The sequence below is a fragment of the Zootoca vivipara genome, chromosome 14, assembly GCF_965207765.1.
Source record: "Zootoca vivipara chromosome 14, rZooViv2.hap1.1, whole genome shotgun sequence".
Taxonomy (NCBI): Eukaryota; Metazoa; Chordata; class Lepidosauria; order Squamata; family Lacertidae; genus Zootoca; species Zootoca vivipara.
The window spans coordinates 40,569,268-40,631,763 of record NC_142597.1 but is presented as its reverse complement, the minus strand read 5'-3'; the positions used below and the strand labels follow the sequence as shown (position 1 = coordinate 40,631,763).

At 45.3% G+C, this 62,496-nt stretch overlaps 4 protein-coding genes across 9 annotated transcripts; 3 read left to right on the top strand and 1 right to left on the bottom strand.

The window, feature by feature from the left end:
* Positions 1-15,014: 15,014 nt before the first annotated feature.
* Positions 15,015-17,980, top strand: LOC118097241 (lysophosphatidic acid receptor 3-like). The gene is made up of 2 exons (XM_035139974.3): positions 15,015-15,191; positions 16,014-17,980. Exon 2 carries the CDS (start codon positions 16,752-16,754, stop codon positions 17,715-17,717), a length of 966 nt encoding a protein of 321 aa, XP_034995865.2. The 5' UTR covers positions 15,015-15,191; positions 16,014-16,751; the 3' UTR covers positions 17,718-17,980.
* A 2,700-nt stretch (positions 17,981-20,680) lies between these two features.
* ZNHIT3 (zinc finger HIT-type containing 3) lies at positions 20,681-28,896 on the top strand. Its single transcript, XM_035139166.3, has 6 exons — positions 20,681-20,933; positions 22,669-22,700; positions 23,291-23,374; positions 23,636-23,716; positions 24,864-25,071; positions 27,938-28,896. Exons 1-5 carry the CDS (start codon positions 20,746-20,748, stop codon positions 25,049-25,051), a joined length of 573 nt encoding a protein of 190 aa, XP_034995057.3. The 5' UTR covers positions 20,681-20,745; the 3' UTR covers positions 25,052-25,071; positions 27,938-28,896.
* Positions 25,536-53,615, bottom strand: MYO19 (myosin XIX). Of its 3 annotated transcripts, XM_035139156.3 has the most exons (25): positions 53,238-53,376; positions 47,063-47,204; positions 46,284-46,428; positions 45,674-45,822; positions 45,061-45,174; positions 43,729-43,861; positions 42,870-42,939; positions 42,552-42,654; positions 40,795-40,891; positions 40,333-40,409; positions 39,923-40,013; positions 39,397-39,568; positions 37,490-37,563; positions 36,454-36,575; positions 36,207-36,320; positions 34,743-34,919; positions 33,700-33,858; positions 32,632-32,739; positions 32,367-32,437; positions 31,576-31,685; positions 30,142-30,314; positions 29,030-29,159; positions 27,922-28,007; positions 27,460-27,768; positions 25,536-26,986 (listed from the first exon to the last, which is right to left on the bottom strand). In XM_035139156.3, exons 2-25 carry the CDS (start codon positions 47,120-47,122, stop codon positions 26,858-26,860), a joined length of 2,973 nt encoding a protein of 990 aa, XP_034995047.2. In that variant the 5' UTR covers positions 47,123-47,204; positions 53,238-53,376; the 3' UTR covers positions 25,536-26,857. The 3 variants fall into 3 exon arrangements, with proteins under 3 accessions (XP_034995047.2, XP_034995046.3, XP_034995048.3); XM_035139155.3 differs by lacking the exon at positions 47,063-47,204 and having other exon boundaries at positions 53,238-53,385; XM_035139157.3 differs by lacking the exons at positions 25,536-26,986; positions 27,460-27,768; positions 27,922-28,007; positions 29,030-29,159; positions 47,063-47,204 and having other exon boundaries at positions 30,261-30,739; positions 53,238-53,615.
* PIGW (phosphatidylinositol glycan anchor biosynthesis class W) lies at positions 53,614-61,069 on the top strand. Of its 4 annotated transcripts, XM_035139160.3 has the most exons (4): positions 53,614-53,753; positions 53,992-54,037; positions 54,910-55,101; positions 58,114-61,069. In XM_035139160.3, exon 4 carries the CDS (start codon positions 58,135-58,137, stop codon positions 59,644-59,646), a length of 1,512 nt encoding a protein of 503 aa, XP_034995051.2. In that variant the 5' UTR covers positions 53,614-53,753; positions 53,992-54,037; positions 54,910-55,101; positions 58,114-58,134; the 3' UTR covers positions 59,647-61,069. The 4 variants fall into 4 exon arrangements, with proteins under 4 accessions (XP_034995051.2, XP_034995054.2, XP_088513616.1 ...); XM_035139163.3 differs by lacking the exon at positions 53,992-54,037 and having other exon boundaries at positions 53,618-53,753; positions 54,913-55,101; XM_088657490.1 differs by lacking the exon at positions 53,992-54,037 and having other exon boundaries at positions 53,678-53,820.
* Positions 61,070-62,496: the final 1,427 nt, after the last annotated feature.

Sequence of the window (62,496 nt, the reverse complement as noted above, 5' to 3'; positions counted from 1 at the left end):
TAGCGTGGCACCAGGCATATTCCAGAATCTAATGGACTCTCTCCTTAAAGGGATTCCTGGCGTCACCCCCTTCTTCGATGATGTACTGATCGCCGGGGCCACACCAGAGGAATTTGAGGACCGCCTCCGCTCCGTCCTGCACCGTTTCCAGACGGCGGGCCTCAAGGTGAAGCGGGAAAAGTGTTTACTGGGAGTGCCGCAGGTGGACTTTCTGGGATTTAAGGTGGACGCAGAAGGGGTCCATCCAACCGGTGACAAGGTACGGGCCATTTGTGAGGCCCCAGCGCCCAAGAGCAAGCCCGAACTTCAGTCATTCTTGGGACTATTGAACTTTTACCATGCCTTCCTTCCCCATAAGGCAGCGGTAGCGGAGCCCCTACACAGACTCCTAGATAAAAGGGCCCCTTGGGTGTGGGGCCAGCGACAAAGGGCCGCATTCCAGGCAGTCAAGGACTTGCTCGTCTCGAACTCTGTCTTGGCACACTTCGACGAGAGGCTGCCAGTGGTGCTGGCATGCGACGCCTCTCCCTATGGCATCGGCGATGTCCTGGGACACCAACTCCCGGATGGAAGAGAGGTGCCGGTGGCATACTTCTCCCAGACGCTTGCTGCAGCCGAACGAAACTACTCACAGATTGACAAGGAGGGTCTGGCAATCGTGAAGGGCGTAAAAAAATTCCATGATTTCTTGTACGGGCGGCCCTTTACCATAGTGACTGACCACAAGCCGTTGCTTGGCCTGTTTGCCCCCGAGAAGCAGACCCCCCAAGTGTTGTCTCCACGTGTCCTCAGGTGGTCAATTTTCCTTGCCGGCTACCAGTATGCACTAATCCACCGCCCTGGGAAGGCGATGGGCCACGCAGACGCCCTCAGCAGGCTACCACTACCAGAAACAGGCCCCGACCCAGCGCCTGCGCAAGAGGTTATGACCCTGGAGCTGCTTCCCGACCGACCCATTCAGGCACAAGAAGTTGCGCACCATTCCACAAAAGATAGGGTCATCTCCCGGGTCCTGGACTGGGTGTGGCGAGGATGGCCCAGCAGCAGCCCCGGGCCAGAATTCGCTGGCTACACAAACCGCAAACATGAACTGTCGGCCCACAAGGGGTGCCTGTTATGGGGAAGCAGGGTTGTTGTTCCCCAGCCCCTCCGCAAAAGGGTCCTCACAGCCCTACACGAGACACACCCAGGGGTAGTGAGGATGAAGGCCCTTGCCAGGAGTTATGTGTGGTGGCCGGGGATTGACAGAGAGATAGAGGCCTGGGTCCAACACTGCCAGACCTGCCAAGAATCCCGCCCGGATCCCCCAAGGGCCCCAGTCCAGCCCTGGGAGTCCGCCCGACAACCATGGTCACGCTTGCACGTGGACTTCGCTGGCCCCTTCCAGGGAAAAACATTCTTCATAGTGGTGGATTCCTACACCAAATGGCTGGAGGTCGCACTGGTACCGTCCACTTCTACGGCGGCAGCCATCCGGGTACTACGTAAGCTGTTTGCAACCCACGGGCTCCCTGACACCCTCGTCTCGGACAATGGAACCGCATTCATGTCAGAGGAGTTCCAGACCTTCACAGCGCAGAACGCCATCCGCCACATCCGCTCAGCACCATTCCACCCTGCCACCAATGGCCAAGCGGAGCGCATGGTGCGGACCACCAAGGACAGCCTCCGCCGCATGACACAAGGGGACTGGGAATACCGCCTTGCCGCATTTCTTCTAGCACAGCACAGCACCCCAAGCACAACGACGGGCCGGAGCCCAGCTGAACTACTTATGGGCCGGCGCCTTGCAACTAGACTGGACCGACTTCACCCCGACAGAGCTCAGGATGAGGTAGTGGTGGGGAAAGGCAGGAACTCCCGGACATTTGTGGCCCAGGACCCAGTGTATGCAAAGAATTTTGGGGCAGGCCCAGCATGGGTACCCGCCACAGTCACCAAGGTGACCGGTCCCGTGTCGTACGAGGTACTAACGGAAGGGGGGCAATGTTGGCGCCGCCACTGCGACCAGCTACGGCGACGATTCCCAGGAGGAACCCGGGAGGAGAGCAGGACAGAGGGGTCCCAAGGGGACAGCAGGGCAGTGAGGCCTGTAGAGCGAGAGGGGTGGGCAGGGGAAGCAGAAGCAGTAGGCACAGAGGGGCGCCCCGAGGCTGGAAGGACACCGGAACCAGAGCCACAACCTAGTGGTTCAGTGGCGCCAGACCAGACAGCCCCGGCACAGCCAGCAGCCTCGGAACACGAGCCAGAACCAGAACCCCTGACCAAGGAACACCCCAGGCCACAACGCACACGGAGGCGGCCAGCAGACCTTGGGGACTACGAATGCAACTTCCCGGGCAGGACTGGAACTTAGAGGGGAGGGGTGTTATGTACTGAGCTGAATCCTAGAATAATAGGATTCAGAATCAGCGGGAGCTACCCAATCCAACTCCAGGTGGAAGTGAATCCGCAACCTGATTGGCCTGCTGGAGCAGCCAATCAGGCGGCTGGCAGAAGTGAATCTGCTACCTGATTGGCCTGTAGGAGCAGCCAATCAGGCTGCAGGCAGAAGTCAATCCACAATATAATTGGCCCACAGGTGTAGCCCTGAAGTAGCCAATCACGCAAGGCCCATTGTGTAAATAATGTATATAAGCAGATGGTTTTGGGAAAAGAGCCATTCGTCTTCTCTTCTTCTCCTTGATGACTATGAGCTGAATAAAGAGCATGAAATTCACTCTCGACTCTGAGTATATTTCATTAATCTAGGTTGGCTCTGAGGTCACAGCCATACCATCCGTTTAAATAGGGCTGCCGTACATCCAGGTTTTCCCAGAATTCTTTGGGGGAAGCCATTAAGAGTGACTGACCAATGGGGCTGTCTGCCTTCTTATTCTTGACGTTTCAAAGATGTTATCTTCCTCCTCTTCTTAGCATCTCAGCTGTTTCCCCTGTGTAAAATTTCTTAACATGGCCATTGGGTAATGTACGGTACATCACATTGCCAGCATTGCATGTGGGGAATGATATTAAATGGTACCCATTCATTACTTTGGGGGGTCCCCAAAGCCTATCAGATTGCATGTATAATCTTCAAATATCTAAAGGGCTGTCACACAGAAGATGGATAAAGCATGTTTTCTCCTGCTCTGGAGGCTAGGACCTGAAACAATGGATCGAGGTTATAAAAAAGGAAATTCCAATTAAACATCAGGAAGAACTTTCTGACAGTAAGAGCTCATACCCTCCAACATTTCTCCGATGAAAATATGGACGTCCCCCCCATTCCATAATGATAATTTTACCACTTATACCCCACACATCTTACAGGGTTGCCCCAGCCACTCTGGGCAACTCCCAACATATATAAAAACATAATAAAACATTAAACATTTTTTTAAAAAAACCTTCCCTCTACAGGATTGCCTTCAGACGGCTCAGGGATTGGATAACTCCATACCCTCCAACATTTCTCTGATGAAAACAGGGACGTTCTAAGGGAAAGTGGGGCATTCCAGGATCAAATCAGAAACCAGGATGGCTTCTCTAAATCAGGGACGTCCCTGGAAAATAGGGACACCTGGAGGGTCTGATAGTTGTTTGCTGGTGGAACAGACTCCCTTGGGAGGTGGTGGAATCACCTTCCTTGGAGGTTTTTATGCGGTGGGTGGATAGTCATCCCTGCATTGCAGGGGGTTGGACTAGATGACCCTTGGAGTCCTTTCCAATTCTACAATTCTATGATTCTACCATTGAGTAGGCACAAATGGCCACATGGAAGAAGATGCTTTCGAGCGGTAACTCCAAGCAAAAACCTGCTTGTACATGGAACCTGACCCCTTAAACTCGCAGTTAACAAAAAGCTATTTCTCATTTATTTATCTCGAACAAAATCTATGTATTGTAGGGCATCCTAATATTCCTTTTTAAATGTACCAGCATTTGTTTATGTTCCTCTGCAAAACATTTATCATTTGACTGAATGCCAAGCTGGAGTTACACTCCCCTAAAAGATTATGATGGGCAGCATCCAACTCAATTTTGCTTTTGTGTGTGTTATGGTACACACCAGTACAGCTTTTGCACCATGACCTCTTCTTTTGCCGCCCATAGCAGGTATTTTGTGCTGGCATTTGCAATACTTTTCTCAGGATATTAGTACCAGCACCTCATTTTTAACAAACACCGGGTCTAACCGTGCATGTTTTTGCAACAGCCTTCTTGCTCCTGCTGCCTCTCACCACCCTTTGATAGCCTCTCTTGGCGTTTAGATTACTTAATATTTCGGATTCTTGGGGGGGGATCCCCCCCTAAAGGACAATCCATCACGGTTCCTCGGCAGATGCACTGCAGCAAGGAATTTATGAAGGATGGAAAAAGCAAGGCATTATAATAACGCTCTTGGCTTTGGCTCCAGGACAGCTGTTCCTCCTGTTTTCTGCAGAAAAATCCCCAGGAAACCAGAGGTTCAGTCAGCATCTCTAGATAAAACTCCTGCTTGCCGCTTGACAGGAAGGAAGGCAGAGGTGAAAAGGCTTGGGGTGAAAATCTTGCCAGTGGGATGGATGACTGCGATAAAAGGACCAGCCCCCACCCTTTCTTTCATTATTGTATCAGATAGGTTTTTTCACCTTTCAAAGCAAGCATTTTCTCAAAGGGGATTATGTGATCAAGATACTAAAAACACAGGCAGATGAACCTTCCCCCCCCCCGCCCCCCGCAAGAACCACATTCCCATCTGGGCAATCTTCTGGGGGGGCCACTTGCTGGACTGGGGAGGGCCAGAGGCAAAAGTTGGCAAAGCAAGATTTCACTTTTGTACAGTAGGATATATATATATATATATATATATATATATATATATATATATATATATATATATCGGAAAATTAGAATATAGTCGAATAGTGCATTTATTTCATTAATGCAACATAAAAGGTGAAACCAATCTATGAGATAGATGCATGACATGCAAAGCAAGATATGTCAAGCCTTGATTTGTTGTCATTGTAATTATTTGTCGTTAGGCGGGTCAATTATAAATGGAATGTCATTAATGAAATGTCATAGCGATGTTTATTTTTTGTTGATTTTTGTATGATTGTAACTATTTGTTTTATTCCTGTGGAATTTCCAAAAGAAAGCATTTGTCAAAATTAAAATAAAAATAAAAAATAATAAGTCGCATTAGTGAAATAAATACATTTTTTGACGATATTCTAATTTTCCAAGTTTCACACACACACACACACACACACACACCTGAATACTGGTATATGTATGTGTGTGTGTGTATGTGTGTATATATATATATATGAAACTCGGAAAATTAGAATATCGTCGAAAAATGGATTTATTTCACTAATGCGACTTTTTATTTTTTATTTTTCTTTTAACACACACACACACACCTGTACACTGGTACTGTGTGTGTGTGTGTGTGTGTGTGTGTGTGTGTGTCGATCGCTTTATATTTTTAATAAAAATCTCAAAGCGGTTTACAGCATATTAAACAAATCAATAAAACATTAGCCGGGCGATGTTCCTCCGGCTTCACGAGAAGCCTCTTTTATTTTATAGGGCTGGGTGAGTGAGTCTGGGCCCCGTCCCCTAGGCCAGGTGGAAAGGGCCTTGTGGAGAGCGGCCTTCACACTCACAGCTGGGCGATGTTCCTCCGGCCTCATGAGGACCCTCGTTTTCTAAACCAGGGAGGCTAGCTTCTACACCCTCCCTCCCACACCCCTCTCTATCCTCCACCCAGGAAAGCAAGGGGCCTTATCACAGTGCAAGGATGCATTCCTGCTAGGCAAAAGCATTCAAGGAAAAGTGCAGAGCAAAGTCACCTGGGGAGAGTCTTAGGGCCAGACGGAGAGCTCTTCAAAATGTGGCTAATCTGACCTGCTATGTTTGCTCATTCATTCTTCTGAGAGAGACACTGTGTTTCTGCCTTCCAGTCGTGTCCTGTTGGCGCCATTTCCTATCACATTCCCTCCACTGCCCCCGGTTAATTACATTATGGAATGTCCTCTCCAGAAAAGCTCATTTGGCACCAAAATAAATTATTCCGCCACCAAGTGTATTATTATCTCCCGCTTCTGGTGTCTCACAACATCATATGCTTGCCATTAGCTAACTGCCTAGTTTGCTGGTTCTTAGACTGGTGTATGTTGGCTTTATCTAACATTGCACTGCTATTGGGGGGAGGGGGGAATTCACTAGAGATTTTTAAAAGTAAGTTCAAGTTAATTGTAAACTCAGTTTGAATTGAACCATGAATTCAGAAAAACAGCCTTCAAATGCCTGCTGAAATAAAAAATAGGTATTCACCAAGCACCCAAATTTCCATGTCAACTGGGATGGGAGTTATAGTTGCTTGGCAGCTGCCTTGAAGGCTGTGAGATGTTAAAATGTTTTAAAATAAGCTAGAATGACTATTTGCCATGGTGGCTGGAGCATGTCCAGAGGAGAGTGACCAGGATAGTTGAGGGTTTGTAGTTTTTTAAGGGTGCTGGGAATTGTAGCACTGTAGTGGAGGGACAACGACTACAATTCTCATTAACTTTTTTTTTGAGGTGGTCATGTACTTTAAAAGTATGGTGTTTACACAGTTCACATCCTGTGATGACTATTTTTGAAAGAGCTGAGTTTAGGTTAGAAAAGGAGGAAATAAGGATCAAGAAAGATACGATAGCTGCCTTTGAATATATGCTGGCGAGACTAGAATCAACGAATGGAAATGGAAGATTTCACCAATACATTATGAAAAAAGTTTCAGAGGTATTTGACAGTGGTGAAGGCTGCTTCGAGAGGTGTCCAGCAATCTTTAGCTGGAGGTATTTAAGCAGAGTCCAGAGTCCAGACTCTGAACATCCATCTGTCAGGATGAAACCTGCCTTGAGCTTGAAGGTCAGAATGGATGATATCTGAGTGCAACTTTATAATACCAAGTCATAAAGTTATATGTATGTTTTTTATCTATTTGGGGGGAGGGGCAAGGATTGTATTTTTTAATTTTATACTTTTTTGGAGGGATAAATAAAATAAACAAGCATGAGAAGAAATATGAATGCAGTACACAAACACAGCATGCCCCTGTTTGTTGGCTGCTTGTTTTAAATCCCACAGATTCTTCCCATCCCAGCCAGCTGTCGCCACCTACAGAGTCTTTGGTCCATGTTGTGCTCTGGACGGTCTGAATGGGTCCCTTCCTGGTCTTGTTGTGGCCTCCACCAATATGAGTCACCCCCTCCCACCCCCAAAGTGTGGGAAATGCCCGACATTCAGACTCTTGGGGGGGGGGGCGGTTACGCATGGACATGTTGAAGTTGAAATCTGTAGGGATACAGGAATTCTTCTGATACAGGACGGGGACAAAAAAAAGTCCTGATGGAAATCTGGAAAGGGATCACAAAACCTCTTCTTCCCTTCGTAGCTAAAGAGGAAGGCTTTAATCCATTTTAATACAAAACTAGATAACAGGAGCATTTCGTTCCCCTGGACTTTCTGAATGTGCTGTAGGGGGAAGCTCAGTGGCAGAATATCTGCTTTGCTCACAGAAGATTTCCAATCCAATCCCCGCCATCTCCAGGTAGGCTTGGAAAGGTTCCCTGTCTGAAACCTTGGAGAGCTGCTGCCGGTCAGTGTAGACAGTACTACCGGTAAGCTAGATGGGCCCAATCGTCTGAATCGGTATAAGGCAACCTCCCTATGTTAATATCGGGAATATGCTGCAGCATCAGTTAAATAGCTTTTGATAGTTACTAGCCATGATGGCTCTATATACACTGGGGGTGCTGTGGCCCTCCAGACCTTTTTCTCTGGCCCTTGGAAACTCCCCCCACGCCACTGCTCCACCCCACCCTCTTTGGGTGCTTTTGCCTGGCTGGAATGGGTCCTTGAACTGTGATAATGTCTCTTGCTTCCCCGGAGGGAGGACGGACAGATGTGGGGTGTTTGTGTAGAAATCTCTGACTCCTGTGTGGCAGGAATATAGCCCACTGTACAAAAACAAAATGTAATTAATTCTCTGCTCTGTCTGCTTTGGCCCACTTAACTAGCTATTGGCATGTGGCCCTTGTGGAGGTTGGCAATGAGGGAATGCAGCCCTCAGATGGAAAAATCCTCCCCACATCTGATTTATATATGATGTCTCTGAATACGAGTTGCTATGGATCGCAAGCGGGACGAGTGGTTAGCGTTAGCCTCTGTGGGAAACAGGATGTCAAACTGGTCGGGCATTTGGTCTAATCCAATAGGGATCTTCTGATGTACTTAATCTCTTGATCAGCTAAGATCTGTCCAATGAACCGGGCAACAATTTCCCTTTTTAAAACAATTAACATTTAAAGAAAAGACAAGTGTTTATAAAAGGATATTTCAGAGCTAGAAAAGTTTCAGAAAAGGGTATGCGATGTGATCTGGAGCAACTTTCTGAGGCGAGGTCACCGAGTTTGGTGCTTTTTAGTTCAGAAGAAAATATGAGCAATGGGTGGGGATGTAATAGAGGTTTGCAGAATTGTGCATGGTGTGAAGAAAGAGAGAGGCTTCTCTCCCTCTGGCCTCGTCCACATTTCCGCTCTTGTGCCATATTTTATTCTGCAGAAAACCCGACTGACATTTGTTACCACTCAGCAGCAAACAGTGGGTTTCTCCATGGAAGGTGGCAGGGCAAACAAAAAATCTGAGACAAGTGTGGATGACCATTCTCTCTCATAATATTAGGCCTCAGGAGCATCTAAAGGTTCAGGACAGACAAAAGAAATGTCACACAGTGCATGGTTAAACTATTTAATTAAGCCAACTTAAGTGGCTTCGAAAGAGGATTAGACAAAATCAAGGAGGACAAGTCTTACTAGCCACAATGGCTGTGCTCCACCCCCTCTGTTGGAGGCAGTAGGCCTTGGAATTCCAGTTTCCGAGAATCACAGGTGGGGAGAAGAATGTTGCATTCAGGTCCTTTTGTGGGCTTCTCATAGGCAGAGGAAAGTCAGAGGTGGCACCTCTTGCTTTTTATGGCCTTTCATCCCTGATCCTAATCCTAATTACTGAAAGAAACAACAATATGCTAGGGCAATTGAAATCCTGTAGTGGCATAATAAAACCTTTAATGTGGGTTGAGACCTAGACAATGAGAGTCAAATGTGCAGTTTCATGCAACCAGTGAAGTAGATTCTAACTCACAAAAATCTTATTCCTCAGTCATGCTGAACTTTATAAAATAATTGTAGAAGGCAATATTTTATGGTTTATTATTGTTTATATTTTGAACACCAAAATCTTTTAAGGGCCTCTAAAGGTCTTCATCTGCCCATGATTACAAGGCTCAAAGCCTACCTGATGCCAATAGGATTTCCAAGGTGCAGGTGTTGCCACAATAAAAGATTAACTAAAAGACATCCATGAGAGGGGGCACTTCATCTTGTCCTGTAACTCTTCTCAGTTGGACAGAGGTTCTCTGCAGTGTCCCAGGCCTCTTCCTAGGAAGAGGACTCCCTGTGAGCTGGATCAGGCAGGACCCGGACACGCAAGACAGGCTGATTCATGCTGAAAAAGTAGTGCTAAGTTATCTATGTCATTAGAACTACACCCAAAGGAAGAAGCATTCAGCATTCCTCCACCCACATTCAACATCTGTTGTTGATATGGTGCAGAGTGAAGGAGCCATAGCTCACTGGTAGAGCATCAGCTTTGCATGCAGAAGGTCACAGGTTCATTTCCTGGCACCTCCAGGTAAGGTTTGGGCTGCCCCTGTCTGAAACCCTAGAGAGCTGCTTCCTGTCAGTGTAGACAATATGCACTAGGCTAAATGGACCACCAGTGGTCTGATTCAGCATAAGGTCGTTTCCTATGTTCCATACACTCTTGTGCGTATCTTTGCCTTCTTAGGGGGGCTCAAAACTTGTTTTTTACTTCAAGTAAAAGCACGGAGCTCACACAGATTGGCACTTGCATGGTTGGGATGAGCCTAGCTGATTGGTAGAGCCCCTGCTTGCATGCAGGAGGTCCCAACTTCAATCCCTAGCAGCAGCTGGTGGAGATGGAAATGACCCCTGTCTGAAACCCTCGGCAGCTGCTTCTGGTCAGTATAAACAACACTGAGCTGCGTGGCCAATACCGGTAGGAACATGGGCAGCCGCCTTGCACTGAGTCAGCCCAATGGCCTATCTAGCTCAGCTTTATCTATCCTGGCTGGCAAGGACTCTGCGGGATTTCAGACAGGGAGCCTTTCCAGCCTTACCTGGAGAACCCAGGGTTTAAACCTGGGACCTTCCTTTAGAGCAGGCACCCCCAAACTTCGGCCCTCCAGATGTTTTGGACTACAATTCCCATCTTCCCCGGCCACTGGTCCTGTTAGCTAGGGATCATGGGAGTTGTAGGCCAAAACATCTGGAGGACTGCAGTTTGGGGATTCCTGCTTTAGAGTTTGTTATGATGGTTTACAGCAGGTATCCCCAAACTTGGCCCTCCATATATTTTTGGACTACAATTCCCATCATCCCTGACCACTAGTCCTGTTAGCTAGGGATGATGGGAGTTGTAGTCCCAAAACATCTGGAGGGCCAAGTTTGGGGGTGCCTGGTTTACAGCCTGAGAGGGGAAGAAAGGGGAAATGGAAATGAACATATTTAGCTCCCAACACTTTCATACTGTCACATAATGACTGATGGCAGGGCAGTTTTGGAAGGGAGATGCCTAGGGATGGGCTGTCTCAGCCTGGCTGATGGAGTGGGCCTTGCTGCCTCACCTCTCCTGCTGCAGCATCCAGAGGGAATGGCCACGGAGGGAAGCCATTCTTCAGAGAGGAGGAGCTACAGATGGGTGAATCTTCCATTTTCTGCTTCTCTCAGTTTCTCGGTTTCCCAGTCTTAAATTCAGTTCCCCACATCTCCAGATCAGTTTGCGGATTTATTTATTTTTTATTAAAAGTAATTGTGAAAGCTCACCAGAGTTTTAGTGCACATTTCCCCTAACAATACATATTTTCGCTTGCAGTTTTGCCTTTGTATACAATTTTTTGCAAAGCAATTTCCCCCCAAGATAGTGCAATTTTTAAAAATGATACAGTCTTTCTGTGAATATGCATTTGTATGCACACTTTACCGAAAGCTGTGCATTTTTGTACACATTACGTGGCTGGAGAACTGCAACGCAAAATTCAGAGGAAGTGTGCCTTTTTTGTTGTTGTTTTAAAGAACTTTATTTTCAACTTGTTTATTGCTTCCATGATATTCTTTATAAAAAGTAACAACTGATACATAATAAAAACATTAATAAACCCACCAATACAAGATCAAAGAGTGACGTTTCTTGTATATAACTTTTCACCAAGCCTAATGCTATGTTTATTGGAGAGGAAGTGTGCCTTTTGAATGAATGATAGATAGATAGATGATAGATAGATAGATAGATAGATAGATAGATAGATAGATAGATAGATACTTTATTGTCATTGTACATAGTATGAGTTTCCATTCCCATCTTATTTCGGAAAGTACAAATTAGGTAAGTTCGGCTTTAATGGAAGTGGAATCACATTTCTTCCTTCTCCCAAGTCCCAACCAGGCTGATGGAGTGGGCCTTGCTGTCTCAGCTCTCCCCCTGCTGCCACCCGGTAGAATGGCAGCTGACGGAGGCAGATCTGGGCTAGGAAGAACCAAAAGGCGGCCTCCTCCCCAACAACTAACAAGTTTGCAACAGCCATAGAAACAGCAAGGATAACCACATAGTTCCATGATCAAGGCCGGCCCTACCATTAGGCAAAGCAAGATGTCAGGTGGGGATGGGGGATAGTGGTGGCAAGTGGTTGGATAAGAGAACTGTGGGTGCCCCATAGAGCCTGTCCTGCAGCTGTTTCCCATTGGGACTGGTAGGGTGGCAGACAGGGAGCCCAACAATAGTGGAGCCAGAGCCAATGACAAGTGGAACTGACTCTGGTTTTGTCCCCATCTTCCTCCCTGCTGGGCAATACTGAGACTAAGGAGGAGGAAGCCAATAGCCAGTGACACACTCTGGCTGGTTGTGAGTGGGGGACTGCCTGAGGGCCAACTGTGCTTGGTGAAGCTTTGCCCCACTTGCCCTGTAGATCCAACCGTCCCTGCCTGCACCCTCCAAGCTAGCCTGCTGACCTCTGATACAATCAAGGATGCTGCCCCATTGCCAGTGTTGAAATAATATTCACCTGCACAATGCACATGCCACGAGGGATGCCACCATAGGAATGTAAGAAGAAGTCTCATACTGAGCCAGATTGTTGGTCCATCCAGCTCAATATTGCCTACACTGACTCGCAGTGGCTCTCCACCATTTCAGACAGGAGTCTCTCTCCCAGCCCTACCGGGAGATGCAGCCAGGGATTTAATCTGGGATCTTGTGCATGCAAAGCGGATGCTTTACCACTGAGCTTACGGGCCCTTCCCATCTCATCATCCTTCACTGCTTCTCAGCTGGCAAAAAGTCTCGGGCTGGCCATGTACAGTCACACAGTCATCTCCCCACTGGGGACTGGCATTTCCGTGGCTAGTGGCTGCCCCTCATATATGCACAGATCATTTAGCACAGCTAAGGGCAGTGTCTCGCTCTGCCCGCACGCCTGTGCCTGCCAAGAAGATCACAAGCACCGCCAGATCTGACAGCCCGAAATCGCCATCATGGGGGAAGAAGGATTGAATCCTGGCTGAAACTGAGACTGGGCAAAGCCTGTCAAACAAAGAGCTCACATCAATTCTCTAGGCTTCCATTTGCCTCGTGGGCTGGTGTGAGGAAAGCCAATTTAAGTCCTGCATGGATCAAGGCAGCCCAGAACTGAATCTCACGTCCCTTGGAATAGGACATGTCAACAGCAGCACCTTTGCTGTCATTGACCATTGACAGGGAGCAGGGAACCGGAGGCTCAAGAAGATGACTCAGTTCTGGTATCCAAGTTGTGTCTCTAATCAAACTCGTTGCCAGCCCTGTGCCCTGTCCCAGAGAGTTGCGAGAATTGTCTGAGGATCCTAGGAAAATGCCTTATTGTTGGCCAGACCATTTGTTCAGCTTGCCCAGTACTGGCAGGCAGCTCTGACCGGCAGCAGCTCTCCAGGGTTTCAGGTGGAGAGGTGGACTGTCCCATCGCTTGCTACTTTATGTTTTTAACTGGAAACGCTGGGAATTGAACATGGGGACGTCTGCATGCTAAGCAAGTGCTTGACAACTGAGCTAAGGTTCCTACCCACTTTGAGCCTGTTGATACACCTCTGACCACAAGAGAAATGTTTCTAACAGACTTTCAGGTGCTGGCCCGTTGACCAACTCCTGTTAACTGAACAGGAAATTAGATTGTTCCAAAACAAAAGTGGAATTTTTGGTTGCCTCCCAGTGTATACAAAGGTGGAGCTTGAGCAAGGGGCTTGGAGCAACATTATTGAAACATTGAACTGTGGCTTGGTGCTACGTCTGAAGTAGGAATGGGAACGTAATGACTATGTATTCAGCAGAGAGAAGGGCACCTGGATTCCTTGTAAAAATAGAAAATACTGCATTCAGATAATCTAAACTGATTTAAGGGCCACATTACTCCATTGGAAAGCTGTTGGGGGCCACATTACAGTAGGGGGCTGGAGGCCAGACTTGCACACAATCACACACGGTTAACACAAGTGCAAGCTCTAAATGCTCTGCAGCCAAGTAATGTGGACAAAAATGCATGTGTACTGCAAAATATGCATGGAAGCTCAAAACATTAGTGAACATAACACACAAAAATGTGTTATATTAGGAGAAATTGCTTTGGAAAACAGTGCTGCATAAATTTTCATGAGGACTTTAAAAACCTGCATCGGAACCTGATGTGGAAATGGGGAGGACTCAAAACTGGAAAAATGAGAAAGCGAAAGAAGCCAACATTGACAGAATCCCGCACCCCCACTTACAGAGAATCCCAGTGGGCTTCTCTTAATGTGGTTTCCCTACCATGATTCTGCTTGCAATAATCTGAGCAAAGACGCTCCCCTTTGTCATCGTCCCTGGTTTGAATCAGAGGAACACCAGCCCTGCCCTGACCCCCATTCTGCATGCCCTTCGACAGAATTACCTGTGCATACAGCTGTGGCCTTTGTATCTACATGGAAAGGTACATGTGTTTATCTCTGCATGTCCCCCTTAACAAAGAAGTAACCACAATCCTTATCGCAAGGCTCACCTCTCCCTGCTGTAAAACAAGTTTTATGGTCTGGGCAGACTGTCCTCTTGCTTATCCAGAGAGATGGAGATAATTCTGGAGAAGGATCCAGTGACATCCCTGGCAATAAACTGCAATTGAAAAGGAAGTGGGAGGTTGGGGGGAAATTGTATCCAATGGGTCATTTCAGAGGAACAAAGTTTGCGGATGTGAAGTCTAGAGATAAGAAACAGAGAGGTGATCTTGGCAAATGGCTTCGATGCACGTAGGCCTTTAAGCTTCTCCCACACTCCTGTCCTGATAAAGCAGGTCAACCTGATTTGTGTCAGGCTCTGGGCTTAATGACCTCAGGTGGCCAGTTCCACAACTCTTCAGCCAGCGAGTACAGCTGTGGGGTGCTGAATGCAGATAAAGTAAATAACATTTATTTTAAAATCTTCGTTCTGATATTATGCTTCCGTTGTGTTTTCAGGCGTGGGGGACCTGTGGCCCAGATATTGCTGGAGTCCCAACTCCCATCAGCCCCAGCCAACTTGGCTGATGGTCAGAGCTGATGGGAACTGGAGTCCTAGAGGGCCACAGGGTCTCCACCCAGGTTCACATAATGAAAATCCATGTTTGGTTTTTTTTTCTTGCCAGTGTGAGGAGCTGGGAAAATGAAACAAAGAACGCTGATAAACAAAATTGTAAATAGAGAAGAATGCATTAGTGCAACTAAAAATAACACAGAATCCTGCAGTAGGGCTGTAACTGCAATCCTATACACTGAACTCAATGGGTCTTACTTCTGAGAATAGACATTAGAGTGACCACCTAGGCATCATTTTAAAAAGGAGATACATGTTTGCAATCAGAAGAGAGATGGTTGAGGGCTTCCATTTGAAACAGCGCCCTCTCCTGTCCTAGTGCAGTATGTGCAAACCCACCCACTTTCTCTTTCTTATTCTAGGTGTCTGGAGATTTTGGATTTCTCAAGAGCCCTGAAGATTTGCTTTGCAACTAATAATTATGGACATTGGCATGGTATCATTCCATCTACTTCTGATGCACAAAGGTGTGTGTGATTATAATTATTTGGTCAAAACAGCATCAGTCACACTCAAGAATGGGAGGCATTAGAGCATATCACAAACTTTTTTGGGGGGGGAGAAATCCTAAGGGGGAATTCCCCACCTCAGAAATAACTCAGTGAGCATGCTCAGTTATCACAGAATGTTGACTATCAGGGGAAAATATGGATATCTAGAGAAACTGCATACAAAAATTGGTGTACTAGGAGAAATTTGCATTTAAATGCTAATGAATTTTGGTAATGACTTTAAAAAAACCTGTCATGGAAATGTGGAGAACTGAAATTAAAAGTGGAATAATGAGAAACTGAGAGAAACCCAAATTGACAGATGCCTTCATCCTTATGTAGTTCACATGGTTAAGATTCTTACTGCAGGCCCTCCAGATCTTGTTGGACTACAAAGCCCATCATCCTTAATCATCGGAAATACCGTACTAGTTGGAGTTGATAGGAATTTAGGTCCAGCAACACCTGCAGGGTGACAGCTTCCTCATCCCTGGCTTAAAGCTTCATTGCTGCAGATGGCAGGATCTGAACCAATGGGTTCAAACAACAAAAAGAGGGGATTCTGGTGAAACATTATGAAGAAATTCCCAATGGTATGAGCTGTTTGACAAACTGGAACAAACTATGTCAGTGGGTGGGTGAACTCTCCCTTGTTGGAGCTTGCTCAGCAAAGGTTGGAAGGCAGATTTCCTGGGATTGGATTAGATAACCTTTGTGGCGACTTCCAACTTTACAATCCTCTCTTTATCTATCTGCGTCTAGCTATCTGCTCTTGGCATTTCTCTCTTATCTATCTAGACATCCAACCATCCATCCATCTTTATCCCCATCTCTCTCTCTTCAAGAGGCTTAATGTTTGGCAGTTAATTAACGCAATTCCAGTGTAGGCGTCCAAGATGAGATTTGAGATGGAGAAAACCACACAGAGAGATTACAGGGAGCTTATTAGATGCATTTGCTACCTAGGACCATCCTAGCAACCTCAGGGTTGGGAGCCATCACCCTGAACTAATAACCAAAATGTTTTGACGCACAGGAGTTAACGTTTAACCCACAGCTTGGGTAGTATTCTGGAAAGCAGAAACCTGTTGTGTTCAACCCCCACCCCCAACGCCTTGGAGCCACAAAGCCTGAGGGCACCCAACTTTCCATCCAGCTTTGGACTGTAGGCTATGGGAAGAAAAAGAGCGATCATTTAAAAGCTTGGCGTGTTGTCATTGGGAGTCACTGGAGCTAGAACCAGGTCTCAAAGAGCTCTGGGAGCAGCTTCCTGATGTGGTGAGTGACCATACCTTGCAATATTTTCTAAGGCAGCGTAAGAATCCTCAGATTCTGGACTGGACCTCCCAGCACCCAGGTTGCCGTTAGCCCCTCCTAGGCAGAAACGGCGGTAGAGGTCTCTGTGCTTAGACTGAGATTTTGCCAGAGCAACAACTAACTTCCTAGCCCTGACTCCTGCCTTTGACTCTTGGCTTTGCCTTGCTGGCTCCTGCTCCCCTCTGATCGCTTCCTGATTGATTTGGCCTGACCCTCACCATGATTAAGCACCAGAGCTGCCTCAACCGCACCACTCACGTTTGGACTAGTCACCTGGTGCTTTCCTTGGGTGCCCCTCAGCTGACCATCTCCTTAATCTCCGTCTTCTTCAACTCTGCCGTCATCTTTGCCGTGGTGTGCTCCAAAGAACTGCACAAGCCCATCTTCATCCTTTTCTGCAACATGGCCTTCTCTGACCTCTTCACTAGCTCTTCAGGCTTCTGGATCGCCCTGTTGTTCATCACCAACCCTCAAAGTACCACCAGTGGGTCCAAGGAACTCCTCACAGCGTATGCCTTCTACGCCATGTCAATCCTGGCCACCATCTACAACTTAGTTCTCATTGGGATTGAGCGTTACTTGGCTGTGGCAGAATGCCTGAGGAGAAGATGGTGGCTTGGCAGGAACCAGATCCTGGGCATGGTGCTGGGTGTCTGGGGGCTTGGCTTCTTTTTGGGCTTCCTGCCCCTGATGGGCTGGAATTGCTTGGATGGAGAAAACGCCTCTTCCCTTTACAGCCCTCTGTGTATCAACTACCTTATTTTCATAACTATCCCTCACTGTGCAGTGGTTTTGGTCCTCCCTTTCTTCACCTACTGCGGCATCATTGGGTTTTTGAGGAAACACAAGATGGCAATGGGTGCCTTGGGGCAAACCCATGCCTCCTACAGGCTGGCTGAGATCCAAGTAACCCGGACAAGTATATTCATCTGGCTGCTGGCTATGCTGTCTTACACACCCTTCTTTGCTGGCGTTGTCCTGGATATAACCACTCAGCAGTGTCCCAACAATTTCTCCATGGGTGTCTACGTCTTCCGAAACCTTACCGCCATCATGATCACCATGAATTCGTTGGGGAACCCCATCATCTACACCCTGAAAGTGAAAACTTTGTGGCACAGACTCAGGTTTTTGAAGTCCCCTTCCAGCAACCGCATAGAAGTGCAGGCCATTGGGAAAATGTGACCCTGCTCAGACACTGACCAAAGCAAATCCAGTCTTGTACGTTTTCACCCAAACATCTTTAAATGTCCGCATAGAGTAGTCGCTGAGAGTTCAATCCTATGCATGTCTACTCCGAAGTTCAGTGGGATGCATTCCCCAAGGACATGTGTTTAGGACTGCAGCGTAAATCACTTTATAAGGGCCACGGGTAGCTGGCAGTTACAGAGATCTGATTTGTTTCAGCTCACCAAAGCGAGCCAGCTTCAGCACTGTATAGCACTGGACAGTTCTCAAGTACAAGGGAGAGGGAGATTTAATTCATCGGCTCTCCTATGGACAATACTGTAGAATTGTGCTACCTACACCTTGGTAGCATTCATGAACAGGATCGTGTTGGGTAGAAATTATTTACTGTGAACTAACTTCAGAGTGAGTTATTAGACAGAAGAATTTCGATTAGTGGTTTAAAAGGTTCACACCACCCTCCTTATGATTAGAATTAACAGCAACATTCCAAACTTCATGCAGTACAGAAAGTTTGGCAAGTGTAACAGGAGTCTGGGAAACACTAGTTTAATGTAATTATATATACATATATATATGGACTGATTAAAATCTTGTTGTTGATTGAAAAAACATATTAAGATAGGGTGAAAAATAAATGCTACATCAAATTGTATGTGATGCAAGGTGACTTTGGATAATGTGCTTTCTTATGGAACAATCTGGGGCAGCCTTTGGCAGCGTGGTAGCCTCCATATATTTTGGACTACAACTCCCATTGGCCTCAATCAGCATGGCTATACAGTGCGGGGCTGATGGAAGTTTTAAGTGCAGAACATCTGGAAGACACCAGGTTGGCAAAGGCTTCAGCATGAATAAAACTCAGCTGAGAAACCTCAACCAATATGTGTAGCAGAACTGGAAAATCTCATGCAGCAATTCATCTACTAAAAATCAGACCCCATTGGGTTCAATGGGATTTACTCAACAAGCAGAGCAGCCTTAGAAGGATTTTGTGTGTGTATAAAACCAATGTAACATCAGAGCCAACTGGGAAGGCTTTGCAGTGTTTGCTTTGGCATGACATTAATAAAATGCAATCCTTCCTTTTAGTATCGTTAACCTTTCTCTGAGCAAAGCCAAGCTCACCACATTTAATTTAATTCACTGGTACATCAATGCACAGGAGATAGTGCTGTTTCACAATGTTTACAGAAGGCAAACATTAGCATTTTTATGTAGCTTAGCTCCATCATCTGGCCTCAAAGGCCTCAAAGAATACACACACATGCACACATATATCCTGGTTTTGAACACATTGGTCACCCAGTTATTTTTCTGACTGCAACTTGTTTATTTCATAAAATTTACATCAGTTGATTGTGAGAAACTGAAAAGCAGTTTATAACAAAGAAAAACAACATCATTATCACTAAGAAAAATTAATAATAAATAAATTTAATTAATAAAATAAAATAAAGATAAATAAATAAAATAAATAAAATTAATTTTTTGAATAACAAGACTAAAACAGATTAAGAAAAACAATAAAAAATATATCCTGCTTTCCTTTGTCATAAACTTATGCAGCTTATGTAAGACTACAAAATCATTAAAACATCAAAGATTCCAAAATGCACAATCAGTTTACAGCTTATAATGATGATGTAATAGTAGCAGTAGCAATACTACTGAGTATTAATTATTTATTTACTTACTTTGTCCAGCCAAAACCATTACAAAAGATAAAATATATAAAATAGAATAAAATACATAACAGTTAAACAAATGATTAAAACCAGACATTGTGTCGGATAAGAGTTTGCACACCTGAATAATATAACAATATCGTCTGTAATTATACCCTGCTGTTACTCTAGGTTCATCTTGGTCCGGTCCAGTATTGTCTTCTCCAGGCATCCCCAAACTGCAGCCCTCCAGATGTTTTGGCCTACAACTCCCATGATCCCTAGCTAACAGGACCAGTGGTCAGGGAAGATGGGAATTGTAGTCCAAAACATCTGGAGTGCCAAAGTTTGGGGGTGCCTGGTCTACTCCGACTGGCAGCAGCTCTCCCAAAGTTTCAGGGAGAAGCCTTTCCCCATCAACTACCTGCTCAATTGAATTAGAGAAGATCTGTGCATGTTTGGCACCAGCTTGGCTGCAAGGAGTTGCCAGAAGCAGGCATCCACAGTGCCAGCCAATCTTCTTAGTGCCTCCATCCCAAAGGTGTGTAGGATTTACCCCTTTAGCCCTTTTCTTCTCTTGAAGAAATCCTGCAAAGCAGCGGAGGTACAGGACCAGCGTTTCTTCCCTTCCGCAAGATGGGCTACCTTTCTACTCTTGGTCTAGTGGTCCACTCAATCCGCCGGAGCCTGTCTTCGCGTGCAGGGGAAGAAGTTCCTAACTCCCCGAGGGTTTGAGACCCATCGGCTCCCCTCACCTGGTTTAGCCGGCCAGGGTGTGTCTGCTGTCACATGCCGACAGCTTCTAGGAGCCACACGTGAGAGCCAAGTACAGAGTGGGGACCAAAGATGCACAGACGACCCCAGGAGGAGCACTGACGTGTCCCCCACCAGAGGTACCACCTCTCCCCTAACACCCCATACACCCCAATACCGTTAGTCCTATTATTATTACTGCTACTGCTACCATTACTAAGATTTACAGCAACCACCCCACTAATCTACAGCACACACACGCACGCACAGGATGGGGGTTACAAACTTAAAGGCAGCAAGAATCCCCAAAAGAACAGCTTATAAACAATGCAAGAGAGAGAGAAAATCAACAATGGTATATGATTATTACTTATTACTTCTACCACTACTACGATTTACAGCAACCGTCGCACTAATCCACAGCACGCACACGCATCCCCAAAAGAACAGCTTAAAAACAATGCAATAGACACAGAGAGAAAATCATTCTCTCTCCCGCCTGCACTGGGGCTTAATCAGAGCGTGCAACACAGCAGTTCTCAGCCATTGCAATCGAGCGCGATCCTGTTTCGAATGGATGCAGGAGCAGGAGGCGCGGCCTATCGATGGGCTCGGGCGCTCTGCTGGCTCGGCCTAGCCCCAGATCCTCGCCGGCCAGGAAGGAGACGCACGTGGGAGATCGGGCAGCAGCGTCCGCCATGCAGAGGCCGGGCGGCTCCCGTGTGTGTGTTGTGTGCGGGGAAGGCGGGCGGGGCGGCGCCAAGTACCGCTGCCCGGGCTGCCGGGAGAGATAGTAAGTAGCGGGCCGGTGCAAGCAGCGCCCCCCGGGAACCCTTTGGTGGGCTCCGGTTTCGTAGGGACGGAAGGCACTCTGTGTGTGCTCAGAGGTGGTTCTGCGGGATCCTGTGTGTGCTCAGAGGCGCAGCACGAGGGCTGAGGGGGTGGGGAGCTCAATTTTTGTCGCGAAACTGTATGGGGTTACAGCCTCAAGGGTGAAAGAGATCCTGTGTTCGCTTCGGGGTGTGGGCAGTTACCGCCCCCAGTGGTGGTTTTAAAAAGTGTTGGACAAGGTCCTGGGAGCCGAGGGTTCAAATCCCCACTTAGCAATGAAGCTCCCTTGGGATCACATCCACACCCAAGTATTTTGAAGCGCATGACTCCCCCATCCGTCTCGGAAGAATCATTAGCTCATTGTTGATTGAGCTCATGTGCGGTTCGTACTTAAAATCAGTCCCTAAGGCAAGTAAAAAGTAATTAAATAGCAAAGGTGAGTAATATAAGAAGTGGAATTCCGTGTACACTTCTGGCCCCATCACGTAGGGGAAAAAAAGTTGGGGAAAGTTCAAAAAAGGGCAACCAAAAGGGGGGGGGGAGACACTCCCCTAGGAGCAAAAGTCACAGTATTTGGGACCTTTTAGGCAAGTAAGAGGCGTCACAATAGTCATTTATAAAATTATGCATGGCATGGAGAAAGTGGCTGGAGAAATCCCCCCTCTCCTTTCATAACACTAGAGCTTGTGGATGGTCATGGTAGCTGAATGTTGGAAGAGGCAGGACAGATAAAAGATAGGACTTCTTTGCACAGCATGTAGAAGTCACTCCCTTGATGGCCACCAACTTGGATGGCTTTAAAAGAGGATTGAACAAATTCATGGAGGATGAGGCTATGCATGGCGATGCAGCGCTACTATACAATTATACAGCTGAGAAGTGGCTTATATATAAAGGAGACCGTTTTTGTGGTCCTGCTCATTGCCCGTCATGCACTGACCTGCTGCTATACTATGAAGGAGTTACAAGTGTTTGGTTTTAACACACATAAAAAAATTCTTTCAGTAGCACCTTAAAGACCAACTAAGTTTTTATTTTGGTATGAGCTTTCGTGTGCATGCACACTTCTTCAGATACACTTTCGTGTGCATGCACACGAAAGCTCATACCAAAATAAAAACTTAGTTGGTCTTTAAGGTGCTACTGAAAGAATTTTTTTCTTTTGCTTCGACTCAGAGCAACACGGCTACCTACCTGTAACTAGTTTTAACACACAGTTATCTTACTCTTGTTGATGTTGCAAAATTTTCAGGAGTAGCCAACATGGTGCACTCCACATGTTGCAGACTTCAACTCCCATCATCCCTATTTTGCCATGGGAATCCAAAACATCCAGAAGGCACCGAGTTGGCCACTCCTGCATCTTATTATTTTACGTAGTATAAACCATTTTTTGAGAAAGGGCAATTTGTATAAATAATGAGCCGTGTTTTGTGCAGCGGTAATATAAGGAGCCTTTGTGGTGTGATAATGGTGTCGAGCTTAAGACTTGGGAGACCTGGGTTCAAATTCCCCCCTCAGCCATGAATCTGACTGGGTGACTTTGGGCAGGTCACACTTTTTCCATCCTGATCTACCTCACAGGTTTGTTGTGAGGATAAAATGGTGGGAGGGAAGAGAAACACCATATAGTGTTTGAACTCCTTGGGAAAGAAGTAAATGTCTCCACTTAAAAAAGCTTCTCTTTGTTCTTGCAGTTGTTCAGTGTCCTGCTGCAGGAAACATAAAGGTAGGATTATATATTTTTAAATAATGACTAGGCTTCCTTGAGTAATTTGCGAGTGTGGGTATATAGTGTACTTTTGTGGTATACCATACTTCATGATGGATGGCTACTTTTTGGTCACAACAATGCCAATGTTCAGGCTGCGAGTGCTGTTGCATTTTTAGCCAAAATGGCCTCCTCCGTGCACAAAAGTGGTGTTGGTGGACTTAAAAGCCTGGGGTTTTCAGAAATAACAATAATATCCCAAAACCTTAGTTTGGGTGGTGGTGATGAAATAGTTAGAGCCTGGGAGATTTGAAGGTGCTGCCAGAAGAGGTCCATATTGCCTCTAACCGCCGGCAAAGCTGGAATTATACTTGATAATCTGATGACATTTGTTATTTTAACTCATGTGCAACTGTACTCATTCTATTGTTTTCCATATTTTAATTTGCCGTCTGTTATAATTGTTCTGTTTTATATATATACCAGTATTATAAAATGTCGGGGGTGGAAAGAATATATGGCGGGGGCAATCTTAACCCAAAAGAATGGCCTCAACCACTCGCTTCCCTTGGCTTGGATGTAATGAGATGTGTTTGGTGTTTGAACAGAACAATGTGCACCCAAAGCAGAGCCGCGTCTGGAGCCTACAAGTCAAGAAACTTCCCAGAGGACGGCATCCATGAACAATGAAGGTATTTGCACCCTTTCCAGCTTGCTTGCAAAAACAAACAGGCTTTTTATTGGCATCGATACTTGGGGGTCATACTGAGGGAAGAGACACAGTTGAGTCAGAGCATCATAAGGACCCTTTTGGATCAGACTAAAGTTTCTTCTAGAACAGTATCCCGTCTTCCCATTGTGGCTGAGTGGCAGGTGACAAAGGCACCATAGACTGATTGGGTACCAGCCCTGGCACTTTTGCTGGCACTACTTTGTTCCTGCTTTTTTCTCAGGACATTCTTGGTCAGTGGATGACATTTTGACAGAAGAGGATGAAGGCGATAAGGTGCCCCTGCAGAAACTTCGGCTCTTGGGTAAGTTTTCCAGTGGAAAATATTATGAGTTTTCCCTGTAAAACAGGGATGGGGGAGCTTACTATTTTTGGACTACAACACCCATCATCCTAACCACCTGCTTGCTGTGGCTGATGGGAGCGGCAATCCCAGTAGCCATGTGGAGGGTGTCTGGTTGGTTATTCCTACTATAAAGAAATTCCTATGTGTGAATTGAAGCAGTTGGTTCATAGGTGAGCAGATGACCCTGAGATTGTTATTTTATGGGTAGGGGGGGGGCACCACTGCTTTAAGAATCCACTGTCTGATTTCATGCCCAAAGTTCCTGAATAGCAGGGATGGGGAGCATGTGACCCTCCCAGATGTTGTCTTTCTGTCCCTGACTGGGTGCGTGGGACTGATCAGACTTGGGACCACAGCCCCCCCCCCCCATAAGCCTTTGTCCAGTATTTTCTGCTAAAATAAAATAATAATACATTGAAAGTACAGATAAAAAACAATCAAAATTACAAGGCTCAGGAGCAGCACAAAAGGTGTATTTTTTAAATAAACAGATGGCAGATAACGTAGAAAAATGAAAGCAACAAGGCACATCATGAAAACTAAATGATGCAGTTTGTTGGGGGAAGAGTTTGTATACCTGAATTTGACATATTAGAAATGAAATCCCACCAAACAGCATAGAAATGTTCTGGATCTTACCCTTAGAAATATGTAATTTGCACATTGTTTCCTCTGCAATAACCAAATTCCACATATTTGGGAGGGCGGAGTGAGAGGTTTAAGTACTGTAGTGTCTTTGCTCTCTGGGCCAAATAAGACAATATTGTCTGCTCCCGACAATTGCTCTTCAGGGTCTTGGGGCAGAAAGTGGTTTTCCCCATCATCTCTTACCTTAGGGATGGGGAACCTTTGGCCCTCCAGAAGTGGCTGACCATTGGCCCTTGCTGGCTGTGGCTGATGGGAGGCCCAAGAACAGCAGGATGGAGACATGTTCTCAGGCCCTGTGTTATTTCATCTGGAGATGCTGGGGATTGAACTCTGGGCTTTCTGGATGCAAAGCCAGCACTCTACCCACTGAGCTCCAGTCCTTCTCGAAAGGATGAGCAACAGTCGCCAAAGATCTTCCCACGCTCCTTGGAGTCATCTCCCTCTTTTTCTGAAACAGGGGAATCTGAAGAACTCAAAGGCCTCCTCCTCAATCCCCACCTCGGCCAGCTGCTTCTCACTGTCGACCAGGCCAAAGACAAGAGTGCCGTCCTGAAGAAATACATGCAGGAGCCCCTCTTTGTGGAGTTTGCAGACTGTTGCCTGAGGGTTGTTGAGCCTCCCGAGGAGAACGAATGCCCAGAGTGATTTTTGTGTGTGTGGAGCAGGTAAACGATGCCCCTCTCTGGATGGGGAAGCTTGTTATTTGCAAGGATGGAGGGAGGGCTTCTCTTGTGGCTAACCCCTGGAGCACCATAAGCTATAATTCCTAGCCCTATTTCCTAGGGAGGGCACACCATTCCCCTGGTGACCATGGGCCCCAGATTTGGGGGGAAATTAAGTGTTTACACACACTGCATTTTCTGTGTTCCAGAAGTATCCTCTCCACCACCTTTGATTATCTTCAGGCTGTAAAGAGAGTTCAGGTTTGGAACAGGAGGAAGAGCCAAGTTTCCCACTGCTCTTGTAAGAGCATCTTGATCTTACATTGGATGGGAATAAATGCAATTGCAGCTAAAGTTACTTTGCCCTATTGATTTCAGTGAGACTTCCTTGGGGTGAACCCCTGGTTTTGTTCCCATTAGTTCTGGAGCCATTGACAGAAGCAGGCTGGAGAAACAAACACAGTAACTTATTTCATAATCATGGATGTTTTTATTGAGTCTTGATTTGTAGAAAATGGCCTATAAGTATGAAACTGATCCCTGTATCTAATCCTAAGGAGTGTACTTATAGACTGAATCTTATCTTCCTGTCTGAGCATTGTTTGGAATTCTGCTTACTGAAATTTTGAAATGACTGAGCCCATAAACTTTGTCTTACCCCAGAGTAGATTTGCCTGCCTGGTGTCCACCAGATGTTTTGGATTGCAGAATCCCATCTGCCCTAGCCAGCTTAGCTACATGCCAACTGGGGTGAATGGGAGCTGTGGTCCAATAGAGTTGGAGAGAACCCAGTTGGCATAGGGGGCAATTTTTTTTTAAAAAAAGTCCCAGAGCAACAGTGGGTTTGTTTCTCTCTCCCTGAGAGAACAACCACCCTGTATTACAATAAAGTTTAAAAACGTTTAAAAGAGACCTTTTCACAATACTGTACTTTAAAAAAAAGTTACCTTTGGTTTATAACTCAAGACAGTAGTTCACAATGTGATTTTCCTGAGGTATGGACTTGGAATATTAAAACCCCAGTTGGTTTAGAGATTTTGCTTCCAACTCCTGATTATATAAATTGGAGTAAGATAATTGATGTTTAAACCAATCTGGTGAATAAGTTGCTCACCTGCCATTTTAATTTTATTTTTACTGGACAGGAAGCTAGTAGCCTACACACCTGCAGAGGAAGAAATACTGACTAGTAAAAAATAAAAAAAATAAAGTTTTTGCTTAAGCAGGCTTGTGGTAGGATCAGGGAGGTGCAGTCCACCTCCACAAGTCTGCTGAGGAAACTGCTTCATTTCCTCTGTGGCTAGAACGGCACTGAGGGTTGACCTGCATGGAATTCCAGATCACCTATGGTGACCAGGCAAGTTGTTAAATGCAAGGCTGGGTGGAGTCTCTCTCTCTGGCAGGTGTTGGCGTAAGCTGCTCAGCTTTTGTAGATGGACACAAGGCCCCCTCGGTCCCCAGAGAAGTGTGTGTATGAGGTGCAGCCTGTCCTTCTGTATTTTGAAAGGATGGATAGAATATGTATGTCACAGAGAAATTCTGTGATAGGATCTCCCAACATCATGTGCATATAGTGCTTGCAGTAATGGGGAGGTGTGCCTTCCCCAGAGAATTGCCCTGTGACCTTCCACCAAGAGATGCTACACACCACATGACAGTCTGAACCATTTTTTGAGGAAACAGTATCCTAAATGCAGTGGGAGAGATGCAGCTTGATGAAGGTTCTTGGGTGAGAAAGCGAAAAAAAAAGTGCAGTAAATAGTACATAAAAGCATGTAGAAGTCAGTTTTCAAGCTGAAAGGAGCTTGTAGTTGTCGATGAGAATCTGGTTGAAGCCGGTCATGGTGCAGTTGTGGGTGTGCGGCCTGGTGTTTGCGTAAAGCAGTGGAGATTTCCTGCAGTGGAACTTGATAGAGCCCTAGGAGGAGAAATGGGTTGCCCTGGTGAGCCATGTCCAGGCAGCATGCACAACACTAAATGAGATGGACCAATGGTCTGACTCTGAAAAAGGCAGCTTTCTATGTGGTTGGACTCCCAACTTCCATCAGCCGTGGGCAGCATAGCCAGTGGTTAGAGATGATGTGATGTGTAGTCCAGTGACATATATTCATTGCAGGCGGTTAGACTAGATGATTCTCAGGGTCCCGCCCAACTCTAAAATTCTATCGGGAGGGACACAGGTTCCCCATCCCTGCCGCCTTTATGGAAAAGGATGAGCCTTGGATGTTTCAGGGCAGAGTTTGGCATCAGGCTTTTTTATTTTTACATACGTTTTGGGGTTTTCTAACTGGCACTGACTCTGAAAGATTTCTGTCCACCTCCCTCCCACAACATGGGAGACAGTAACCAACCAGTTTTTTTGGGGGGGGGGGTTAGTCACATGGTCCTTACCTGTGGGAGGGCTCTGATGGAGGTGACACCTTTCGTGCGCTGCTTGGTCTCTGCCTTGTGATGGTTGTTCTGCTGTAGCACTTGGAGGCAGGCCAGGAGGGCGAGGTCTCTCTGAAAAGCACCCAGTGTCACTGGGCCGCTTGAAAGGACCAGCCCAAGAGGCCAGAACTGGATTGCTGCATTTAGGGGGCATAGTTTTTCCAACTTGCTATGTGTCTCACTCAATGAAGCTGTTGCCTTAAGGCTGGAGGAGAGGGGGCTTCCTTCTAAGTCATCCAACTCCTCTGCGGCCAGGACATCCATCTTGGCCTACAGAAAGACAGAAAGTATTTAAAACTTATTGGGGGGGGGCAGAGATTCTCAGAAAGTAGAAAGTTGTGTTGGTGCTGTTTTTTCTGTTGTGTAACTGCAGCCTCGTTTCCAGCTTTCCAAAAAGCTGCTGGGAAGACTTTGATCTCTTACCTTCCATTTCTTCCAGGTCCGTTTTATAACCCTGACAGCTTTCCGTAGCCTCTGGAAATGTTTCCTGGCCAACCACGAGCGAACAGCTGAGAAAGAAAGACATTGCATTAAGGGAGTACAAGGAACAGAGGAAAGGACCTGATACCAGGTGTCCATGCAGCTTAGTATCGTCTGCTCTGACTGTCCGGGGTCTCAGGCAGAGAGAAGGCTCCATCCCATCCCTTGCTATCTGATCCTTCCAAATGCAGAGTGAACCTGCCACCTTCTGCATGCAAAGCAAGTGCTCTCCCACTGAGCTAAGTCCCCTCTCTAAAATGTACACAGAAAGCCTTCTACCCAGTCAGACTGTTTGTCCACCTATCTAACCTAGGGGTGGACAACCGTAGGCCTGGGGTCTGAATACAGCCCTCCAGGTCTCATCTCTTCTCTCCTCAGGTCACACATTCTCTCTCTAGACCACATCCCTCACCAGGCTGCTTGCCTGGCTCCTCCTTGAGGCTTTCTGCCTGCCTGGGATGTGTCCTTGAAATCCGACCATACCGCTTTTGCTCGTCTGGCTGGAGGATAGAGAGAGGAGTGTGTGTTGGAAGTGTATGCATTCACAAAGCCCAGAACAAGGTAGGTTCAGGGCACCTTAGAGACCTCCTGAACCTTTCTATCCCAGCTCGATCATTGAGATAATCTATAGGAGCCTAGTTGGACATTTCCCTCATTTGACAACATCAAGAAACCTGTCACAGGCCCAGCCCTGTGGAACACATGGCCAACAGAGATTCAGCAAGCACCTTCTGTACCAGCTTTTAAATGCATGCTGAAAACTTTTGTTTCACTGGGCTTATGCAGGCAATTAAGAAGACATTTGTACAATGGTTAGCTGATCTTTGATTTTATGTATAATTGTTGTAAACCATTCTCTTGTGCTTTTTATGAACATCTGTATATGAATATTTTTTAAAAATATATGAAATAGCACAATGCCACGGTAAAATCTGTCTTTATTGCTGCGGGCATGTGACCCTCAGAAGGGAACGTAACCCCTTGGCCTGAAAAGGGTTCCCTGCCCCCGACCTAACCCAGGTAAACCCACCTGCTCCTACTTTCCCCTCACCTGACTGGATGACTGTGGCCGACGCTCTCTCTTGAGCCAGCTTCCTCCTCTTAAACCTTCGCCAGCAGCACTGGATGCAGAAAGCTTTGTCAGCTAAGACTCTGGCTCGCCCAACTTCAAGGAGTTCCAGCTACAGCAGAGAAAAATAATAAGTCTGTTAGTTGGAGCCACATGCACTCAGGCTTCAGGCATATCTGGCCTTTGGACTGCCCCCAAAGGATTTTATTTTATTTTTAAGGAGACCGATTTAACCTGGTGAGAAGAGTTTCAGAGTCCCTGTTTTAAGTACAAGTAAGCAAACCTACCTGATTGGAGATGTAGTGTGGGTAATGGTTAGAGCAGAGTCCGCTAGCCTTTTCCAGGCAGACCTTTTGGAGGTAGGCATGATAAGAACTGCAGTTCTCAATGCTAACTTCCAAAACACTTTCTTACCAGCTATTCCTACACTATTTAAAATAATTTACATATATTACTGAACAACATTTTGGCATCATAACAGCGGACATATTGGAGGAGTCACTGAATTAAAAAAAACCCAACAGTTTAAAAACACATTTTGAGGATGGCTTGGTGTGAGGTGAGTGAACCTTGGTTGAAAGTGTTGGATTAGGATTTATTTCATTTTTAAAAAATGTATTTGGTACATTCCTATCCAACCTCATTGGGCAAACGTAAGAAAAACAAACCAAACATTGGCTCATTCCTGTTTTTAAAATGAAAACCAAGGCTACATTCACACAATACATTTAACATGACACAGCCATGGCTCCCTCAAGGAATTCTGGGAGCGGTGGTTTCTTAAAGGTGGTTTACGAGACCCCATTCCCCTCCCATGGCTACAGTCTCCAGCGTTCCCCGAGAAGAGGGATTAATTGTTAAACCACTCTGGCACTGAAGCTCTGTGAAAGGAATGGGGTTTATCTTGACATCTCTCAGCACCCCTAACTAATGGCAGCTCCCAGAAATCTGGGGGGGGGAGGGGGAGCCATGCCTTTTTAAAGTGGCATCATAGCACTTTAGAACCATTGGCACATGGTGTGATTTGCAGAAAACTGAATCCTGTTTATGATGAGAGTGAGTGCCAAAGATCCCACTGAAGGTGTCCCCCTTACCGTGGAGTTTGTCATAAATACTTTGGTTTTTCCACAATATACTGGCACAATACAGGATTGGTTCTCTGTAGGCTTGAGGGGAGGGGCATCAGGGGGGCACATTTGCTGAAGGATCTCTTGGACCGCAGAGCGTAAAGCATTGCTTTTGTCCTCTGCAGAAGACACCATCAAACCTGTGAGAAAAGAAGGGAATATTTTATAATGTATTATTTTACTGCTAGAATCATAGAAATTGTATAGTATTGGTTTTATTTTGAGGGGGGAAATGAGGCTGACTTTAGCTTTTAAACATTGATTTTTATTGGCAATTTTAATATATGTTTTAATATTTCATGTAAACCGCTAAGGGGTTTTAGGATGAATTGGCAAACTGATCTTGTTGTAGAAATAGAAATAAAGACAAAGACATGGTTGGCTTGCCACATATAGCTTGGACCTAACCTCATGAGACCTGACCCTGTGCTTACCTCCACTGGCTGGCCTGGTCTGCTAAAGCAAACAGAGAAAGAGAGATGTGATTCGTTGCTTGAAAGGAGAAACAGCCCAGTAGAGAGAAAAGCGGTTTTTTGCAAGAGCAGCAGAATAATCCAGGGTGGAGCTGGAGAGATGAAAAAGTGTAGTTGGAAGGGTATTGGATTCATGCACAGAAGAGGAAAATACAGTAGCAGCATTTCTTGCATAAAAGCAGGTTTCTGACAATGCCATTATGACATCAAGAAAAATTCCATTCTGCCAATTTTGGCTTGTATAAGATCATAAGAAGAGCCTGCTGGACCAGGCGAAAGGTCCGCTAGATGCCTACAGGGAACCTGGGTGCAAGAGTGCTCTTCCCAACTTCCCAATCTGTCTATAGAGGCACGCTGCCTCTGACGGGAGGGAGAACACAGTTGCACCGTCGCCAGTGAGGGATGATAAAAATGTGCACCACACAAGACATAGCTGTCAACCCTCCGTTTTTTTGCGGGAAACTCCCTTATTCCAAGCCACAGATGCCAACTTTCCCTTTTTTTGCTGGAAATTCCTTTATTCCAGCGCTGTTTCCCACTGCTATCCTGGATTGTTAGATATACCATAGACTGTCCCTGGGACAGGTGAGGCTGCTGATCCCTTATTTTCAAATCCGAAAGTTGACAGCTATGGCTAGACATAAATACAATTTTTAAAGAATGTGAAATAAAGATTCCAAGGTTGCTTATCCACACTCAATGGGACAGATGCAGGAAACTTGACCCTGCACCAAAGCATTGTGTGCTTCGTTTTTGGCTGGCTCTGAGAAATAGCGCCAGAAAGTCTGAAAAGAAAGGCAGGAATTTAAAGTGGGGGAATTGACAGAGACTCTTAGATGGCTTCTCAGTGCACCAAGCTGGGAAATATCAGTAAATTCCAGACATATTTCAAGTTGCTAAGGAAAAAGACTTGATTAAAGAAACACACCGTTCCCCATAATGTGCGAGAAACCATTCTCCTGAGGCGTGGTGTTTAACTTTTGCTTTGGTGATCTCCTCAGCACTTTATAACGCTCCATGAAGCTTTCAAAGGAAATCCTGCCAGGTCAAAGGGGAGGGAGAGAAAGAAAATCAGTCCAAAGCATTGCTGATTAAACATGTGCAGCCTGAGGCATCCTGAACACAACTCCCACTGCTCAGCCTCTCCTACACAAAGCATGCCCACATCTCATTGGATGACAGGACTGAATGCCCCACCTCCATGTCTGTTCTGAATAGAAGAGGAGTGCTAAGAGTTTCTGTCTGAGCAAGAGTGGTAGTGGCCTTTCCACACAACGATGGGGTGTGGAACAGGAACACCCTGTTTTGTGATCCGCTCTCTCTCTACTTTTTTAGATGTGGCAGCACAAGGTTGCATCCTAGACTGATCTCCCTGTTGTGATAGATACCTTATCTTTCAATCTACTTGTTTCATGGTGGGGGGGACATTGTAGTGTGGTTGTTGCCAGCAATCAGCCTGAATTTGTACAATCTACTCCCCCACCCTGAAGGAAGGGTGAGGGAATCCAGATGAACATGTGTCCCCCGAAATAATAATAATAAATAATAATTTTTTCTTTATACCCCACCCTTTCCAATTTGAAAACCGGGTTCAGGGCAGCTAACAGCAAATATGAAACATTAATTAAAAGCGACTTTAAAAAACAGCATAAAATACAACGTAAGTATAGCAATTTTTTAAAAAAAGCAAGGGGGAATAGCAACTCTGCACAGCCTCACCGAATTGGGAAGCCTGCAGCGCTGATGTTGACAGCTTCCACGATGCCACATGCCTCCAACTGCTGCAGAACCTGACAAAATAGGATGATTTTTAAAGGCAGGGTTGAGAGCTGGTGCCCATTCTAGTGACTTTAAAGGCCAGCGATATGAAATAAGGCCTTCCTTGGTCAAATGTCACCTGCGCCACAGGTACTTATGTGGCCTTGGCACTGAGTTCGGCCCACCCCCCAAGCCAGCTTTGGACGTTCAATTCTGAGTGCATTACCTCGTCCTTTCGGAAAAGAGCTGCCCGGCAATCTGCGTTGGGCTTGATGCAGCGGATGTAGTGGGGGGTGGTGCTGCGCAGGATCTCCACCAGCTTCTCGAGCGACCCCTGCGAGACAAACAGAGGGCAGGGCGTTGGGCTCATCATTCCCTCTATTTCCGATGCTCAGGCTGTGAGCGCTGATGCCTAGGGAGGTAAAATGATACCGCCTATGCCCAAGAGTAGGGACGGGTAGGAACTGAAAAATTCATTTCAGTTCGTGCTTAAAGGCCAATTCAACTAGTCTGCACTTTCTGTGCGGAGTGAAACATAACCATCCTTTGAAATGCACACGCCCCTGAATTTTGCTCTGGAGTTCTCCAGCCAAACGTTCATATGTTAGGTTGGAGCGTGCAAAAAATGCAGACGTTAGTAACAATAATACAGACAAATGCATTGTTTAGGGGGAATGACATAGCAAAAATGTGTCCATTAGGAGAAAGTCGCACTATGACACCAACGGCATTTGAAATTATAAGTATATATTGCAAACTGATGTGGAAATGCAGAGAGCTGAATTTAAGATTTGAAAAAAAACAAGAGAAGCTTGTCCAAAACCCTAAAGGGCCACTGCTAGCCAATGTAGCCGATACGGAGCTAGATGGGCCAGTGGGTCTTATGTAATGCAGCCTTTTATGTTCCTAATTTCCTGACATGGTGAGTGTTGTTGGCACTCTAGGCACACACAAACACATACCCAATTCGTGCAGAGGAACAGTGAGTCTGATCCTGCATGGCTTGCACCCTAGCAAATTGCCTAGAATCCTCAAGCAAGACACAGCTCTATGACAGGATGCTTGGGAAACAAGGCCCTCTGGTTCCCAGCCGCTAGGCATTTTGGAAACATCTAACATTACTGACGATTGTTCTGTGTACAGAATGACCACTTGTTCTGAGAATCCCAGGTTTTATTCTGTTTAACAAACACTAGCTTCTAGCCCTCACTGTTGTACAGAGAAGTGTGGAAGAAGAAAAACAACAGCTTTGAAGGCACATAGCTTTAAAAAAAGGTATAAATATGGGACAAACCTTGAATTTGGAGACTACTGTAACCACCACAGGTTTCACCTGAGTCCTGATGTCGTTTGTGCTTGTTTTTTGGCTTGTGGTTTCCACAGGAAACAATTTCTGAAGCAAAGAATCCTGGGACAGCTGTAGCAACAGAACCAGCTCTGGGGGAACGGGGTCCTTTTTTGAGGGCAGGGAAGAGAAGACAAGGAGCGTGCAATTGTTATTATTTTCTGAGGGAAAATTGTATGAAACTTACAGGGAGCAGGAGGAAATATTATCGTTAGGACAACATATTTGCAAACAACTTGGGAGAAACTGGATGGAGAATACTTCCAACTTAAAATATTGCGACTTAAGGTAACATCCTGGACCAGGAGGCAATAACTGGGAGGCGATTTGGCACCCAAAGAGCTCTTTGTGCATACCCAGAGGTTTTGTTATTTCTGCAGCAGGGTCCCTGTCTCCAATGCCTTGGAGCCACCCAAACAGCATGAAAGAAGCTTTATTGCTCCTGAGAATAAGTCTTCTCACACTTGGGCTGATTGGAGCGTATCAGAGTGAATGAAAGGTGGTGAGTCGGCCACTGAGGATAAGCTCCTACGCAGAAGAACATCAAGGAGGAGCTGTTCTATAGGCTCCAAAGCTAAACGTTTAGGAACACTGAAAACACAAGGTGCTGTTTCAAGAGAACAATGTGCAAGTTCTGCTACATACAATGGAACTTCAAGGAACGCACACTTTAAAAGCCACTCCAAAAGAAGGTATTTGAGCACTCCAAATCATTTGCCCATGTTTGTGTGCAGAAAGCTGTAGAAATAGCTGAAAGGCAACACATGAAGATCTGCAGTGATCATTGCAATGCATCCCTGATTATTATTGTTGTATAATTATAAGTTTAGTGCATAAACTTAGAAGGGTGTTTTTTTTTAATTGCAGAAGGGGGCATGGCTGTGACTATCACAAAGGGACCCTGCACATCTGAATCGGCCACTGGGGAAACCCAGCCAGATGGACGGGGTATAAATAATAAGTTGTTGTTGCTATTGCACTACTGAGTGTACCTTGTTCTTTTCCACCATTCCTTCCACCTGATAGCGGACATCCCCAGCGTAATGGGAAACAATGAAGTTGGGCTCCTTACTAAACCGGTCCCTGCTAACACACCGGTTGTCAGACAAAGCCACGTCAATCCGGGTTTGAAGCTGGCTGGTGTTGGAGGGTCTGTTGAGTCGGCATTCCTAAGAGAGAGAAATGGCAAGAATGGGGAAAGTTGGACTGACAGAAGTGGGGAGGGGATGCCAAGTGAATTTTAATTGACACTATGGAGAGCAGTAAGTGTTTGCCATTGTGGGTAAATCAAACCTCCAACTACAAAGGCATTACCTCTCTTGAGTATTAGATCTGAGTGTCAGACTAGGACCTGGGAGACCAGGGTTCAATTATTTATTATTATTATTATTATTATTATTATTATTATTATTATTATTATTATTAATATCCCATCTTTTCCCCAGACCAGGACTCAAGGTGACTTACACAAGTTTAAACACACAGATAAAATACAAAAGCTGGAAACATGTAAAAGATAATTGTCACGAAGTAAATAAACGTTAGTATAACTGAAATAATATTAAAAACTAATTATTAAAATACAGATAAAGGTTCAAATCTCCACTCAGCAATAAAGTTCACTTGATGATTTTCAATATTGTTTTTTTTAACTGATCGCTCTTCCTGCTGTGATGTCAAAAAAATTTTGTGACCCACTCCACCCAAAATGTGTCCCTTAAAACATTAACATTTCTTGTTTCGCAAAACCCACCTGTTACACTTTGGTCCCTGGAAGGTCAACCATTGGTCAATGTGGTCCTTGGTCCAAAAAAGGCTAACCATCCATGTTCAAGACAAAAATCTCTTACTCCCCTGTAAATAGGAGGCTATGCTGCCTTTATGAAAATGTTCCCTTTATTACAGACGTTCAGGGTGTGAGTGCTAATGCTTATCAGTCAATGGGGAGCTGAAGTATTACTATCCATACACAAGATGGAAGGTTACTGTTTTTGTTTGCTACTATGGTCTGCATTTTTGTGTTTTTACGGTATATTGTAAACCACCCTGCGATCCTAGGATGAAGGGTGGTATAGAAAGTTAGTTACTGTAGTTAGTAAATGACTGAATGAATGAAGCCTGCAGGCTTGGGCTAGGGAACCATGAGGTTGGCAGAAGCACAATAAATAAATAAATTTGCTTCTCCCTAATCCTAGTCCAACATTCTAACCACTATACCACACAGTCTTGGCTATATATCCAACAGGCCTAATCCACGGATGTCAGCACTCTCAGAAAGCCAGGAATGACTAGTGGTTTCAAAGCAGCCCAAATCACTGGAAACTGAGCACTTTGAATCATAGAATCATAGAGTTGGAAGAGACCACAAGGGCCATCCAGTCCAACCCCCTGCCAAGCAGGAAACATCATCAAAGCATTCCTGACAGATGGCTGTCAAGCCTCCGCTTTGGACCCACCTCGTTCAGCAGAGAGAAGATGCTGACTGGACTGCCTTCAATTACATCCAGGCAGCACTGATTGTCCTGGTAGTTGATGAAAGACCACTCCAGGCCTTCTGCAGCATACTCTTCCTGGGGAAACAGAAGGAGGAGGAGGAGGTGGGGCCACTCACAGCATGTTGCCCAAGCCCCACCCCCCTTCTACCGATGTTGGACCTGGCTGTTGCAAAACAGCCTCGTGGGAGAACCCAAACACGGGCATTACCTGCTGCGCTTTGAGGAAATGGGCTACAAAATGCTGCTGCAGTTTCTCGTTGGCATAGTTGATGCACAGCTGCTCCAGGTGGTTGTGCGGAAAAGATTCAAAGCCGTAAACATCCAACAGGCCTGGAAGTTGGGGTGGGAGACAAGGCGGCTGGATCCAGCAATCTGGGGTGCTTCGATTAAGACAATGTCCTGCCCTCCCCTACCCTGCTGCTCCAGGGTCCCCAATGGGGTGCCTGCAAAAAGTCTCTAGAAATATCCCCTCCAAACCCCAGTGTACAAGAGAGGCTGTTTACTCTTCTTGCTCAACTCCTGTCTGCACTGGGGTGTAGGAAGCTGTCTCCTATCAAGCAAGACCATTAGCTCAGTATTGTCTACAGTGACTGACAGCAGCTCGCCCGGGTTTCAGGCAGGGAGTCTCTCCTAGTCTTACCTGGAGATTCTGTGGAATGAACCAGGGACAGCAGATACTCAGCCACTGAGCTGTGGGGCCCTTCCCACCAGTTGCCAGGATTAGACACCACTTGCCCACCCGTTCTGAACAGAGTAGAGTAGCATACAGCTTCTCTGTATAAGCAAGCATGGAGGTGGCTGATTGAAGTGCCTTTTCCACCACTGATGGAGTTTTTTGGGGTGGGACAGGGCATGTTGACATCATTTATCTCTCCTGCTCTTTTAGATGTGGCAGGCATTTTGTGTCATGGTGCATGTCCCATGGGAGCAATCTTGTGACTGGTGCCCACAATACTTCCTCAAAATTCAAAATATGCCCCATGGCCCAAACCCCACATTGTCAGCCTTCACCCACAAGCAAAGGTGTAGTGGCCTTCATGTGGGATTCGTGTGAGCAGTCTAGAAAGTAAGTTATTTGCAAATTGAAAGTATTCCCTGCCTTCAACCCTACCCTGCCCTGGGTCTGAATGATTTATATCCAGGCTGCAAAATCCAGCTTTTTAAAAGCACAGAGTCTGGATTTCCTGGGTGCAAGTCATATGTTTGTTGATACCCCACACCCAGGAGGAACTGAAAAATGTTACCTATGAAGTTGCTCCAGACAGAAGGATCTGCATTGATGCTTCCATTGATCACGGCCACCAGCCAGTCAAATAACCTGTAACAGAAAAAAGCTACTGTGCCATCCCAATTGGCTGGAGAGACAGACACCCTGTTTGAAACAGGTACAAGGGGAGGAGGCAGACACAGAGAAGCCTAAACGTTTGTGGCACAGATCTTGTGCAGGGCTTAATCTTCTAGCCTAAAAATCTGTTTCAATATTGAGACTGAACCTAGGACAAGTGAAAGAATGATCCCTTCCCCACCTTGCCTCCCCCAAAGCACACATGCTTTGTGCAGAGTTAACTTGGGGAATTGCAAAGATGGGCTCAAACCAACATTTAAAGCAATGGCCCTGCAAAGGTTGTCTGATCAGACAACTCCCATCATCCTTGATCATTGGCCATTTGCTGGTTGGAGGCTGGTAGGAGTCGGAAGTCCAAAACATCTCGAAGGCCACGGGTTCCCCATCAGTGATCTAAAAATTAGTGAACCTGAAAAGGTCTAAACACAAACGTGGCAAGGCTGGTTTTCATCATGAGTGACAGTTGCTCCGACTGTGTTGTGGCGTATCTGCACTTCCGAGCAGACTTCCAGCCAATCAGTCTTCCCCTTTTCCAGACACACTGTTCCATTCCGTTCTCCACCTGTAACTCACGGCTTTCTATTTCCCCCCAACTCATACTGAACATTCCATGGCTACTGAGCATGCTCATGAGCACTCCGATAGCTCCCTCTTGTTTTTCAGTGGCCCCACTCTGCCACAATCCTGTTGGCACATTCCACCCAACTTCAGTATCAGAGGGAGACATGGGTGCTTCCTTATTTTTTTTAAAAAATTAATTTTTAATTTTCCTGGGTGCAAGAGTCGTATGTCTGTCAATACCCCACACCCAAGTCTGATTTAAAAGGTTTTAAATATATGTTTCAGATTTGCTTGATGGTTGCTTTGGACAGGGTCTCCATAGAAGAAAGCGGTCTAGGTCTATTGATTCAGAGGTGGGAAATCATAGCTGTCAAGTTTTCTCTTTTCTCGCAAGGAAGCCTATTCAGCATAAGGGAATTTCTCTTAAAAAAAGGGAGAACTTGACAGCTATGGTGGGAAATCCTCCTTCAGCCAGAGGCGGCACTCCCGGGTGGGCAATTTCCCAGGGGCCACATCCCAGTGGTGCGCAGGGCCGAGGTAAACATGGGTGGAAAGCAAATGTTACCTCTGAACAGTAGGCTGGTTTCTACAAGCACTCCTCTGTCCCGACTCCAGACAAGCCAAGAGTTCAGGGACACACCCGAGCCATGCCAATCATTTAAAGGGGGGTATGAAGCTGGTGAGGGGTGTGGCTGGGAAGGAGGTGTGGCCCAGAGAGAGCCCTGAGGGCCACAGAAAGTGTCCTGGAGGTTGTAATTGGCTCCTAGGCCTAAGGTTCCCCACTCCTGAATCAAGTACAGTGGAACCTCGGTTTATGAACACCTCGGTTTACGAATTTTCGGTTTATGAACGCCGCGGACCCATCTGGAACGGATTAATTCACTTTCCATTACTTTCAATGGGAAAGTTCGCTTCAGTTTATGAACAGACTTCCAGAACCAATTGTGTTCATAAACCGAGGTACCACTGTAAACAGAATCATTATCATTGCCTTGCAGTTAAAACCACCTGGAGACTAGTGCAAGGCAGCGAATAAAGCACTGGGCTTGGAATGTGAAAGCCAAACCAGACCCAGATCTGCCACACAGGTTATATTCTCCACTGCGGGCTTGCCTACCTTCCAGGGGTGTTACCAGGACAGAATTAGGCTGCTCCTTTTCTTTTGGGGGAGAACAAAAGGCAAGGAAAGCCAAAGAGAGAGGGTGACACAGAAGCAGCTCCTGAAACAAGGTCCAGAGCACTTACTTGGCATAGATGACCTTGGCAAGACAGTCCCTTCTCGTCCCACATTCAACCTTGGGGCAAGCCTTCTTGAATACCTGCCGTTGCTTCCCAGCTGTTATTGTCCGGATCCGCAGCGTTTCCAGCAACTGCTCTACGGGCACCTTTAATAATCTGGAAGCAGCCTTTGCAAATCCTGGGTTTGGAAGATTTTATTTTGCTTTATTTAAGGTTCTGTGGCTATTTTAAAAAAAAGATTCCCACTTAATCTTGCGGTTTGTCCTTGGTTTACCACTCATTCTTTTCTGAGAGCAAGGCAACTCAAAAGTTCACACACAACGTTAAGCCAAATCAGACTTTAGTGATTTTCCCTCTAAATACCCTCATGATGCTCTCTGTCTAAGCCATGGTTTGAAAGTATAATTAGTGTGAAGGAGGCTACTGTAATTGTTGCCTAGCATCCTGGGAACTTTAGTTGAAGGCTGGTCTAAAAATATAATGAATAATAAAACCAATTTTTTCAGGGATCGGAGGGATCATGGCGACTCACCTTTGGCGCTGTCGTCCAGTTCGCAAGGCTGCGACTCATCCTCAGCCTCAGAGAACTGGATGTTACCCAGGTGGAGAAGACCTGCTAATATCTGGGGGAAAAGGGATGAGATGCTTCAAGGGTGGGGGAACACTTTGGGGCACATAGACGATTCAGGTTAGCTAGGAGCCAGCACTCCAAACGTCCCTGCAGAATCTGGGTAGGAAGTCATCAATGTTCACCCTGCCAACGATTTAAGCCAGAGGCAGGAAACCTTTTTCACCTTAAGGACCGTATTCCCATGTGGGCAACTTTCTGAGGGCCACATACTATAGGGGAGTGTGGCCAGAGACATGCCACTCTCCATCCTCCTTCCAGGCATTATCATAGTAAAGCCACTAGCAGGGGCACAGTTCTGTGTTTCAACCAACCTTGAAAACATTATTCTGCGTGGAGCAGTCAATGCCCAGATGCGACATCGCCTCTCGTGTCACCTCAAAGGAGTCCTCTGTGGAAGAGAAAGAGACCCTCAAGTTAGAGATGGAGATGGTGTGTCTCTTAAGAGTATTATCCCCATTGGGAAGAAAGCTGTGAAATGGTGCCTCTGGTGGACGGGGCCCCGAGGCAAAAGTGGGCAGAGCAATGACTGCAAAATTTCTCTTTGTGTAGTAGGTTACTTTCCATCCAGGCAAGAATGTGGTAATAATAACATCTCGAGGACCACAAGTTTCTAGTCCTCAACACAGCAGCGGTTGCAACCCCCCTGACAGATAACCATGCAGCCTTTCCTTAACAGAGAGCCTACATTTCTTTAAGCTTATTCTTAAACTTCCCCACTGCTTCCCCTAAAGCAGCTGAGGTTCCTTTTACAATATATGGTCCCAAAGCAACACCTTCTAGAGTCTTTTCAGGATTCGGAAGCCAGCAAAATTTTGCCCCTTCAGCGACGTCCCATTCCAGTCGTTCTTCGTGACTGGCACCTTTTGCAATCTGGAAAGGAAGAGTAAACAGTTCAGGCAATTCTCCTCAAAGCAAGCAATGGTAGCGTAAGCAGCAAATTATATATGTGTGCATGTAGAGAAATGTAGGGAAGAGTAAAATGAGACAAGAAAAGGGAATCACTCACATTAAATTTAAAAGCAATGGCACAATATTACATCATGCCAAAACTATGGTTTGGAGCCAAAACCGTGGTGGTTGTAGCCAAGCCCGTTCTACTCAGAATAGACCTGTTGAAATGAATGGACTTCAGTTAGTCATGCCCATTAGTTTCAATGGGTTTACTCTGAGTAGAAGTTAGTCAGATACAACCCATGGTTTCCAAAGCGCACAACAGTCTGCCTGTCTGCTTTCATATTTTACAATTTGTAGCTTATATCAAGAGAGGGAAAAGTTTGCATACAAACAAAAGAAAATAACAAAAAATATTAAAACCATATGTAACATAAAATCTAGCTGATGACAAAACAATTACAATATTTTCCATGCAAAGAGGCATTTGCCTAAACCAGTGGTTCCCAACAGGTGGTCCGGGGACCCCCAGGGGTCCGCGAGCTATGCCAGAGGGGTCCGCAAGATGCTATTAGAATAAAAAATATATTAAATATATTTCGTATGATAACAGATTTTTTGTTTTGACCGCTTCCTGCATGAGCAGAGTCTAGCGCAAAACTAGAATTAGATAGAGGCAGTAGTTCTGCTGTATGCCGTTAGGTGGCGCTTTACAAACACTACTGTTTTGCAAAGAGGCAACGCGCGCATTCTACTTCATTTGTGCGCTACTGCGCAGGTACCCTGTCTTCTCCATTCCCCTCCCTCCTCCCTGGCACGCGCTGCCTCTTTGCAAAACAGTAGTGTTTGTAAACAAAGCGTTTTTCGCGGAAGCTACAGTTTGCGTAGTTAAAAATGGACCGTTGGTTAAAAAGTGGTTCGTTAAAACGACAAAGGCCTACAGATGAAGAGGAAGAACTGTAAAAAAACGTATAAATATAAAATATAAAAAGACTCTTAATTTGGCTCTCACTTTTTAATTTTAGGGTTAGGAATTAATGGGGGTCCTTGTCACAATAGCGGCTCGATGAGGGGTCCTCGAGAAAATTTTGTTGGGAACCCCTGGCCTAAACTAAGGAACAAACATACAGATTTGCCAATTTAAAAAAAAAATGAAGGAATGACAGGTTAACATCATTGTTTTCTTTATTCCCCAATTATTAGTAACACAGAGAAATATAAATAACATACGTCTGCCTAAACTTACTTTCACAAAACCCACACTTGGAATAAAGAGGAGCGACTACGCAGAATCCATCCCTAGAATCGCCAGACAGGGCAGGGAGAGATCCCTGCCTGAAACCCCGGAGTGCTGCTGCCACCCAGTGTAGACAGTACTGAGCTAGATGGACCAAGGATCTGACCTGGTATGAAGGCTGCTTCCTGTGCTGCTGTAATTAACTGACATCAAATTATTTCAAGGGTTTCTCTTTGTGTTTAATTAATTTGGTAATACTTATCAAGTTTAAGTTACCGATTTTGGGACCCTCAAAGGAGCAGAAGCCAGATACTGACTCTGCATTCCCCCGCATGTAAACATACAAAAAGGAAAGGTCATGTATTTGAAATAATAACAACAAAAAACACTGATGGCACAAACCTGGTAGAAGATATGAAAGTTCCTTTCACAGGGGGCTTGGTAGGCAACCCTTGTTTTCTCCAGCAGGAAAGTCTGGATGGAAGCACTTGTTAGATGCTGAGACCTGGAGAAAAATGCTCAGAAATCATTTTTCAATATATTTCTAAGTATCTGGAAGTTTGTGAACCCCATCAACCCCAAGGATGCATGCCAAGTTCAGCACATGTCCTCATGGCAATAAAGACAGCACAAAATTTGCAGTTAGGAACTAGTGGCAATGTCAGCCAACTTCAGTGCTGTCCAGCTGTATGTCTCTCTCTCTCTTTTTTAAATTCATACCTGTTTAGCTGAAGCTGGATGTATTTGCCAAAACGGCTGCTGTTGCTGTTCCGAAGGGTACATGCATTTCCTGCGAAGTCAAGCCCAAGTGGAGAACAAGAGAAGAGGCAGATTAATAATCAAAAATAAAACAACAACACACCAGTCAAGGCAATTCTCCCTCTTAAGGAAGGAAATGTAGCGGATTGGCAGATTCTGGGAATAGACAGTTCACCATTTGTATGCACACAATGGGAAATCCCTGTTAATGTAGAATAGGGTTGCCATATGGCTGGAATTTCCCGTACATAGCCAGCATACTGCAGTCGGGAGCAGAAATCTCAAAAATGTCCGGGAAAATCCGGAGGTATGGCAACCCATGTTGGCAGTGTCGTTTTGGGCGATTTCCCTTTAAAATAGCTCCAAAAAAGCTCAACAACTTTGGGCAAAACTAAAAATTGCTCACAACTTTGGCAAAAAAAAACCCCTTTGTGTCCGGATTCTCACCTTTTTGAAATATGGCAACCCTATTGTACAACAGACATGCGAAACTCCTGGCCTGCTAGACCATTTCCCCCAAGCCGCACACATCTGTACTACCTGATGTCATATGTGGTTTCAGGTGTGCAGCACATTAAGACATGGCTGCAGATCAACAACTGGGAGCCTTAAAGTGTACCGATTAGTACTTGGAAGGCGGTTTTCTATTTGGTGGCTTTTAAAATTCAATTTGAAATGAAAGCCCAGCTGAGGTTCTTTCAAGTCATGGTTTGCCTGCTGTCCACAGAACCCAAAGCACAGTTCACACCACCTGTGGTTTGGCAGTTTGATCTGTGCTGCTACACTGGCAGGAATATATCTATTCAAAAGTCATATTTACCAAAGGCTTCCATCACTGGGTTGGAGTCCAACACCCTCTTTTCTATCCTTTCCACTGCCACACTGCCTTTGGGGATGGTGGAGGACGAGGCGACCGTGGCGTAAAATTTCATCAGGCAACGCGAGGTCCATGTCTGGAAAGATGGTCATGAATGTGAGCTGTGGGCTGCTCTTGACAGATGTCATTGAATCAGAAAGGTGTTCACGGGGAGGGAAAGAGGGAGAGGCCACAAATGAAGAGCTAGCATTTTGAGACTGTTCCCACGTGCAGAGAACTTGCTGCTAGAATGTGTGAACAGGCACTGCTCAGCTCACCCATGTGCTAAATAGAATGGCCAATGACTGTGGGAAGCTTGGACTCCAACGCTCCAACCTCCCTTCTCCTTTCCCATTTATCAGTTTAGTAAAAAATATTTCCCCACCTGCCATCAATGCCGATACCGGGACAGGGTACAGAAAATAAATGCCAGCCAACCAAGTCTTAAACATACCAAACACATACTAAAATGCTCAGAACAAATAAAGCTGCAAAAAAACTACAGAGCAAGTAAAACAATCCACCACCTCGAACCCTGCGATCAGCAGGTGAGGTGTTGGTGCTGCCATGGGGGGCTAGCTGGTGCCGACCTGCAGCATGGTCTTTTCCAGTGGTGGCTCCCAGTTTGTGGAATACCCTCCCTGGGGGAGGTGCATCTGTCTCCCTCAATACTGACTTTTCAGGATGATTTGAAAGACATTCATGTTTACCCAAGTGATTGATGGCTGAAAGATACTGAGCCTGACAACCCTGAAATCATTGGCTGAGGGAATGTGATTGCTTTTACGCTGCTTTGGAATGTTTCTAATGATCTTGTTTTAATGATATGTTTGTGGCCCTGGTGAGATATATAATAAATAAACTGCTTACACAACTCTAAAATGCCTGGGCATACAAAGGTCTTGGCCTGGGGCCAAAATGACAGCACCGCCACTGGGTCGAAAAAGGTTCCCCACCCCTGGGTCAGAATAAGTCACGGTTTCCCAATTTCGGATTCGATAGGAAACTGCAGTGTATTATCAAAACCAAAAGTGGATAGCTCATAAGGACACTATGACATCAGGGCTACATAACACCTTTCTCAGATATGGTAGCTGTCCACATGCAGGGAACTTTGCACAGATCAGAAAAAGCCTTGCACTTTGAGGTAATGCATAAAAGATAAAATATAAAAGGAAAAGTTCTGTTCGCTATTCACCTACACAAGCCACCCATCCAGCAACATGGCCTTCACCCAGAGGTGGGCAGGCAGGCAGACGATCCCAGAAATATGCCTGAAGGAAGTCTTTCCCTTACCTTCCCAGCTCCACTTTCGCCGCTCACAATGATGGACTGGTTTACAGGTGGGATCTGGCTCTGGACATTCCTGTAGGTCTCCTCTGCTACCACGAAGACATGAGGTTTGAGTTCCTGAGCAGCAAAAGAGCGAACATGTGTGGTTTTTTGGAAGGGAAAAAGCTACTGTCAGGTGCAGCTCACTAAATACAGGGGTGGAGAACCTGTGGCCTCTGGATCTTGCAGACTTCAGTCCCCATCATCCATGACCATGGGCCACCAACGGTTAGGGATGATGGGAACTGTAGTCCTTGGATCCCTAGATCTTTCTGCACACCAGCTCTCATCATCCCTAACCATTGGGCAAAACTGGCTGGGGCTGATGGGAATTGGAGTCCAAAAGGCATTGGAGGGTTGCATCTGTTCCCCACCCAATGGGTTAATGGCTTAGTGGGAACCTAAGGGCGATGATGGATGCAGGGCAGGTGGGAAGCTTGCAACCTTCCCTACCCCATCATGACTTCTGCTCCAAAAGTGCAGCCTTTACAGCTTCCTTTTTAAAAGCCACCAACTGTTAAAGATCTCATTTGGCAGGAGCTGAGCTGGTGCAGTCCGCCCTCCACCCCTCACTCACCTGAAGGCGGGGGGCAGTGTGGTAGTCCCTCATGAGCTCGAGCGAGTAGAGAGGCGGTATCGTCCGGAAGGGGTTGACTGCCACCAGGCTGCTGCCGGCATTGGTGTAAAACACGTCGATGGCGTATCTCGCTTGCAGGCACTTCAGGACTGAGGACGACGGAAGGTTTCATCAATGGCAAGAAATGTGCTATTTCATGTTTGCGAACTCAACCTCCCCCCCCCCCAACAAGGCAGGAGTGGGGGAGCTGTAAGACTCCAAATGTTGGAGCTGTAGCCCAGCAATATCTAGAGAGATACAGCTTCCCACACTGCTGGTATAAATTATAGACAGCTGAGAGACTGGGGTCTTTTTAGTTCAGCCCCAATCCCAAGAACCAAGGTGAGGAGGGTTTATTTGGGGGGGGGTGTAATGGAAGAAATGCACTAGGGGAAATGAGTTTGTTCCTTGAATGTGGGAGAGGGCAGAACAGAAAGAGTAGGCCCACAGCCTGGGGTGCCGGGTGATGCTGAGGGCTGCATGAAATTGGACCGAGGGCCACAGGTTCACCACCCTGGTCTTCTAGTGACATGTGAATGCACAGTGGTGTTTGTTTGTTTTTAAACTCTACCAGTTGTGATGGTCACAGGATTCACTTTGGTAAGGTCATCAAAGCAATGGAGCTGCCGTTCGTCACCCAAGAAGGATTTGACATCTTCCCCGAGACCATTCTCTTCATCGCAACCGGTGGCCGGGTGACTCTTTGTGCCGTTCACCTGAAGGAAGAGGGCAGAAGGAAATGTCACTAAGTGACCAAAACACCAGGATGGTGATTTTGCCATATAAAAAGCTGCCCTGAAAGTACGTTTACAAGCAGGTAAGGCTGGGATCCACTCTTGCCTGAAACCCTGGAGAACTGCCACCAGTCGGAAGTCCCAGGTTCAATCCTTGGCACTTCCAGGCACAGATGGAAAAGACTCCTCTGGAATTCTGGAGCCTCTGTCCATCAGTGTACACAATACTGAGATAAATTGATCAAAGGCCAGCCTCAGTTTAAGGCAGATTCCTATGTTCCTATCAAAGTTGGCCCTTAAATTCAGAACCATGAGGACTAGATTCTTGCTTTAATTTTAGGGAAGAGCTGTAGCTCAGCAGTAAAGGCCCTGTTCTGTTTGGAGAAGGTCTCAGGGTCAGTCCCCAGCAGCTAGGAGAAACTCCCTGCCTAAAACCCTGAAGAGCTGCTGCCAGCCAGTGCAGATAGCACTGAGCTAGATGGACCCAGTGGCCAGACTCAGTATCAGGCAGCTTCTTAGCTTCTGGACAGGCAGCCGTATGGTCTGCTCCCTGGATGGCTTCCTGGCACTACTGGAAGCCTTTCCACATTACCATCTTAGCTTTCCCTGACATTACCTGCTTGGGCATTTCCCTTCTCATTTTGGGGGGCTTTGAAGTTCGTGTTGGAGAATGCATTGGAGCACTACCAGCTTGGCAAAATCTCAATGGTGGCAGACTTCAGGTTGCAGGAAATCTCAAGCAAGAGAAACGAGGAGCCCTGAATAGAATGAAGAAGGTTGTTTACTTGAAGCGGTTTTGGCAACCTGCAATAAGCTACTGAGAGCGACAGGGAAGACTTCAATGGGCCACGTGATAAATCATGGGGGTGGGGAACCGTTTTTTTTCAGCCCTTCTAGGCCACGTGCCAGGGGCAAAAGTAGATGGAGCAAGAAAGGTGTGTTTTACTTAGGCTAATTTCTCCATATACTCCCACACACTGCTTTCTTTCCTCCATCCAGGCAAACAAAGGGCCTTATCAGAACGAAGGGCACCTTACGGCCAGACACCAACACTCAAGGAAGGTGCAAAGCAAAACAGAGAAGAGCGTGTGGCCTAGACTAGAGGGCTGCATATGCATCCAGTCCAACTTTTTTAGATTAAAAGCTGGGGTGCATGTTTTCCAGGACGTGCTCCCGGGTGAGGCATGTGACCTGCGCTGCTATCTCCCCCCACAAGTGCTTTTTTCAGGGTGTGAGATCACAGCACCCAAAATACCCACTGCAATTTCACATGGAGAAATGGGATGTCCTCCCCTTTTTTTCTCTAGGACACATGGCGGGTATGGATTTGGCCTGGGGATCTACTCTAAGGTTCCCCACCCTCAGGATAGAAAATACCAAGCTTGATGGAGCAATGGTCTGAATCGGTACAAGGCAGCTTCTTCTGTTCCTATTTAAATCGGCCCTTAGTACGACACCATGAGGACTGGAAACTTGTTTTATCCTGTGAGGGAAGAGCCGTAGCTTGGTCCTGTGTTGAAAACCCAGCATCTCCAGGTACAGCTCAGAACACCACTTCCTATATTCCAGCGCTCTGAGCAACGGCAAGCATCTGGGTTTAGGGAGGCAAAGTGGGGCCTGGGGACTATCCCCAGGGTCAATTATACAAAATTGAACGGAAGGGGCAATATCACAAATCCCTAAATGAGGGGGGGGAAAGAGTTTAGAGAAATATCTGTTTGCATCCTTTTGGATTAAGGGTAGCGAAGTAGATTCTTCTCCTTCCTTAAATGTAAGGTTTCCCGGCTGTTACAGATTTGTGGGAGGAGGGGAAGGAAGGCCTGTGGGGAAAAACGACAGCAGAACATTTTTGCACAGGCGTGGCCAGTGGAAAGTTACACGCCAGGGGGGAAAAAACAAAAAACCATCCAGCAACCCAGACTGCTGGTTCTATCCAGCAGCAGCAAACTCAGCCAGCTGCAGCCAGCAGATTTAAACTGTGGGGTGTTGTTTTTATTAATTTCCCCTGTGATCATTTCACTGGTTAGAATCCCCCCCCATCAAAAATAATTATGCTTAAGAGATAGACCCATATTATTCATTTACAGCTACTATTCGTGGGATTTGCAATAAAATGTTGCAGCATGGAATGTGCCCATTCAGGCTTCCTGCAAGCCTGGTTATTCCATTCTGGTCTCTGCTCCCTTATGTTGGGTGATATCCATCATCAGCCATGCTCAGAGTTAGACCTACTCTTCTTGCTTCTCTATACTTCCTGCACTAATGAGAGAAGACCCTGGTCCACGTCAGAGTATGCAGGAGAGTGGGCTGGTGGCAATCACAAATTGTGGCTGGCTAGTAAGCCAAAGCAATATTTGTGGGCCTCCAGGGTGGATAAACATCATTTTTTATTATTATTTCAATCGGATTTTTAAAATAAAATGCTTTTGGAGGAAAAATCTTTCTAAAGATAGTTTTCTATTTAAGTTACATTATAGCCCAAAGGCCATACATCAGGAAATAAGGATTTGTTTTAAGTTTTTCATGTGTGCTAAAACTCAGTCTGGTTTTTTAAAAAAAATTATCCACATCGAAAACAAACATGGATACATATGCTATAATATTATTGCTCTAGTTAAATAAATTGTTTAAATTGTTATTAAATAAATGATTATTTTTCTCCTTCCAATAAAGTACAGCAGAAAAGTTGTCCAAATATAAACAGTTAACTTATTAAACCTCACAATAATTTCATAATTATCTATGTATTTCTAAGTGTAACCAAATCAGTATTTTTTGATATAACTGTAAAAACTACTCTGAAAATTTATTATTCCAAAAGTGAAACCTTCCTCTGGTTGTAAATATTAAGATTATACCAGCAATAATGAGTCTATCGGGGGGGGGGAGTTTAAGTCAAGTTTGAGTCAAGTGATTTAAATCGATTTGATTTGATTTAAATCAAATCCACCCTGTGGACCATCAATTAGGATTCCTTTTATTTCTGATGTTCAGTGGGTGAGTGCCGATCCATAAACAGCCCCATCCACACAAGCAAGGGAAGTAATCAGCAGGCCCAGGTGTAGGAGGTAGGGAGAAGCACTAAGGTTTGCAGAAGTGCAAAATAATAATAATCATTTTTAAAAAGGAGTGGGGTGCAAAGAGGAGATAGGGCTTAGTGGGCATGGAATGCTGACTGCCTGAAGTCAATAACATTGGGGGGGGGAACCCCTACAGGTGGAACAATAAAGCTATTCTTCCCTTAACTCTGAAGATCCATTGTTGGCCTCTTTGTGGATTACAGTTACCCTTTAAACAACCTGTCCTGCTTATAAAGGATTGTTAGAACAGATTTCCACACACAAACACACTCTTCAGCTGGGTGCCAAGGACAGTGGGTCTCCTAATTCTCATTCAGCCTCTATTTGCGGTAACAGCAATGTATGATATCTCATTCAGGATTCAAGAGCATTAAAATCTCCTTGGCGGACCAGACCAAAAATCCATCCAGTGGCCTGTCTCCAACAGAAGACAGTTGTGATGCTTCTGGGAAGCTCCCAAACAGGACATGATGGGAATTTAACCACCCTTCATTGGTTGTCAAGTACTTAAGAGATGTTGCATTTTAAGTATGGGAGGGGGAGAATGTAAAGGCAGCATGAGGAAGAATTGCCATTTCTGTGCAACAGCTGAGAAGCCATCGAGCATTCGAGAAGTGACCCAATAAGCTTGCAACATTATAAGGCCTTGCAATTAAGAGTTCGGCCACTGGACCCTGGGACCTGAGATGTCAGTATGGAGGCAGAAGAGCAGAGGAGAGGAAGGACCTTCGTGCATTAGGAGACACTAACAGATCCTTGGCGGGGGGTGCGGGGGGTGCGGGGGGTGCGGGGTGGGCTCCCACCCCTCCCTCCTTACAACAGCCCCCCAGTACGACCTAAAGCAATCCAGCCCATGTATCACAATCTAAAACGGCACAGCAGCTGATTGAGCTCCCTGCTGCAACCACACTGCTCTGGTCAACTTAAGTTTGCACTTCTCTCGCCGGAAGCAGAGAAAATGAGGAAAGACGGGCAACAGCTCAGTGGTACAGCATCTACTCTGCAGGCTGAAGGTGCCAGGCTCAGTTTCCAGGTGGGGATGGAAGGACTTGTCTGAAATCCTAGAGAGCCACTGCCAGACAGTGTGGATGATACTGAGCTAACATAGACCGATAATCCAACTGCAACTTCCTATGTTTCAAATACTTTCATGAATGTCTGTAGACACTTAAGAGCTAGAAATTTGGGTTGTGGTTGTTGTTGTTGACGACTATAAATGAACACATGGAGTCTATACAAAAAGGCACTTAAATGTGTGGAATGAGCTTAGGTCAGTGGCAGACATAATTTGCATGCACAAGGTTGCAGGTTCCATCTCCAGGTAGGAAATGGGCAAAACAGTCGTCTAAAACCCTGCAGAGCTGCTGCCAGTCAGTGTAGACAACATTGCGCTGGTCTGACTCAGTATCAGACAGCTTTCTATGTTCCTAAAAAGTAACCTCTGGTTTACAGATGTGTATATTTCATTTCTTCTCTGGTTTACAGATGTGTATACTGTATTTCATTTTTTCTTGAAAACTGGATACTCTGTTACATCTGTTTAGGCACCAGGCAAAAACATTCCTTTTCTCCCAGGCCTTTGGCTAATATGGTACATCTATGCATGTATGTAGGTTACTACCTGATGGAAATATTTTTGTATTGCAAACTGCCCTCTGATCCTCAGATAAAGGGTGGAATAGAAATAAAAATAATAAAAATAATAATGTCTTTCTACTTTAGTGTATTCAAGGCCTTCCAAAGTTGTATTTATTTATAATTTTTTAATTCTGCTTTTCTTATAAATTTTTAAATCTGCTTTTCAGACAACAATAATCTCTCAGATCAAGTTACGTTAAAAATAAAGAGAGAGACAGGCCCTGGCATCAGGCTTAGAAACAAAAAAAGCCAGAAACAATAAAGGAAAGTCAGAGTGGAGGGAAAAGGAAAGGGAAAGGGAGAGGGAGAGGGAGAGGGAGAGGGAGAGGGAGAGGGAGAGGGAGAGATCAGCCCTTCAAGGCCCACACTAAGTGGTGAGCAAACTGGTCCCCTTCAGATGTTGCTGGACTCAAACTCCCATCAGCCCCAGACAACATGGCAAATGGTCAGGGATTATGAGAGACATAGTTCAGCATCATCGGGAGCGGGGGGGGGCACAGCTTCCCCATCCCACATCTATGGTGATCAGCTAAGAGAGCAAACTTTGAGCCTCCAAGTAGAGGGACAGTCTACCTGCATACTGTACTGGGGTCCCACAGCAGGATGGAAGAGCTGGCACCTTCTTGTTCTGCTTGTGGGTTTCTGGAGACCCCTGGATAGTCATCATTGGCAATGGATGTCCTGAACTTTGGGTTTGATCAGGCAAGGTCATTGCACTTTGTTTTTAAATTTACGTGATGTTGGTGCTGTGACACATTGTTGTTACAATGACGAAAAATGCTGTATTTTGAATTAGCTTTACCCAGTATGCCTTGCACACTTTTTTTGTCAACAAAGAAAAGTCCAAAGGCCCCCAAAGATTCACCCAGTTATTAGCCAAGCTTGCCTAGACACACACTCTAATTTCAAGCAAGCCTCTGCTCCAAGTGGGACATGTTTTGAAACCTGCACAAATCAGATTAATAAAGGGTGACCTATCCACTATGAGCCTCCACAGCCAGAGGGTATAAAATTGATTCCCTCCCCTTTATAACTAAATCTCACAACAGCCCTATGAGGGAGGTAAGATTGCCTCTCCCTAATCCCAGTTCAATGCGCTAACCCAGGTGCGGGGAACCTTTGGCCCTCCAGATGTTGCTGAACTACAATTCCCATAATCTCTGACAGTTGGTTCTGTTTGTTGGGGCTGATGGGAGTTGTAGTTCAGCAAAATCTGGAGGGCCTAGGTATTCTATACATGTTTACTCAGAAGACAGTACTGCTATGTTCAGTGGGCTTACTCCCAGGTAAGTGTGTTGACATTATAGAATCATGGCAGCCTAGCATTTGTAGAGCTAAAATTGAAAAGGGGTGGGGGGGTCATCATTGAAAAGCCAAATAAAAGAAACCCCCAAAATGTATAAATATACAACGTTGGACAGGAACACATCAGAAGATGTAGAAGAAGCTTAAAACCAGGGATCAGCAACGTTTACACTTATTATAATTATTATTTATGCAAGTTTCTCTACCCCACTCTTCAAGCCAATGCCTAAGTGTGACTAACCAAAAATAGGTAAGAAATAAAATCAAAATAGATGAAAAACTCTTAAAACATAACAACAAACTAAAGGCAGTGATTTATATACAGTATTGTTATGAGAGGGGGGGTACTGAGGGATTTGAAAATCAGGCCCCCCTTTCGTAGAAACATAGGAGATGTCTTATACAGAGTCAGACACTGACCAGCAGCAGCGCTTCAAGTTTTCATGCAGAGGCCACTCCCAGCCCCACCCGAAATTGAACCTGGGACCTTCTGCATGCCAAATAGATGTTCTACCACTGAGCTATGGCCCTTTCCCACCGGGATCCTTCCTTTGTTCTTCAATGAGTGGGAAAAGAACTCTGCACACCCTTAAGGGAACTCTTGTTTCATTCCCTTTCTGAAGCAGCATGTGGAGTGGGGGGGGGATAAATTGTGGAGCTTAAACTAAGAGATCAGCATTTTTTGAGAGGAAGAGAGAAATAACTACACTTATAAGGAACTGATGAAAGAAAGCAGAGAAAAAGAGATTTCAGGCTAAATGGACTCACCCGTTCCATGTACAGTATATATGGAGAAGGAGAGGATCGAGAGCGACCGGCGAAAGGCAACGTCCTCCGGAGGTAGGCGAAGGAGAGGCTAAGGACGGCTCTCAGCCAGTCCCGGGCAAAGGCGGAGCTGAAGGCGGAGGCTGCTGGGTTTGAATCGGAAGGGCTTCCAGACTCCCTGGAAGATCCGGATTTGACGCCCCGCCTCTGGGACGCGGAGCCCGATTTCGGACTCCAGGGGGAATCTGGAGCGCTCACAGGACCGCAGCTTTTCGGCGCCAATCTGTGCGCGCTTAACTTGCGCATACAGTATCCCATTGAAATCCAATGGGGCTCACTACCCAGTAGGGATGTGTGAGGTTTGCAGCCCGCCGGCCTCATCCTGTGCCTGTTTCCTCCGAAGGAAGCAGACAGGGCTGACTCCTGACTGCCAATTCACGTTCAGAGAACCGTGGCGCAAGTTTTCCTCGGAAGGAAGCTCCACCGAGTTCAACAATGAGGTTTACTCCTAAGAAAAGGGTGCGCAGGGTCGCTGCGTGGTTTACGCGGAAATTAGTGGGATTTCCCAAGAAAATGTGCGGGGTGGGTGAGTTCCAGTTTAACAGCCGGGATCCGTGTATTATCGGAAGCAAAGCATGCTTCCCGAAGCAACAACGCAGGCTTTACTCGGTAGCCAGCTCCGCTGCACCTAGAAAGCGTGTGTTGCACCACAGCCTAAAATAGTTGTTTTAAATTTTTACATGTTGTGTTTTAATAGTTGTGACCCGCCCCTGGACCTTAGGACTAAAGGCGGGTAGTACTAAGTAAGTAAATAATTAATAATACTGTATTCGGATCGAGGTGGTGGGGAAAGGAAATGCACTCTTACCAGATCGGACCCACGTGGGGACAAGGAAATTCGCTGCTTGTTCTACACGCGGAACACCTGGGGTGTTACACTCCCTAGTATCATGGAGGGGTGGGATCAAAAGCGTGAACACTTCCTTGCAGGCAAGCAGAAAGCTAGCACAGTAAGGAGAAGTGTTAGTTTTTTTAAAAAAAAATGTAGGGAGGTGTTGTTGTTTTTTTTTACTGGAGGTGAAAACTTACGGGGGGGGGGAGGCATCCTTATTCAGCTGAAATGCGAAGTGGCCCACTCCAGTCTGTGTCGACCAAACCTACAATCGGTGGCTGGCAAACAAGCAATGCAAATTATTTAATTTGTTTTTAAAATTATAAACCGCTAACTGAAAGAACCACGGGGTTGTACAATCAAATAATCAGAACCTCATGAAATTGTAAAATACATCGCCCCTCCACTACAAATCTTTGTTGCTGTGCTAGGCAAATCTCTTGTGAGTAAATGAACGTGATCATCAGGAATTGCGATTATGTACATAGATGACACCGATTGTGTGCCTTTCAGCCGCTTGATAACGCTGGGGAGGCTTCACCTGCTGAGTATCTGCCTGCCATGCAGCCTGTTGTCACAGGTGTAGGATCAGGATGCAGTTCTCCCACCTCACCCTGCCTTTTCTTTTTAGTGCCTTTTAATGTGTCATTAGTAACCTTTACAGTATATTAAACTTGGCCATGGCTGAGCAGTCTGATGAATCAGGCAATCTCGTTTAGCAGGCTACTTGCTCTGATGAAAATGTCATCAGGAAACAGATCCCCGATTTACCTTTTTTTGCAGCAGGAAGTATAAGCGAGGAGCTGTGCAGAGCTAAGGAGAAACTCTACACCTGTATTTTAAATACAGTTTTCATTCTCAGAGAAACAGCAAAGACCTGTCTCTGACCCAGCCTTTCTGCTGAGAATGTTTTCAGTTAGCCAAACAAATCCTGCTGTCTTTCTTCGCTGAAACTTAACCTCCATAAGAATGCAGGTAATTCTTTCAAAATGTTTTTGCTGCATATTTTCCAGATCTTATAGCTTTTATTTGTAGGGCTTTTGACTAGTGGATGAAACCTTCAGAGAGCAGATGTTTTGTCTTGCACTGTGTAGGGTTTGGATGAATTACCCATTATTAATGTTTGTGCAGATGTGATTATTTGATAACTGTAATTATATATACCGCCCTTTTCTCCAATGCATTCAAGGCAGCTTACAGTTTTAAATAACGGCTGCAGTCTGATACATCATGTGATGCTAAAAGGAATGGGGAGGAAAGAAGGAAATGGGCAAACTTTGTTAAAATAGCAGGTGTGGGTGCAGCTGGTACTTGAATCAGCTAAAGGAGCAAGAGAGAGGGGGGTCTCTCTGCCCCAAGACACTAATGGCATAAGAGGGTGAGAGGGAGGCATCTGCTTCCCAAAACGAACATGCTATTTAAATTAGTTATAAGAAGCCAGGAAGGGTATGAGGCAGCTTCCTATGTTTCTGTGATGATGGAAAGTGCAGCCAAGAAACATCTGGAAGGCCACATTCTCATAAACCATTATTTAGCATTACAGTGGAAGCTCACTGGGTGACCTTGGGACCAGTGACTGCCTCTTAGCCTAACCTACCTCACAGGGTTATTGTAGGGGATTAAATGAAGTGGGAGAGAACTACGTGCGCTAACTTGGGCCCCTTGGAGGAAAAAGGTGGGATATAAATGCAGCAACTAAATAAGAGTGATTTTTTTTATAAAAAAAAATTCCTGTCTATAAGTACTGGTATGTTACAATTGCAAAGAATGTTATGTCTCTGGAACTAAGTTTTGTTTATGTTCTTCTAAGCTCTGTTCAGAATTTGATTTATGTTTTTAAGTTCTGTGCTTTGTGTGCTTCTGTGGATAAAATCCACGTTAAAACAAGCAAGGAAAATAAACTAACTAAATATCTAACCCTGAAGGCTATGTTCTACTTCCATGCTCAGAAGTGGTATACTTTTGAATACCAGTTGCTGAGGGATCACAAATGGGGAGAGTCCTGTTACAGTCAGGTCCACCTTGTGGGCTTTCCCAGAGGGACATCATATTGGTCGCTGTGATAACAGGATGTTGGACTAGATGGGCCTTTGGCCTGATCCAGTGACAGTGCTTTTCTTAGGTTCATAACACACCTTGTCCTGAAAGCTTGCCATCTTCAGGGGAAGGTGAGCAAAGAGCCTCAAAATGGCCAGTCAGTAAGGTTTGCTGGCTTGCAGCCTTTTATCAAGGAAGATCCTGAGCTGTAATTAAGCTAGCACGTCACCTCCTTGCAGACTTGCAGGGCTGAGAGGCGAGGGTGTGGTGAGCTCTTGCCTTTTAAACTCCATCTTCAGAGACGCCTTTCCCTGACGAGCTGCAGCTTGTCTCACCCAAAGATGCATATCGCAAAAATGTTTCTAGGGGAAAAATGAAGGTGGCAGTCGATTGTAGGCCTCAAGAAAAAGAAGAGGAGGAAAGGTGATTAGACAGAATTTGCCGAGATGCATTCACTAGTGGAAGAATACTATGTAGGAGTAAGAACATAAGAAGAGCTCTGCTGGATCAGGCCAGTGACCCACCTAGTCCAGCATCCTGTTCTCATAGTGGTCAACCAGATGCCCCTATGGGAATTTAACAAGCAGGACATGAGCATAACAACTCTCCCTACTTGTGATTCCCCAGCAACTGGTATTTAGAGGCATACTGCCTCCCACAGTGGAGTGAGAACATAGCCGTTGTGGCAAGTAGCCTCAATGTGAGTAAGGCCCATTGAGTTCAGCTGGGCTTGCTGCCAAGTAGAGAGTGTATAGCAGGGTGTCTGCCGCACATCTGGCTACCCCTATTGTAAGGCTGTTGTCATGCTGGAGTTCCTGTGGCTGGCTGTTGGCAGCGAAGCAAACTGCAGTGTGATGACACCCTTACAATTTTATTATATAGCAAAAAGGCCCCACACACTTTTACATGTGGTCATTGGAGGGTTGACTGATTCAGTGTGACTCTCGGACCAAAAAGGTGTAGCATTTCAATCTTCTTGCCCTTATCTCCTCTCTCTTCTACAACTGAAATTGAGAATATAAAATATTTGGGGCCCTCCAGACTAGTGGTGTTGGGTTTGTTTTTTTGCAAAGATATTTTGCAACATGTTATTAATGTAATAATAGTGCATTGTTGGTGGATTTATACTGGACTGTCTACACATCATTCAGCTTTATGAGTTGTTGTTCTTTGATGTTTTCCTGATGTTGCTGCATTATTGCCATCTGAAGTGCCATCTTTCACTAGGGTGCAATAAATCAGCTGGAACATTGGGGGATATAAAAAATTACAGGATTTCAGCAGGAAGTTATGGGACACACACTGACTAGAAATGAAGCAATGTGACTGCCCTGAAACTTTCACAGGTGTAGACGGTATTGAAAGCGGGAGTGCATATAATAATAATAATGATAGCATCGTGAGCATAAATTACCATGAATGCTCAATAAGGACACCTGGAGGGGCCCTCGTGTCTTATGATTCCCTCTAAACCTGAAATTGAGGGTGCTGTGTAAATTTATGTGAATGATTTCACCGCAATAATTTTACTAGTGGCAGTTGCTAAGAATGTTGGCTCTGACTTGTTAAAAAGAAACAAAATATTCTCTTCAGGTGTTTGCCTTGCAAGTCCGAATAACAGCTGGTACATGTTGGGATCCTATGGTATGTGGTTCCTAGGCAAGCTCTTTTGATTTCTTGCAAGCGTGTTTTGCAACTGCTTGTAAAAGTAGCAGTTAAAAAATAATGTGGGCTGCATGTCATCATGCACAGAGAAAGTGACTTCAGCATGGGTTTTTTTTTTAATTTCTATCCTGCCCACTGGTTTAAAAAGTCTATTGGAGCAACTTACAGTGGTACCAAGAGAGATTCACCAAGGTGAGGATTTACCTTGGGGTAGATGCAGTTGCCTACTCTTGATTTTTGTTCAGTTTGCTTGCTGCTAACTTGATTTCTTCTTTCTTTTTTTAGTGACTTACAAAAGCAGAAAAAATGTCGCAAAAGGAAAAAGAAGAATTTTTAAGTAATTTGAATGGAACTACCTTGTTGGAGATCTCCATTGGCTTACCCCTAGCATCATTATGCCTCCTTTCCAGAGGGCTTCTGTTGATCTTGTATTTTCTCTGCTATGGAAGACCACTACAGTCAATGGTTGGCCATTTTCTTCTAGACTTCACAATCTTAGTTGTCCCGCCAGTGTTGTCTTGTACAATTTTGGCTCCTGTCCTACCTTGGGTAATGCTCTCCATCACCCTATTCTGTGTCAGCTTGGTTTTGATCATATACAGTCAGAGAACCAATTATGTGAGAGTGCCGCCTAAGCAAATCATAAGCGATTTCTTGAGGACAAGCTTGGAACCAGAGTACATTCCTTCAATAACGGTGTTCCGAGTCTTTGTCAATGTCTTGACATCCATCAGCATTCTGGCTGTAGATTTTCCACAGTACCCTCGGCGGTATGCCAAAACAGAGACCTATGGAACAGGGGTAATGGATTTTGGAGTGGGATCATTTGTTTTTGGGAACGCTGTGGTTTGTCCAGAAGTCCGGCTGAAGCCTGGCACAGCACAGCACAAAGTCTCTTATCTTGCCAGGCAGTTCTTTGCTGTGTGGCCTTTGCTACTTCTTGGCTTTGGGCGGGTGATGAGCATCAAGGCCATTGACTATTACGAACATGTCTCGGAATACGGTGTGCACTGGAACTTTTTCTTCACTTTAGCCGTTGTACGGATGGCTGCGTCATTGCTTTTGGCTGTCTTCCCCGTGCGCAGAGCATGGTTAATTGCAGCAACACTTGCCATAGTCTATGAAGGCTTCCTCAGCTTCACACCTTTGAAGATGTTCATCTTGCATGGGAGCGATGGCCAAGATTCACGGGACGGGTTTTTCAATGCCAACAGAGAGGGCATATTTTCTGTCATCGGCTACCTAGCTGTTTACATGGCTAGCGTGCAAGTAGGCTTATATTTGTTAAAGAGGAGGAGCTTGGTGGGAGAGTGGCTTGGCGTGATCGGCTCTTTCCTGATTGCAGCTTTCTTCCTCTTTATCTGTCTTCATGTAACGCAAACTCGCATAGACACCGTATCCCGACGGATGGCAAACCTCTCCTTTTGCGTGTGGGTCATTGCTCACGGCCTGTTACTCTTTAGTTGCTTTTTGGTGGCTGATCTTGTGCTGGTGTTTGGAAAGTTTCTGGTGGCTGGGGCTAGCATTCCTTGCAGCTGGAATTTCATGCAGCCGGCAGCAGCAAGTAAAAAACATGACCTGGAGCCCCAGGATCGGAAAACATTGCCTCGGAGTGTGTGCATGATCAGCGCTGTGAATAAGAATCAGCTCCTGTATTTCTTACTAGCGAATGTCTTGACTGGCTTTGTGAATATGGTGGTCGACACGATTCACAGCAATGCATTCTGGGCTATGTTTGTCCTGCATCTATATATGTTTACAAACTGTTTGGTTATGTATCTGTTGCAAGCAAGAAATATAATCTTAAAGTGGTGGTAATTATATATATGTGTGTGTGTATATATATATAAGTTGTAACCAAAAAGAAAAGGTTTTGCCTGCTGGGATTGCACTGGTTTTATAAGACTTTGCATGCATGCAGGTATACTGGAATGTGTATAAAGGAAGGAATGTGGACTATAGTTGTTTTAAACTCATGGCCACTTTCATCACATTTCCATATGTCTGTAGCATTGGGACCAAAGCTCAAGCTGGAGCCAGAGCCAATGGCAGGCAGAGCCTCCTCATACTTGTTTTGTCCTCCTCCTTCCTACTGTGTTCTATAAGGGGCAACAATGAGACTAAGGAGGGACAGGAAGCTTACAGTCAGGGACATCCCCTGGGCTAGTTGTAAGAAGGAAGGCAGGGCTGGTGGGGGCCATTTGAGGGGAAACTGAGGTTGGTCACCCTTGCAGACCAGACATTAAGCTTATTTGTCCCTTTGTCACATTCATGTGCAGGGTGCCCTTCTCTCCTGCCGTGGGTCTGCACACACTGAATGTCTAACATGCTAAGACGTGGTACTGAGGCAGAGGGCACTTTGTGCTTGATGAAGGTTTACAACAGGCACCCCCAAACTGCGGCCCTCCAGATGTTTTGGCCTACAACTCCCATGATCCCTAGCTAACAGGACCAGTGGTCGGGGAAGGTGGGAATTGTAGTCCAAAACATCTGGAGGGCCAAAGTTTGGGGATGCCTGGTTTACAACATGTGAATGGATCCCTCCAGACTGGTATTTTTGCAGATGTATTCTGCAACGTGTCATTGACACAATAATAGTGCATTAATGGTGGATTTATACTGGACTGTCCAGACATCATTCCGCTTTCCTAGTTGTTCAGAGATGCTTCCCCAATCAATGTTGCTGTTTTATTGCCACCTGGAGGGGCACTATTGTGCAATAAAATCAGAACTAAAAAAACAAATATTTGTGGCATTAAAAGTAGCAATCTTTCAGCAGGAAGATATGGGGACATGCACCAATTGGAAATAAAGCAGTATGTCTGCCATTTAAGTGCAAAAAGAATTGAAAGTGAGATCATGTAGAACCGCTCCAATAACATAATAACCCCATCAGGAATGCAATTCATAAATGCATGATAAAAGGATGCCTGGATGGGCTACAAGTCCTTCTACACAGCTGCATTCACCTATTTTAATTTATAATGTGTTTGTGTTCAAATGCAATGGGCAATCCAATCAAATATTTTCCAAAAAACTAAAACTTACAATGAGGAATGTTGGAATTATTTCTCATAAAAAAGACAAATGAATTTAACTAGAGGCTGTGAGAGAGAGAGAGAGAACTGAAAGAGCTCAAAATAATCGGAGGTGTACATTGGATTGAGTCAACACAAAGGTGATTATAATTTGCAAATAAAATGCATCAAAACCTCCAAGCAAATAAAATATCTATATTTAAGATGATATTGTAATGTGTTATTGCTTTACCGTCAGACATTTGAATTATACTACTTCACAAGAAACTGTTTCCCTGAGCCTTCAAGAAATACTGAAGAGAAATAACAAAGAAAAGAGGGAATATTTGATTCAGTTCACATTTAAAGGCAAACCTACCTAATTCACATGTTCCAACACAAACCACAAAGCAAAACACAGCAATCTTTTGAAATTTGCACTTCTCTGAATTTTGCAATGCAGTTCTCCAGAAAAGGAAATATATTAGGGCCAAGTGTGCCTAAAAATGCATGTATGAAGATAGAATAGAAAAATGCATTATATTAGGGGAAGCTACTTTGCAAAAAGCACAAGAGGCAAAACTGCATACAATATTTTTTTAGTCTAGAGGAATTTTAATTATAAGCCTGATATTTCATGAGGCTTAAAAATAATAATCACAAACTGATGTGGAGAGCTGAACTTAAATTTGGAAGACTGAAAGAAACCAAACTTGACAGTTTTAACCATTCATAACAAAGAATTAGATATAATAATAATAATTTATTATTTATACCCCGCCCATCTGGCTGGGCTTCCCCAGCCATTCTGGGCGGCTTCCAACAAAATATTAAAATACAGTAATCCATCAAACATTAAAAGCTTCCCTAAACAGCTTCTATGAAAAGGATCAGGTCCATTGCAAGGAAGTACAAGAGCAATCATGGGCAATCTGGGGGTTTAGAGGCTCCCCTCTTCCTTTCCTCTCTTTCCTCTCCCTTACACACACACACACAAAAACACACACACAAACACTCTCCACAGAATCACACCCAAGACAATGTGGTCTAGCACCTTTGTAAGCTCCCTTATCCCCTCCATGAAGGATGCCAAGTCCAGCCCCAAAAGAAAATCTCAAAACTCTTTATTGGCCGTCCAACCTCAGCCCCTTTGAAATATTGGATGTGACCCATCACAGGTCGGGCCATCATTCCCAGTCTGGTAAAAGAATTGAAGATTGCCATGTTGATTCTATTTTGGGATTCTGGGAACTGCCCATTGGTCATCATAAACTGGATTAGAGTTTGCCATTGGCTAGAGGGAAACAATTTTCAGCCAGTAAATCTCTGGGATGCAAATAAAAGGCAAGTAAAACTTACTGGCTCTCATTTCTGATGTCACAGGCTCAACAATAAGCAATTCACAGTGGAACCATGGCCAGCAACAGTAATTATGGGATAGACATAGTCATTTCCCATTGCAATAAAGTAAGGCATTCCATGCTGAATGAGTGACAATTAACTGGCTATGTTGTCCATAATTAAACACATAACTGTTCCTGGCCAGGGGAGATAGTGGCCATAAACTTGTTAGTACGCTGTATGTTTGTGAGGTACAGTATGTGGTTCTTCTCTAATCCCTTTTTTTGAAGCAGTTCTTAACAATTTTGTG

Coding starts and splice junctions, on each gene's coding strand:
- ZNHIT3 (XM_035139166.3), top strand. CDS start 20,746: ATGGGCTCGGGCGCTCTGCTGGCTCGGCCTAGCCCCAGATCCTCGCCG. Junction 22,701..23,290: donor CTGCTGCAGGAAACATAAAG/GTAGGATTATAT, acceptor GTGTTTGAACAG/AACAATGTGCACCCAAAGCA. Junction 23,375..23,635: donor GGCATCCATGAACAATGAAG/GTATTTGCACCC, acceptor CTTTTTTCTCAG/GACATTCTTGGTCAGTGGAT.
- MYO19 (XM_035139156.3), bottom strand. CDS start 47,122: ATGCATTCTCCAACACGAACTTCAAAGCCCCCCAAAATGAGAAGGGAA. Junction 45,175..45,673: donor ACACTGCCCCCCGCCTTCAG/GTGAGTGAGGGG, acceptor TTTGCTGCTCAG/GAACTCAAACCTCATGTCTT. Junction 34,920..36,206: donor TCTTCTCTCTGCTGAACGAG/GTGGGTCCAAAG, acceptor TCTCTCTCTTAG/GAATGCCGACTCAACAGACC.
- LOC118097241 (XM_035139974.3), top strand. CDS start 16,752: ATGATTAAGCACCAGAGCTGCCTCAACCGCACCACTCACGTTTGGACT.
- PIGW (XM_035139160.3), top strand. CDS start 58,135: ATGTCGCAAAAGGAAAAAGAAGAATTTTTAAGTAATTTGAATGGAACT.